At 46.1% G+C, this 72,089-nt stretch overlaps 1 protein-coding gene across 2 annotated transcripts; it reads left to right on the forward strand.

Moving 5' to 3' along the window:
• Positions 1-30,719: 30,719 nt before the first annotated feature.
• Positions 30,720-38,424, forward strand: LOC125554873 (putative zinc transporter At3g08650). 2 transcript variants are annotated; one of them, XM_048718262.1, is made up of 7 exons: positions 30,720-30,988; positions 31,209-31,777; positions 33,391-33,675; positions 35,924-36,143; positions 37,159-37,208; positions 37,298-37,395; positions 37,479-38,424. In XM_048718262.1, exons 2-7 carry the CDS (start codon positions 31,370-31,372, stop codon positions 38,290-38,292), a joined length of 1,875 nt encoding a protein of 624 aa, XP_048574219.1. In that variant the 5' UTR covers positions 30,720-30,988; positions 31,209-31,369; the 3' UTR covers positions 38,293-38,424. The 2 variants fall into 2 exon arrangements, with proteins under 2 accessions (XP_048574219.1, XP_048574225.1); XM_048718268.1 differs by lacking the exon at positions 35,924-36,143 and having other exon boundaries at positions 37,080-37,208.
• The last annotated feature ends 33,665 nt before the right edge of the window (positions 38,425-72,089 follow it).

Genomic DNA, 72,089 nt, shown 5'->3' on the forward strand with positions numbered 1-72,089 from the left:
CAAGTTCATAGGAGGCACACATTAAACATGGCACAAATGACAAATGTCCATAATCTGTTAAGAAACAGAAACTAACATTACATAGCACTCTTGCAACAGCATTTAGGGCATCAAGATGGACTCAAACAAGCATGGTGCAATGGAATGAAATAAAGAGCACATCAAGACGAACAATTCGATATATCACACGCCCAAAACGGAGCTACGGATGCAGAGATACGACATGATGAAGATGCCTAGAAAATATTGAAAACTGGGGACTTAGTGGAAAAAATCAACCTCGAGGTAAAAGTCAACGGGCACGGAAACCGTGGTTCGCCGGCACGGGACTCGCCGGAGATGGCGGGGAAAGAGGCGAGACTCGCCGGAGATGGCAGATCCGGACCGGATCTCGCCGGATCCGGCCAGATCCCGGCGCGGGGAGGCGGAAGAGGTCGCCGGCGGGCGCGGGGCGAGGCCGGGGACAACGGGGCGGCGGTTGGTGAGCTGGGCGGAGGAGTCCGGTGAACTGGGCGGCAGAGGAGACGAGCAGGGCGGCGGGGTCCGGCGGGCTGGGCGGCGGGGTCCCTCGCGGGGTGGCGGCGCCCGATCCGGGCCGCGAGGGCCTCCCGCGGGCCCTGCGGGCTTCGGCGGCGGCGGTGAAGTGGGGTGTGGCCTGGTGACATGGCGTGCAGTGATTGGATGAGGGGATGGCGGCGGACGTGTCCGGTGCCGGGCGGACGTGTGCGGCACGCGGAGGAAGGGGGAGACTAGGGTTTCGCCCGAATTTTTGGAGGAGTGCACATATTTATAGGTTGAGGGAGCTAGGAGAGTCCAAATGAGGTGCGGTTTTCGGCCACGCGATCGTGATCGAATGACCGAGAGGATGGAGGGGGTTTAGGTGGGTTTTGGGCCACTTTGGAGGGGTGTTGGGCTGCAACACACACGAGGCCTTTACGGTTCCTCGGTTAACCGTTGGAGTATCAAACGAAGTCCAAATGGCACGAAACTTGACAGGCGGTCTACCGGTAGTATACCAAGGCCGCTTGGCAAGTCTCGGTCCAATCCGGGAAAGTTTAACACCCGCTCATGAAAAGAGGTAAAAGGAGACGCCGGAGGGCATAGGAGTGCCGAAAACCAAAACAGACAACGGGGAAAAGGCTCGGATGCATGAGACGAACACATATGCAAAAGTGATGCACATGATGACATGATATGAGATGCATGACAAGGACAAAAGCAAAACAAAGACAAAACCCAACCACGAGGAATATCATAACTTAGTGCCGAAAATGGCAAGAGTTGGAATACAAATATGGCAAGTTACATACGGGGCATTACACAATTACTCAACAGTAATTCGTTCACCCACCATAAAATACTTATGCTCTTGAGAGAAACCACTAGTGAAACCTATGGCCCCTGGGTCTATCTTCATCATATTAATCTTCCAATACTTAGTTATTTCCTTTGATTTTTAATTTGCTTTTATTTTACTTTGCATCTTTATCACAAAAATACCAAAAATATTATCCTATCGTATCTATCAGATCTCACTCTCGTAAGTGATCGTGAAGGGATTGACAACCCCTTATCGCGTTGGTTGCGAGGAGTTATTTGTTTTGTGCAGGTACGAGGGACTCGCATGGAGCCTCCTACTGGATTGATACCTTGGTTCTCAAAAACTGAGGGAAATACTTATGCTACTTTGTTGCATCATCCTTTCTTCTTCAAGGAAATCCAACGCAGTGCTCAAGAGGTAGCATGCTACTACGTGTGCGTAGATTCTCCGAAACCGTTTGTGATATTGCATTATCGCACACGAGAACTGGGAGTAAACCGTTCCCAATGCAAAGTACAATCCCGGTCGTATTTTTTTAGGAAACGTGTGGGATCCCAAACGAAAAGCACACGTCACTCTTGCGGCAACTGTTGGTGATACCTAACAAATAACAAACGGTCTGTAGCACTTGTATGTGTGTGAAGGGGATCCTGAACCGTTTGTGATAGAACATTATCGCAGACGGCAATTGTTGGAAAACGTGTGCGATGGAGTCTAGCATGGTAGATGGGTTACGCAGAAAACTCGTGTGCGATAGGGCACAAATCACACACAGTTCATATGTTGGCCCGTGTGCCTTACATGTTGTTTCCCAAACGGTTCGTTATGACAAACCGTATGGTTTCATTGCGTCATTAGAAATGCTTAATCACTGATACCACACGTGCGAAAGAATTTAGTGTGTGTTGCATCGCACACGATTACATTTTGGAAGGCCTCTGGATCACTGTTCCATATCCCCGACGGTTTCTAGGTCGTGTGGGAAGGACCCCCTAACGCACACACTCACTTGGTGACGGTTCCAAAGGCCGTCGCGGAAAGGGGTAAAAACCGTTTGATTAGGACCGAGGCGCACCAGTGGTATAGTATTTTATGAGTCCACTCCACTGAAAACTTTTGTAGCGTGACATCACATCACATCCCGGTCATTATTTCGAACCGTTTTTTAGCCTCCCGCTCCATGTTTTAAGATGCGGTTTTATTGGCACGTCTTGTCGAAGCAGAGATCGTGTCCCCTTATTACGGTATTCTCATAAATATGGGAGTGGATAACCCAAATGTTCTGTTGGCATGATCCCTTGGGAATAGGCAGGCTTTAAGGCCTATGAGGAGGCGTTTGATATCCATCGCCTTTATAAAGGGGAACAGACCTGTCTTTCTCTTCCGCGCCTACCTCTTCCTCAACCTTTCAACCTCGAGTTCCAGCACCCAGGTTCAACTTAATTGCTCTGAGCCTCCCAGTCATGTCCGGACCCAGCCCTCAAGGCCAGTGGGTGGCCTCCTTTGTCACAGAGGAGGTTATCGCGAAGCTCCGGGCAGCAAGATACCTGACCGCGGAAATCCCCCATAGTATCCCTGCTAAAGGACAGGTTATTCCTACTCCCAGATCCGGCAAGAGGGTCGTATTCATCTCCCACTTCCTCCATGGGCTAGGGTTCACTCTCCATCCCTTCGTTCGCGGACTCATGTTCTATTACGGGCTAGATTTTCACGATCTAGCTCCGGACTCCTTCCTTCATATCTCGGCGTTTATTGTCATGTGCGAGGCCTTTCTCCGCATTCACCCACACTTCGTTTTATGGCTCAAGACTTTTAATGTGAAGCCGAAGGTAATCGAGGGGAAGCAAATAGAGTGTGGTGGTGCCACGATGAACAAGCTCACCAATGCTTTTTGGCCCAAAGGCTCTTTCACGGAAGCTTCCAACCTATGGCAGCGGGAGTGTTTTTACATCACTAAACCCTGTGGTACCAAGTGGGCAGCTACATCTACGTTCCGATCTGGCCCTCCATTATAGCTCTCATCATGGATTAATAAGGGGCTGGACTGGGGATCAATTGACGAAGTGCAGATGCTACAAAGCCACATCCGGAGCCTCCTCGAAAAGGACACCAGCCTCATCAATGTAATCCAGGTAATTCTAGTCCATCGAGTCTTATCGTGCCAGCGAGGGCCCCTCCGCATGTGGGAGTTCAATCCGGAAGGACCATGGAACCTTCAGTACTTCTTCGGCACGACGCACAGAGGAATGTGGAAGTTATTCTTCGGGACACAAAAGTAGTGGCCGGATACCACCAAAGACATCGGCCTCGATTGCAACCATCCGGATACCTCGGTAAGCACTCGACTCCCGAATAGCTTAGTTAAATATCCCGCAGTACTGAGAAAACCATCTTCGAACAGGGCTGGGTAAGGAAGGCGGAACGAATTAGGTGTTCGGCCCCTCTTCCTGAAGACTCAGCCGATCATGTGTTAACAAGGATGCTGACTCCGGCGCCATACCAAGTGCCGGCGAAGGAGGACGAGGAGGAGAGCAAGAAGGCCAAATGTGGCCTCCATTCTAAAGGTACACCGGACACCATGTCCGGGGAGATTGGAACTCCCTCTTCCGAAGACAAAAGAGAAGGAGAGGCTGACAACTCTTCCCCTGATGGGAGGAAAAGGACCACCTCCGAAGATTTGGAGGTAAAGGCTTCCAAGCGAGGGAAGATGTCCCTTTCATGCGGTTCGGGTTTGGAAGACAACATCGTCGCGTAGTTCCTCTGTAAGGACAAGCCCTTAGCCGAATCATAAGTGAACAAGGGTGTCATGAACATATCTCGTTCCTTTCTGCTTACAAGGATAACATTTTTTAAATACATGTTTGTAGTCCGGCACGCAATCTTCCTCAATGGTCCTCCTCCTCGAGGGATCTTCTTCCGGAGATGGTGGAAAGCGAGACGCCTCCACAGGCCTTCTCACCCAATAGGGCAGAGGACTTCGAGGTGTCGTCCCGGAGGATCTCTCCCGATTAACAAGTGGTGCCAGGGACAATGAAGACCACACTCGAAGGTGATACTTCGATAGTCCAGGGTCCGAGGTGTGCGGCCCCTTCGGGGACCAATAATAAAGGCCCCGGACTATCCGGTTTACAGCCGGAGACGACTCTAGGGTCGAGTAAACATATTCCTTCGAAGGAAGTCCGTACTCCCGCATCGGCTTCCCGGAATCGGGAGGCGCCGGATACATTGATGGACATGTTGCAACATGCGTCCATTTCAGAGCAACATCGTACCTTAATGGGTACGGTAGTTGAGAGGATTCTGTCCGCGAGAAGCGGATTGAGTGAAGCCTTCACGGGCCTGCTAAGAGGCTTCGAGGTATGCAGTGTAATATCTTCAATTGCACTTCTACGTGCCAAATGCACCTGTGTATAAGTAGTATCCCCTGAGACTCTGGTTGTCATCCAAAGGGGGGCGATCAGAGGAACAAAAAGATATGCTTAGGAAATAATGTAATTAATTGGAACATAGGCTATTGCATCTGTGGCGGCTGCCCATGCTACAGAGGTTGTAGGTCTGAAGCAGAAACTTGATGTGGCGGATGACGAGATCACGCTTATTAATAGGCGGCTCGACGAGGCACAATGTATGTTTTGGGGCAGTCATTGAAAGCACAAGTGCTCCCTAGGTGGTTTTGGTAATAAATGTCAACATATCTCCTGTTGGACTAACACTTTTACCTAGTATGTTTCGGGTAAGTTGAACAATGAAGTGGCATGGACTAGAGGATGTGGAACCCCTTCAAAATGCTAAGGACAAAGGATTGGCTCAAGCTCCAAGCTCAAGACTCTACATTTTCTATTTTAGTGATCCAAGATCACATTGAGTCTGTAGGAAAAGCCAATACTATTAAGAAGGGATGAGGTGTTGCTTAATGGCTTGCTTGCTCAAATTGCTTAGTGATATGCTCCAAAGCCCTCAACCACTTTCTCACTTCCAAATATGTCCCACACCAAATAGTCAAACTCGGCCCCACCGATTCTTTTTATCCGGAGCCACCGAGTTCAGTTGACATAGCCACTGCCAGAAATCCTAATCAGTTCGGTCTCATCGATGGGATCTCGGTCTCACCGAGATGGGCTTGCAAACTCTCTGTTACCCATTGCAATATTTTCGGTCCCACCGAGATATGCAATCGGCCCCACCGAGTTTGCTTGGCCAACTCTCTGTTTCGCTTATTACCCAAATCGGTCCCACCAAGTTTGAGTAATCGGTCAAACCGAGTTTTGGATTTACCCTAACCCTAGCACATCGGTCCCACCGAGTTGATCCAGTCGGTCCCACCAAAACTCCTAACGGTCACTAGCTTTGCTGAATTGGTCCGACCGAGTTTATCCATTCGGGCCCACCAAGATTGGCAAGTTGTGTAACGGTTAGAATTTGTGTGGAGGCTATATATACCCCTCCACCACCTCTTCATTCGTGGAGAGAGCCATCAGAACAAACCTACACTTCCAACTTTCTTTTTCTGAGAGAGGACTACCTACACATGTGTTGAGGCCAAGATATTCCATTCTTACCATATGAATCTTGATCTCTAGCCTTCCCCAAGTTGCTTTCCACTCAAATCTTCTTTCCACCAAATCCATATCCTGTGAGAGAGACTTGAGTGTTGGGGAGACTATCATTTGAAGCACAAGATCAAGGAGTTCATCATCAACACACCATTTGTTACTTCTTGGAGAGTGGTGTCTCCTAGATTGGCTAGGTGTCACTTGGGAGCCTCTGACAAGATTGTGGAGTTGAACCAAGGAGTTTGTAAGGGCAAGGAGATCGCCTACTTCGTGAAGATCTACCGCTAGTGAGGCAAGTCCTTCATGGGCGACGACCATGTTGGGATAGACAAGGTTGCTTCTTCGTGGACCCTTCGTGGGTGGAGCCCTCTATGGACTCGCGCAACCGTTACCCTTCGTGGGTTCAAGTCTCCATCAACGTGGATGTACGATAGCACCACCTGTCAGAACCACGTCTCAAAAATCTCCGTGTCTCCAAATTGCGTTTGCACACTCCAATCTCATCTCTTTACATTCTTACAAGTTGCATGCTTTACTTTCCGCTGCTCACATACTCTTTGCATGCTTGCTTGATATGTATTGTGATTGTTAAACTTGTGCCAAAACTCCACTTCAACTTAAAGAAATATAAAAAGTGCAACTTTTAGCACTTAGTGTCTAATCACCCCCCCCCCCTCTAGACACCTCTTCTCGATCCTTTCAGTCAGTATATGTATGTATAATAATATGAGCATGAAGCTGAGATATGCATAACTGCAGATGGTGCTGCCACGGTTGAGACCCTCTGGGCTGAGCTCGTCCGGGCCAAGGAGCAAGCCAGGATGAGTAATGCGGTTGCCCAGAAGGCAGCTGCTGAGTTAAAAGCCGAACAGGATGCTCGGCGCCAGTGCAAGGAGAGAATATCTACCATGGCGTGCGAGCTAAAGGATGCCACTGTCCAATGTGAATTCCTCGAAAAGGATAACAAAGTAAAAAATGGATGATCTCGACAAGGCCTTACAAAAGGCGAGAGAAGCACGGTCCGAGTCCAGAGCGGCTCGGGAGGAGATCCGGCAAGCTCGGGAGATTGCGGCCGGTAAGCCCTTCTTATTACAGACTAAATTCGGTGATCGGAAGTATGCCCCGCTTAATCAAATGTGGAGTTCTCCAGACATATTCTTGGACTTGCCAAAGAGTGTCTCCGATGCGGCGTAGTTTTACCAAGCGCAAGAAGGGCATGCACCGGAGAAGCTTTTCTGGTCGCAATTCAGCATGCCAAAGCGTCCGTTGTTGTTGAATGAATAGATGGCCCAGTGGGCCGAGCTCCACAAAATATCTGGATCTACCATGAAGGACGTCATGGTCCGCTTGTGGCCGACTGAGGCAGTTCTGAATAGTTATTTTGGTTTGGTACAGCGACTTGTTGATGCGGTGCCGCGTATCGACGTCGTTAAGCGGTCAACGTGCATTGAAGGCGCACAGATGGCCCTTGACCGCATCAAGACGTACTGGGCGAAGATGAAGGCCACCAATATTGCAGCAAATAGTCCACCCGGGGGCAAGGACTATCACACATCGGAGCATTATTTTGAGGATGTCCTTGAGGGCGCCCGTTTGATAGAGGGTCAGTGCTCGAAGGATATGATATTCGAGTGATTGTACTGAAATTGTAAAAACAATATTATGATATATTATAGGCTATGCTTTTTGCCAGAAAGTTTTGGTTCCTCCTGTGCGGCCGTTTTTTGTATAATCTGAAAGTTTACCAGTCGTCGGCTTCGGCCCCCTCGCATATAATACGGGGGTGTTTGAAAAAGCGCTTGATCACTCTTGACCCAACGTCTTGGTCCATGAAGGAGGTGTCAATGCGGCAAACTAGGTAATCGGACTATAGGGCTTTAACACTTTCACTTGGTCATAGGAGTTTGAAGGTGGGTCTACGATATAGCCCCTGGTATGTACGCGTTTATCCGAGTACGGTGCGCTACATAGGTGACCAGAAAAATGGTCCTTCGTGTAATACGGAAGGAATCGCGAAAGATTCTGATAAGTCATCGAGTGGTTAACCAGATCTCGCCGCATCATGACAGTCAGTTTTCGGCTTTCTCTACTAAGGCGCTTGACCAGATGAACCAGAAACACAATCGCAGTAGTTCTCCCTTTACTACCTTAGCCGACAGGACGGAACGTAAGGTAGCAAGCACAGGAGTCGGGCAACCCAACTATTGACCAAAGACATGATTCGGAGCTCATGCATATAAGGCCAAACTCGTGACACCGAAGTGTGCTATAAAGTTGTTCAAACTTGTCGGCAACTCATATGTTGCCATATCGAGCCCCCAGCGATTTGTGCTGAGGCACGTACGTGAAACAACCGAAGAAGCAAAATTCAGTTCTTTAGAAAAAGCAAATACTGAATATAGACTATGTTCACTGGAATCTGATTGACACGTCAACCGCAATCTTGCAGATTATAGCACCACTACCTGGGCTATTTAACATGCCAGGGGTCAAAGGCTGAGGAAAAAAGCACTTTACTGGTTTGAAATAAAGAGTGCGGTCTACAAAAAATCATTTGGACCTCCTGTCGCATGTCTGCATTGCCTTGTCTTGGTGAAAGGACTCCTTGGCAGGAGTAGCCTTTGGTTATCCCTATGAAGCCAAACTCAGAAAGAGTCGGTACGATGACCAGGCTTTAAGTTAGCTATGTAAAAGATAAAAATAGTTAGAAAAGGGGGAAAAGGCTATGGGGTGTGGACCGCATTGTAGGCCTATCCGTATTGTGTCTCCGCCGATGACTAGGGTATTTTAAGTGCATAATTATGTATGCGCGGTACAAACTTCGTGGCTATATGAGGCGAACGACGGAGGTCGAACTGCTAATCCAGCTCTGAGATTGATCGGTCCTGTTTAATAGAGACCGGCAGCTTGATGGCTAATGAGATACACGGCTTGATGAGGCCGCTTTGCACTTTGGCTGAAGTAGCCATAGTATGCTCCTCTGTATGGAGGGAGCGTTCCGTATTTCTGTTTATCGTGGTGACGCCGCATGGACCGGGCATCTTAACCTTTAGATAGACGTAGTGTGGGGCCGCATTAAAATGAGCAAAAGCGGTACGCTTGAGCAGTGTGTGGTAACTACTACGGAACGGGACAATATCGAAGGTCAAGCCTTCGCTTCGAAAGTTGTTTGGCGAGCCGAAAACGACTTCCAATGTAATTGAGCCCATGTAGTGAGCTTCTATGTCGGGTACTGCTCCCTTGAAGGTAGTTGTTGTGGGCTTGATTCTTGAGGGATCAATGCCCATTTTGCGGACAGTGTCTTGGTAGAGTAGATTAAGGCTACTACCTCCATCCATAAGAACTTTCGTGAGGTGAAACCCATCGATAATTGGGTCGAGGATCAGAGTTGCCGAACCTTCATGACGGATACTGGCTGGGTGGTCTTTGCGATCAAAACTGATCGGGCAGGCCGTCCATTGGTTAAATTTTGGGGCGACCGGCTCCATGGCGTTGGTGTCCCGTAGTGCGTGCTTGCGCTACCCTATAGGGATGTGCGTCACGTATACCATGTTTACTGTTTTTACTTTGGGGGGAAATTGCTTCTGACCTGCGGTGTTCGATTGGCAAGTCTCTCTGTCGTCGCTGTCACTGGGCGGCCCCTTCCCCTGATGTCCGGTATTAAGCTTGCCGGCTTGTTTAAAGACCCAACCGCTTCTATTGGTATGATAGGCTGGTTTATCGGGGGAGCCATGAATTTGGTAGTGCCGATCCAGTATCTTGTCTAAATTGGATGGTCCGTCTCTGTTTGCCTTGAATGGCTTTTTCCGTTGATCGGGCTTGGAGCCGCTGAATCCGGCGTTGACTGCCATGTCTTGTGTTCCTTCATTATTATTCCGACGCTTGTGTTTATTGCGTCGCGGCTTGCCGTTGCCATCTCGAACTTCAGAAGTGCCCAGATCACTAGTGTTGTTGCTTCTACGAGTGAGCCAGCTGTCTTCTCAGAGAGGTAAGGGCTGCCATGGATTTTGGTTTTTCTTGGCCGAGGTGGCGGGCGAGCCACTCGTCTCAGACACTATGTCTAAAGGCCGCTAGGGCTTCGGCGTCCGGGCAATCGACAATTTGGTTCTTTTTAATTAAGAACCTGGTCCAGAGCTTCCTGGCTGATTCCCTGGGCTGCTGGATAATGTGACTTAGGTCATCGGCATCCGGAGGCCGGACATATGTACCTTGGAATTTATCACGGAAGGCATCTTCCAAGTCTTCACAGCTGCCAATGGAGTTCTCTGGGAGGCTATTTAGCCAGTGCCGCGCTGGTCCCTTTAGTTTTAATGGGAGGTACTTGATGGCGTGAAGATCATCACTGCGGGCCATATGAATGTGGAGAATAAAGTCTTCAATCCATACCGCGGGATCTATTGTTCCATCAGATGATTTGATATTCACGGGTTTGAACCCTTCTGGGAATTCATGTTTCATTACATCATTAGTGAAGCAGAGGGGGTGTGTGGCGCCTCTATATCGGGCCAGATCGCGACGTAGTTCGGATGGAGTCCATCTGTGGTTTTCAGCCCGGACGTGATTGTGTTTGTCATGTTCGGCTTGATGGCCATTGTCGCGCGTCGGGGCACGCCCCCGCAATCTGTAGATCGATCTGGCCGGACCTGCTTTATTCTTCAGGTCCTGCCGCAGGTCATATGTGTATCCCTGAGCTGTTGTGTCTCTGCCTTTATGGTGAGGTAGGACGGGCTGGTGTTCGGCTTGAGTTGTCGCTTTGTCCCGGCCATGTGGTGGTCGATCAGCCGCATTATGCGCTGATGGTATGGGCTCCCATGCCTCATCATCTAATTGAGGTAGCAATTTGCGCTTCGGGTAACTTTTGGTTGGGCGCACGAGGTCGTATTCCTCGGCTACCAGGACATTAGTCCATCTGTCGTTGAGTAGATCTTGATCAGCTTGAAGCTGCTGCTATTTCTTTTGCAGGCTCCTTGCACTGGCTATTAGCCGTTGCTTAAAGCGCTCTTGCTCGAGAGGTTCCTCAGGCACGATAAAGTCTTCATCGCTAAGGCTCACCTCATCCTCGGAGGGTGGAAGGTAATTAGTGTCCTCTGAGTCTTCGTTTGCAGCATGTTCATCAGGGCTAACTTGCCCATCCTCCCGATCGTCTTGTTCAGAGTTTTGCTCGACTGGGTTTTCTTGGTCTTCGACATCATCCGGAGTGTTGTTGTCTCTCATGCCGGTATTGTTGTCTTTGCTACAGCGTGATTTAGAGCGGCGCCATCGGCGCTTTGGTTGTATCTAGGGAGGTTTATCCTCTACTGGATTTTTCTCATTATCACTGTCACCCTCCTTGGGTGTATCCACCATGTACATGTCATATGAAGAGGTGGCCATCCAGCATCCGGTAAATGGCGGGTTTTGGGCCTCCTCTTCTCCGGCATCGTCGTCCATACCATCGATGTCTTCCGAGTCGTACTCAAGCATGTCTGTTAAGTCCTCGAGACTGGCTATAAAGTGGGTGGTGGGTGGGACGTAAAATTCCCTGCTCTCAGCCCCTAGTCCGGGCTGGGCATAGTTCGGATGTTGCTTCACTGTAATGACAAGGGATCGCATTAAGTCCAGGGCCTCGCTTAAAGGCGAGGTTTGGCCCGAGAGAAGAGAGCATGTGGAGTGTGGCGAGAGGGAGACTCCTGGGCCGAACTCACACGATGCTGACTCCGAGGATTCGGAGCCCGTGTCTGGAGAAGGGCCTGGCTCCATGATGGCTGCCAGCGACACAACTTCCCCTGGCTCTCCCACAATGGGCTCAGTGGCCACAGATAGTCCGGCAAGCTTAGGAAGCCCGTCTTCGGACCTGGCGATACGCTCCGGATCTAAGGCCAGAGCGGGGATTGAGGGCGCGAATCCTTGGAAGATCAAGTCTCCTCGGATATCCGTGATATAATCCAAGTTTCCAAAACTAATCTGGTGACCTAGGGCGTACCTGTCAATCTGCTCACTACTAGGGAAAACCCTAGTAGTAGCGCGGGTAATTGCCTAGCAGTAGCGCGGGGGCCTGCGCTACTGCTAGGGCGCTACAGCTAACTTTTAGCAGTAGCGCGGGTGGTACCCGCGCTACTTCTACTTCTAGTAGTAGTAGCGCGGTTGCCACCCGCGCTACTACTACTTAGTTGTAGCGTGTGTCAAGGCCCCGCGCTACTACTAACTAATTGAGAATTAAAAAAATTCCATCCATGGCGGCTGCTTTTGCTGGGCATCGTCCTCTCCATCCATGGCTGCTACTGGTCCTGGAGGGGATGAAGTTGTTCGTGGTGATGGTGTTTCCCCACCCAACTTGTGCCCGCACCTCTCGTCTACTGCTGCTACAAGAGAAGAGAAAATTATTAGAAAGAGGAATAGAGAGATAGAGAGAAGTAGGAGGAGGAACTCACCGGTGGCCGCCGGAGTTGGAGCCGATGCCCGAAACCCTAGATGAAGCTCGGTGACCTGCTGCTGCTTGTCATGGGACCCTTGAACCGGCGAGGAGGTGCAAGTGGCTGCGTCCATGGCGGATCTGGCCGCCGCCATGGATGACGCTCTGCTAGTTTCCGTCTCCTTCCACCAGCGGAGAAGAAGGAGCATGGAGGGGGAGGGGAGGGGTCTGCAGTGCCGTCGAGGATGGAGGATGGAGGGGGAGGGGGAGAGGAGGCCGCCGGATTTGTGAGTGCCACCGAGGTGCGAGGCCGGCAGTGGCGGTGGGTGAGGAAGGGAATGGCGAGTGGGAGGAGAAGGGGAATCAGAAGAGTGTGGGTTTGGATTTGGGCCTCGACACGCTATGTGTACATATGTCTTGGTGGGTTGATAGTAGTAGCGCGGGTTTATACCCCTCGCTACTACTATGGCATGTCCTGGGTGGGCACGGTAGAGACCACTTAGTAGTAGCGAGGGTTATAAACCCGCGCTACTACTATCAACTTAGTAGTAGCGCGGGTTTATACCCCTCGCTACTACTATGGCATGTTCCGGGGGCGCACGACAGAGACCACTTAGTAGTAGCGAGGGTTACAAACCCGCGCTACTACTATCAACTTAGTAGTAGCGAGGGGTAAAAAACCTGCGCTACTAGTAAGTAGCAGTAGCGAGGGTTATAAACCCTCTCTACTAGTAAGTGTCAGCCTATAAGCTTTTCCCTAGTAGTGGCTCTAGATGGCCAAGCGGGTTGGCCCGTAGTGTGAAGCCGCCAAATATGAAGATCTGGTCGGGGAGAAAAACCTCCCATAGGGCAGCATCGTTGTAGATGATCGATGGAGCCATCGAACCTTCTGGTGACGACATAGTGGAACTCTCAATGAAAGCACCAATGTCAATGTCAAAACCAGTGGATCTCGGGTAGGGGGTCCCGAACTATGCGTCTAAGGTTGATGGTAACAGGAGACAGGGGACACGAAGTTTTACCCAGGTTCGGGCCCTCTTGATGGAGGTAATACCCAACGTCCTGCTTGATTGATATTGATAAGTATGAGGGTTACAAGAGTTGATCTACCACGAGATCGTAATGGCTCAAAACCCTAGAAGCTTAGCCTGTAAGATTATGATTGCCTCTACGGACTAAACCCTCCAGTTTATATAGACACGGGGGCTAGGGTTGTCCAAAGTCGATTACAGAGAAAGGAATCATCATATCTGAACGCCAGGCTTGCCAACCACGCCAAGGAGTGTCCCATCCGGACATGGGAGAGAGTCTTTTGTCTTGTATCTTCACGGCCCATCAGTCCGGCCCATGTCCAACAGGTCGGACGCCTGAGGACCCCTTAATCAAGGACTCCCTCAATGAGCCCAAGAATAAATGGGCCCTGAGAAGGCCGAAAGATAACACGGGCTGGAAATGGCCCAATGGAATAATGGGACATTAATGGGTATAAAGGGGTACACTGTTCATCGCGGGCAAGATTCACCACGGGTCGTTAATGGGCCAAGAGTTACAAATGACCTCGTATGGGCCGAAAGACATCATGGGCCATACATGGGCCGGAAGTTATAACAGGCTGGAATCATATTGGATGGCCCATATGAAGCTACTGGGCTTAATTACAATAGGCCGTAACGGGCCGTGAGTTAGCGGGCCGTAAATGGGCTATATAGGAACAGGCCGTTAACGGGCTTTCCATGGGCCGGCCCGTGACCTTTTGACCAAGTAAAATTGGCCTGCCTTTTCACCGAATGGGCCTCTGTTGGGCCGTGCCACGTATCAACGTATCATAGGCGCCTCCTGTCCAATGAATGGATGACATCTGTCCCAACGGTGAGCTAACATGTGTTTCCTCCGGCCAATGAGAATTTTACACATGGAAAATCCTCATTGGTCTGGGCTGTTAGAGGGTTATCGGATCCAAAACCGGACCCGATAGCTTAACGGTGACCCGTTACGGTGGATGCCACGTGTCAGTCACCCTTGACGAAAGCACTTCCATGACGCGCGATTTATCGTCATGGAAGTGGACACTTCCGTGATGATAATTTTGGTAATGTCATGGAACACTTCTATGATAGCACAGGTATGACTATCTTGATTCTGTCATAAATTTGTCATGGATGTACATGCATGACAGAAAACGTGACCTACTATGTCAAACACGTATCATCACGGAAGTGTATTTTTTTGTCGTGCCATAGGGTCCGCATGCTTAACGTTCGATGACGATTTGTATTATGAGTTATGTGATTTGATGACCGAAGTTTGTTCGGAGTCCCGGATGAGATCATGGACATGACGAGGAGTCTTGAAATAGTCAAGAGGTAAAGATTCATATATTGGAAGGTTATATTCGGACATCGGAATGGTTCCAAGTGATTCAGGTATTTTTTTTTCTGGAGTACCGAGGGGTTACCGGAACCCCCAGGAAAGTTAATGGGCCTTAGTGGGCTTTAGTGGAGAGAGGGAAGACGGGCCACGAGGTGGCGCGCGCCTCCCCCCTGCCCAAACCGAATTGGACAAGGGGTGGGGGCACGGCCCCCTCCTTCCTTTCCCTCTGGTGGAAGAAAGGGAAAAGGGGGGCGAATCCTACTTGGACTGGGAGTCCAAGTAGGACTCCACCCCTTTGGCGCACCCCTCCTGGCCGCCGGCCTCTTCTCTCCCTCCTTTATATACGTGGCCAGGGGGCACCCCAATAACACAACAAGTATTCTCTTAGCTGTGTGCGGTGCCCCCTCCATATTTTAACACCTCGGTCATATCATCGTAGTGCTTAGGCGAAGCCCTGCATCGGTAACTTCATCATCACCGTCTCCACGCCGTCATGATGACGGAACTCTCCCTCGTCCACAACTGGATCAAGAGTTCGAGGGACGTAATCATGCTGAACGTGTGTTGAACATGGAGGTGTCGTACATTCGGTACTTGGATCGGCTGGATCGTGAAGACATTCGACTACATCAACCACGTTACTAAACGCTTCTACTTTCGATCTATGAGGGTACGTGGACGCACTCTCCCCTCTCTTTGCTATGCATCTCCTAGTTAGATCTTGCATGATCGTAGGAAATTTTTTGAATTACTACATTCCCCAACACCGCCTGCTAACGCCTCCCATGGCCGACTGTGCTGCCGCGGGACTCACCGGACCACCCTACTCCCATTGTCGTCCAGGCCATTCCTCTTCTCACCAACACCTCCTGTTATTCTCTGGCGATGACAGCCTCACACCACAGCTGAACCAGTGAACCCTCGTACTCCCCTCCGCGTGGGCATCCATCTGCCTCGTCTTCCCTGGCTCCACGTCGTTCCCTTCCTAGGCCTCGTCGTTGTCCATCGCCTGGGTGCTGTCCGCGCGGCGTGGTCAACATGGTCAACGAACGACAGCCATCAGAAGAGGACTCTATGCAGTGAAGCTGACATATGGACCCACCAGCTACATCTTTGCATGCAAGGAAGTGTGTCCATATTACGGGCAAAAAAATGATTCTTCCCGCTGACAGCTGGGACCCACCAGCTATATCTTCGCACGCAAGGAAGTGCGTCCATATTATGGGCAAAAAAATTATTCTTCCCGCTGACAGCTGGGACCCACCAGCTATATATTCACACGCAAGGAAGTGCGTCCATATTAAGGGCAAAAAATGATTCTACACCCTAACATTTGGGACCCACCAGCTATATCTTCGCACACAAGGAAGTGTGCCCTTATCCTCCCTGACAGTTGGGACCCACCCGGTCGAAGTGTATGTAGCATTTTCTGTCTTGTTGCGAACGTGTACATACATACTGGTCGATCGGTCTCTCTGCAACAATGAACCATGGCCGAGCAAGCACCAGCATGTGTAGTAGTAGAGCCCCCGATGTAGCAATTCAGGCAATCCCTTCTAAACTGTGTACACGTACGTACAGCCAAATGCCAAAAAATATGGCCACGTACGTACATACGGGTGGGGTCTCGAATGCCTACTCACGCATACGTACGACTAGGGCTCCTGTACATGGAGAGGCAATGGACGGCAGCAACGGCGTCCTATTCATCGGGCAGCCAACCGGTTGGGTCGGAATTGAGAAACATCGTCCTGTTCATCGGGAGGCAACAGACTGGGTCAGAATGCCTCCTATTCAATGGGAGCCAACCGGCTTGGGTCTGAACAGACTGGGTCAGAACAGCCGAAACAGGGTCTGGCGTACCGCAAAACGGAGGAAACGGACTTATGTTGGAGCGCTACGGTCGAAAAGGCGGTCCTATTCATCGGGAGGGGTGTGGCGTACCGCAAAACGGAGGAAACGGACTTATGTTGGAGCGCTACGGTCGAAAAGGCGGTCCTGTTCATCGGGAGGGGTGTGGCGTACCGCAAAACGGAGGAAACGGACTTATGTTGGAGCGCTACGGTCGAAAAGGCGGTCCTGTTCATCAGGAGGGGTGTGGCGTACCGCAAAACGGAGGAAACAGACTTGTGTTGGAGCGCTACGATCAAAATGGGGGTCGTGTTCATCGAAGACGGAGGAAACATACTTGTGTTGGAGCGCTACGGTCGAAATGGGGGTCCTGTTCATCGGAGGGGTGTAGTGGCATACCGTAAAAGGGGACTCCACGGGCTACTATTCACCCACCGTCGACTTCCTTCAGCCTCCACCTACACTGTTCATCCACCGCGTCTTCCTCCTGCGTCCACCAGCTACCATTCATCCATCCCTCCACTAGCTACTGTTCATCCACCCCTCCACTGGCTCGGCTGTGGCGGCCTCCTCTCGGGATCTTGTTCATCCAGCGACAATGGCCTACTACTACTATCACGGGGTCCTGTTCATCCAACCCCCGCCGGGAACTATTCATCCAACCCCAACCACGTACGTCTCGACTCGTTCAACCACCCCCCCCCCATGTTCACTATCTAATCAAGAGGCAGTAGGTTCGATCGGCTTCAGTTAGCAGCAGTAGAGAAGGAGTCGCTCGGGTTCAGTTAAGAAGATCGATCGCTCGGGTTCAGTAACATAGCTAGTGCAATCACCCGGGTTCAGTAACGTAGCTAGTGCAATCGCTCGGGTTCAGTAAGCGAACACCTCGCTTGGGTTCAGTTAGAGCCCAACGCCTTGCACACACACGCATACGTGTACGAGAGAAACGTGTAAAACCTCAGTGCATCGTTCGGCCCCGACCACCAACCGTAATCGGGAACTTCCCAAAATTTTCCTCACCCTCGCTTCTACCACGTTTTTTTCCATCATGGACGGCCCAAAGAATGTCATGTAGGTGCGTCTCCGGCCCGCCCAAGACGAAAAACCAGTTTTCTATCATGATTTTTTTTCATAGACGTAGGAGTCCACCACATCTATGATGATACCGGGTTTTGTCATAATTATCATCATAGAAGTGTCATAAGCATGACAGAAAAAAATTAGTTCGGCCCAAAATGAAGGAAATATGCCCTAGAGGCAATAAAAGTTGTTATTTATATTTCCTTATATCATGATAAATGATTATTATTCATGCTAGAATTGTATTAACCGAAAACTTAGTACATGTGTGAATACATAGACAAAACAGAGTGTCCCTAGTATGCCTCTACTTTACTAGCTCATTAATCAAAGATGGTTATAGTTTCCTGACCATAGACATGTGTTGTCATTTGATGAACGGGGTCACATCATTAGAGAATGATGTGATGGACAAGACCCATCTGTTAGCTTAGCATAATGATCGTTAAGTTTTATTGCTATTGCTTTCTTCATGACTTATACATATTCCTCTGACTATGAGATTATGCAACTCCCGAATACCGGAGGAACACCTTGTGTGCTATCAAACATCACAACATAACTGGGTGATTATAAAGATGCTCTATAGGTGTCTCAGAAGGTGTTTGTTTGGTTGGCATAGATCAAGATTAGGATTTGTCACTCCGAGTATCGGAGAGGTATCTCTGGGCCCTCTCGGTAATGCACATCACTATAAGCCTTGCAAGCAATGTGACTAATGAGTTAGTTACGGGATGATGCATTACGCAACGAGTAAAGAGACTTGCCGGTAACGAGATTGAACTAGGTATGATGATACCGGCGATCGAATCTCGGGCAAGTAACATACCGATGACAAGGTGAATAACGTATGTTGTTATTGCGGTTTGACCGATAAAGATCTTCGTAGAATATGTAGGAACCAATATGAGCATCCAGGTTCCGCTGTTGGTTATTGATCAGAGATGTATCTCGGTCATGTCTACATAGTTCTCGAACCCGCAGGGTCCGCACGCTTAACGTTTGATGACGATTTGTATTATGAGTTATGTGTTTTGGTGACGAAGATAGGTCAGAGTCCCGGATGAGATCACGGACATGATGAGGAGTCTCGAAATGGTCGAGGGGTAAAGATCATATATTGGAAGATGGTATTCTGACACCGGAATGGTTTCGAGTGGTTGAGGTTTTCCGGAGTACCGAGGGGTTACTAGAACCCCCCGGGGGAAGTCATGGGCCTCATGGGCCACGGGAGAGAGGGGGCAGCCCACAAGGGGTGGTCGCGCCCCCCGCCCCCATGGGAGTCCGAACTGGACTAGGGGAGGGGACAACACCCCCCTTTCCCTCTCCTACTCCCTCTCCCTTTCCCCCTTTTTCCACTCTGGAAAAGGAAGAGGGAATCCTACCAGGACTAGGAGTCCTAGTAGGACTCCCCTATGGCGCGCCCCTCTAGGCCGACCGCCTCCTCCCCTCCTTTATATACAGGGGCAGGGGCACCCCAAAGCACAACAATTGTTCTCTTAGCCGTGTGCGGCGCCCCCCTCCATAGTTTACTCCTCTGGTCATAGCATCGTAGTGCTTAGGCGAAGACCTGCGGAGATCACATCACCATCACCGTCACCACGCCGTCGTGCTGATGAAACTCTCCCTTGACCCTCTGCTGGATCAAGAGTTCGAGGGACATCATCGAGCTGAACGTGTGCTGAACTCAAAGGTGTCGTATGTTCGGTACTAGATCAGTTGGATCATGAAGACGTTTGACTACATCAACCGCTTTAACCTAACGCTTCCATTTTCGATCTACGAGGGTACGTGTACACACTCTCCCCCTCTCGTTGCTATGCATCTCCTAGATAGATCTTGCGTGATCGTAGGAAATTTTTTGAAATTGCATGCTACGTTCCCCAACAGTGGCATCCGAGACAGGTCTATGCGTAGATGATATGCTCGAGTAGAACACAAAGAGTTGTGGGCAAAAATAATCATACTGCTTACCACCAATGTCTTATTTTGATTCGGCAGTATTGTTGGATGAAGCGGCCCGGACCAACCTTACATGAACACGTTCATGAGACCGGTTCCAACGACAGACATGCAACTTGTTTTGCACGAAGGTGGCTGGCGGGTGTCTGTTTCTCCAACATTAGTTGAATCAAATTTGACTATGTAAGGTCCTTGTTGAAGGTTAAAACAGCACACTTGACGAAAAATCGTTGTGGTTTTGTTGCGTAGGTAAGAACGGTTCTTGCTAGAAGCCCGTAGCAGCCACGTAAAAACTTGCAACAACAAAGTAGAAGACGTCTAACTTGTTTTTGCAGGGCTTGTTGTGATATGATATGGTCAAGACATGATGTGATATACGTTATTGTATGAGATGATCATGTTTTGTAAAAGTTATCGGCAACTGGCTGGAGCCTTATGGTTGTCGCTTTATTGTATGAAATGCAATCGCCATGTAATTGCTTTACTTTATCACTATGCGGTAGTGATAGTTGTAGAAGCAATAGTTGGCGAGATGACAACGACGCTACAATGGAGATCAAGGTGTCAAGCCAGTGACGATGGAGATCATGACGGTGCTTTGGAGATGGATATCAAAGGCACGAGATGATGATGGCCATATCATGTCACACATTTTGATTGCATGTAATGTTTATCAATTATGCATCTTATTTTGCTTAGTATGACGGTAGCATTATAAGTTGATCCCTCACTAAATTTCAAGGTATAAGTGTTCTCCCTGAGTATGCACTGTTGCGACAATTCGTCGTGCCGAGACACCACGTGATGACCGGGTGTGATAAGCTCTACATTCACATACAACGGGTGCAAGACAGTTTTGCATGTGCAGAATACTCGGGTTAAACTTGACGAGCCTAGCATATGCAGATATGGCCTCGGAACACTAAGACCGAAAGGTCGAACGTGAATCATATAGTAGATATGATCAACATAGAGATGTTCACCATTGAAAACTACTCCATCTCACGTGATGATCGGACATGGTTTACTTGATATGGATCACGTGATCATTTAGATGACTAGAGGGATGTCTATCTAAGTGGGAGTTCTTAAGTAATATGATTAATTGAACTTAAATTTATCATGGACTTAGTCCTGATAGTTTTTGCATATCTATGTTGTTGTAGATCATTAGCCCGTGCTACTGTTCCCTTGAATTTTAATGCGTTCCTAGAGAAAGCTAAGTTGAAAGATGATGGTGGTAACTACATGGACTGGGTCCATAACTTGAGGATTATCCTCATTGCTGCACAGAAGAATTACGTCCTGGAAGCACCGCTAGGTGCAAGACCCGCTGCAGGAGCAACTCCCGACGTTATGAACGTCTAGCAAACTAAAGCTGATGACTACTCGATAGTTCAGTGTGCCATGCTTTATGGCTTAGAATCGGGACTCCAAAGACGTTTTGAATGTCATGGAGCATATGAGATGTTCCAAGAGTTGAAGTTAATATTTCAAGCAAATGCCCGAGTTGAGAGATATGAAGTCTCCAATAAGTTCTATAGCTGCAAAATGGAGGAGAACAGTTCTGTCAGTGAACACATACTCAGAATATTTGGGTACCATAACCACTTGACTCAGCTGGGAGTTAATCTTCCTGATGATAGTATCATTAATAGAGTTCTTCAATCACTGCCACCAAGATATAAAGTCTTCGTGATGAACTATAACATGCAAGGGGTGGAAAAGACAATTCCCGAGCTCTTCGTGATGCTTAAGGCTGTGGAGGTAGAAATCAAGAAGGAGTATCAAGTGTTGATGGTTAACAAGACCACTAGTTTCAGGAAAAAGGGCAAAGGGAAGAAGGGGAACTTCAAGAAGAATAGCAAGCAAGTTGCTGCTCAAGGGAAGAAGCCCAAGTCTGGACCTAAGCCTGAAACTGAGTGCTTCTACTACAAAGAGACTGGTCACTAGAAGCGGAACTGCCCCAAGTATTTGGCGGATAAGAAGGATGGCAAAGTGAAAGGTATATTTGATATACATGTTATTGATGTGTACCTTACTAATGCTCGTAGTGCCGCCTGGGTATTTGATACTAGTTCTGTTGCTCATATTTGCAAATCGAAACAGGGGCTACGGATTAAACGAAGATTGGCTAAGGACGAGGTGACGATGCGCGTTGGAAATGGTTCCAAAGTAGATGTGATTGTTGTCGGCACGCTACCTCTACATCTACCTTCGGGGTTAGTTTTAGACCTGAATAATTGTTATTTGGTGCCAGCGTTGAGCATGAACATTATATCTGGATCTTGTTTGATGCGAGACGGTTATTCATTTAAATCAGAGAATAATGGTTGTTCTATTTATATGAGTAATATCTTTTATGGTCATGCACCCTTGATGAGTGGTCTATTTTTGTTGAATCTCGATCGTAGTGATACACATATTCATAATATTGAAGCCAAAAGATGAAAAGTTAATAATGATAGTGCAACTTATTTGTGGCACTACCGTTTAGGTCATATTGGTGTAAAGCGCATGAAGAAACTCCATGCTGATGGGCTTTTGGAATCACTTGATTATGAATCACTTGATACTTGCGAACCATGCCTCATGGGCAAGATGACTAAGACTCCGTTCTCCGGAACAATGGAGCGAGCCACTGACTTATTGGAAATAATACATACTGATGTATGCGGTCCAATGAGTGTTGAGGCTCATGGCAGGTATTGTTATTTTCTGACCTTCACACATGATTTGAGCAGATATGGGTATATCTACTTAATGAAACATATGTCTGAAACATTTGAAAAGTTCAAAGAATTTCATAGTGAAGTAGAAAATCATCGTAACAAGAAAATAAAGTTTATACGATCTGATCGCGGAGGCGAATATTTGAGTTATGAGTTTGGTCTTCATTTGAAACAATGTGGAATAGTTTCGCAACTCACGCCACCTGGAACACCACAGTGTAATGGTGTGTCCGAACATCGTAACCGTACTTTATTAGATATGGTGCGATCTATGATGTCTCTTACCAATTTACCACTATCGTTTTTTGGGGTTATGCTTTAGAGATGGCTGCATTCACGTTAAATAGGGCACCATCTAAATCCGTTAAGACGACACGATATGAACTGTGGTTTGGCAAGAAACCAAAGCTGTCGTTTCTTAAAGTTTGGGGCTGTGATGCTTATGTGAAAAAGCTTCAACCTGATAAGCTCGAACCCAAATCGGAGAAATGTGTCTTCATAGGATACCCAAAAGAAATTGTTGGGTACATCTTCTATCATAGATCCGAAGGCAAGATATTTGTTGCTAAAAATGGATCCTTTCTAGAGAAGGAGTTTCTCTCGAAAGAAGTGAGTGGGAGGAAAGTAGAACTTGATGAGGTAGTTGTACCTTCTCTCGAATTAGAAAATGGTTCATCACAGAAATCAGTTCCAGTGATGCCTACACCAATTAGTGACGAAGTTAATGATGATGATCATGAAACTTTAGATCAAGTTACTACCGAACCTCATAAGTCAACTAGAGTACGGTCCGCACCAGAGTGGTACGGTAGTCCTATTCTGGAAGTCATGTTACTAGACCATGATGAACCTACGAACTATGAGGAAGCAATGATGAGCCCAGATTCCGTGAAATCGCTTGAGGCCATGAAATCTGAGATGGGATCCATGTATAAGAACAAAGTATGGACTTTGGTTGACTTGCCCGATGATTGGCAAGCCATAGAGAATAAATGGATCTTCAAGAAGAAGACTGACGCTGACGGTAATGTTACTGTCTACAAAGCTCGACTTGTTACGAAAGGTTTTCGACAAGTTCAAGGAGTTGACTACGATGAGACCTTCTCACCCGTAGTGATGCTTAAGTCTGTCCGACTCATGTTAGCAATTGCCGCATTTGATGATTATGAAATTTGGCAAATGGATGTCAAAACTGCATTCCTTAATGGATATCTCAAAGAAAAGAGTTGTATATGATGCAACTAGAACGTTTTGTCGATCCTAAAGGTGCTAACAAAGTGTGCAAGCTCCAGCGATCCATTCATGGACTGGTGCAAGCCTCTCGGAGTTGGAATATACGCTTTGATAGTGTGATCAAAGCATATGGTTTTATACAGACTTTTGGAGAAGCCTGTATTTACAAGAAAGTGAGTGGGAGCTCTGTAGCATTTCTGATATTATATGTGGATGACATATTGTTGATCAGAAATGATACTGAATTTCTGAATAGCATAAAAGGATCTTGAATAAGAATTTTTCAATGAAAGACCTCAGTGAAGCTGCTTATATATTGGGCATCAAGATCTATAGAGATTGATCAAGACCCTTAATTGGACTTTCACAAAGCACATACCTTGATAAAGTTTTGATGAAGTTCAAAATGGATCAGTCAAAGAAAGGGTTCTTGCCTATGTTGAAAGGTGTGAAGTTGAGTCAGACTCAATGCCCGACCACTGCAGAAGATAGAGAGAAAATGAAAGTTATTCCCTATGCCTTAGCCATAGGTTCTATCATGTATGCAATGATGTGTACCAGACCTGATGTGTGCCTTGCTATAAGTTTAGCAGGGAGGTACCAAAGTAATCCAAGAGTGGATCACTAGACAGCGGTCAAGAACATCCTGAAATACCTGAAAAGTACTAAGGATATGTTTCTCGTTTATGGAGGTGACAAAGAGCTTGTCGTAAATGGTTACGTTGATGCTAGCTTTGACACTGATCTAGATGACTCTAAGTCGCAAACCGGATACGTATTTATATTGAATGGTGGAGCTGTCAGTTGGTGCAGTTCCAAACAGAGCGTCGTGGCGGGATCTACGTGTGAAGCAGAGTACATAACTGCTTCAGAAGCAGCAAATGAAGGAGTCTGGATGAAGGAGTTCATATCCAATCTAGGTGTAATACCTAGTGCATCGGGTCAAATGAAAATCTTTTGTGACAATACTGGAGCAATTGCCTTAGCGAAGGAATCCAGATTTCACAAGAGAACTAAACACATCAAGAGACGCTTCAACTCCATCCGTGATCAAGTCAAGGAGGGAGACATAGAGATTTTCAAAATACATACGGATCTGAATGTTGCAGACCCGTTGACTAAGCCTCTTCCACGAGCAAAACATGATCAGCACCAAGACTCCATGGGTGTTAGAATCATTACTATGTAATCTAGATTTTGACTCTAGTGCAAGTGGGAGACTGAAGGAAATATGCCCTAGAGGCAATAATAAAGTTGTTATTTATATTTCCTTATATCATGATAAATGTTTATTATTCATGCTAGAATTGTATTAACCGGAAACTTAGTACATGTGTGGATACATAGAAAAAACAGTGTCCCTAGTATGCCTCTACTTGACTAGCTCATTAATCAAAGATGGTTATAGTTTCCTGACCATAGACATGTGTTGTCATTTGATGAACGGGATCACATCATTAGAGAATGATTAGATGGACAGGACCCATCCATTAGCTTAGCATAATGATCGTTAAGTTTTATTGCTATTGCTTTCTTCATGACTTATACATATTCCTCTGACTATGAGATTATGCAACTCCCTAATACCGGAGGAACACCTAGTGTGCTATCTAATGTCACAAAGTAACTGGGTGATTATAAAGATGCTCTACAGGTGTCTCCAAAGTTTTTTGTTGGGTTGGCATAGATCAAGATTAGGATTTGTCACTCCGAGTATCGGAGAGGTATCTCTGGGCCCTCTCGGTAATGCACATCACTGTAAGCCTTACAAGCAATGTGACTAATGAGTTAGTTACTGGATGATGCGTTACGAAACGAGTAAAGAGACTTGCCGGTAACGAGATTGAACTAGGTATGATGATACCGACGATCGAATCTCAGGCAAGTAACATACCGATGACAAAGGAAATAACGTATGTTGTTATTACGGTTTGACCGATAAAGATCTTCGTAGAATATGTAGGAACCAATATGAGCATCCAGGTTCCACTTTTGGTTGTTGATCAAAGATGTGTCTCGGTCATGTCTACATAGTTCTCGAACCCGTAGGGTCCACACGCTTAACGTTCGATGACGATTTGTATTATGAGTTATGTGTTTTGGTGACCGAAGATAGTTCGGAGTCCCAGATGAGATCAAGGACATGACGAGGAGTCTCGAAATGGTCGAGAGGTAAATATTGATATATTGGAAGATGGTATTCGGACACCAGAATGGTTTCGAGTGGTTCGGGTATTTTTTCGGAGTACCGAGGGGTTACCGGAACCCCCCGGGGGAAGTCATGGGCCTCATGGGCCACGGGAGAGAGAGGGGGCAGCCCATAAGAGGTGGTCGCCCCCCCCATGGGAGTCCGAATTGGACTAGGGGAGGGGGCGGCGGCCCCCTTTCCCTCTCCTACTCCCTCCCCCTTTCCCCTTTCCCACTCTGGAAAAGGAAAAGGGAATCCTATTAGGACTAGGAGTCCTAGTAGGAGTCCCCCCATGGCGCGCCCCTCTAGGCCGGCCGCCGCCCCCCTCCTCCTTTATATACGGGGGCAGGGGGGCACCCCAAAGCAAATTGTTCTCTTAGCCGTGTGCGGTGCCCCCTCCACAGTTTACTCCTCCGGTCATAGCATCGTACTGCTTAGGCGAAGCCCTGCGCGGATCACATCATCGTCACCACGCTGTCGTGCTGACGAAACTGTCCCTCGCCCCTCTGCTGGATCAAGAGTTCGAGGGACGTCATCGAGCTGAATGTGTGCTGAACTCGAAGGTGTCGTACGTTCGATACTAGATCGGTTGGATCGTGAAGATGTTCGACTACATCAACCGCGTTAACCTAACGCTTCCGCTTTCAGTTTACGAGGGTACATGGACACACTCTCCCCCTCTCGTTGCTATGCATCTCCTACATAGATCTTGCGTGATCATAGGATTTTTTTTGAAATTGCATGCTACGTTCCCCAACACAAAATGTCACAGATATGTCTTTTTTTGTAGTGTTGACTAGTATATGGCTAGAGTCTATAAGACAATATGCTTTCTAGATCATGTGATGTAACGAAAATGATGCATTTGTGTATGATACAACATTTGTACACGCGAACCTAACAGTGTGATACCGGTTCCTTGAAACTAGCCCGGGGACAGGCTGTCACAACCCTTCCTTTGGAAATTGCGCCATTCTTCAGTCTATGTGATTCCTTCCTCGATTGTTTTTGCCACTATATGTACTAATTTTCACTTGTGGCTTTGGTCAAGTTGGGTTGCATCGCTCCTACATTTTCCCTTTATGTCACCGCTAGTTCGACTAAGGGTCGCATGGGAGCACCTTTGTGATTGTGTCACCAGGTCAACTGGGCGGGTACCTCAGGTGGGAGAAGCCAAACACTAACCGTCACAATACACGAAACCATTCGGCATGACAAGAAGGGCCTGTTCTGAAGTCCTCCCAACTCCGCCAGCTCCAAAAATTCAGCTTCTCAACCTAACTTCTCGCTCCACGCAGCAATTCACGTCTGTTCTCCACTGAAAACAACTTCTCCATCGCCAACTTGGGTTTCATGCGGCTGTTGCGCCATGTTGGGCTGGATAGAGATCGTTAAATGGGCTGCATGTGGCCCAAAATGAAAGGAGAGACGTGCTGAGCATGTTTCCACGATGAAAAACGGTAGGAGTGAGATGAAACGAAGCGTTTTCGTCACTTGGCGATGGCAACCCTTGTATTTTCAGCCAACTCCAAGCTTGTGTGGATTTCTGAAGCTGCGATTCCCCAGCTTCTTAAACTCTTTTGTATTTACACTAGGATCGACAATGGCTTCTCGAAGCTAGCTTCCTGGAGCTAAAGCGTTCAGCTCAGCTCCACACATTTAGGTTGTGAAGCGTGGAGCTAGAGGACTCCAAAACAGGCCCGAAGTATTGAGATTAGCCAACTATGTTGACTACTGGACTTGACTTTAAGCAAGCCATTATAACCTACATCGGTCTTCGGCATTCCCAATGCCACGATGACACAACTAGGCCTCCCAATCGAGTCCTTCACCAGATCGGATAATGACTGTCTATGGACCCCGAAATCTGGTCCGAGGGATGCTATTGCCCTATAGCTCTCTCTCCGCCTTGTGTTTTGACCATACGACTGGATTGCCTGGCTTTCCTGCTGGCCTACCCAAAGTGACACTAGATTGGCTAGGGGTTGTTCTCATAAGCACTCCAAGCTTGCTTTTTGGCCGAGGAGGTTGAAGTTAAAAGCCAATTAACACAATTATTTAGATTCAGATCAGAACATTATTTTAATAAAAACCAAAACAACCAAAAACCAACGAGTCCCGCAGAATCGGCCCGGAAGTTGTTATAAGTCGACACCACAGGACGACTAAATTATCCATGCTAGCATCTCGTAGGTCGACCGACGAGTCCCACAAAACCGTCCTTAAGTGTGTTAACCCCACGCCATAAGATAGCTAAACTAGCCATGCCGACCTCTCGCGGGTCAGCCGATGGGTCCCACAGACCCAACATGGAGGCTGTTAAGGCTAACAAGACGGCTAAATTATTTCCATGCCGGCATCTGAAAGGTTGATCGACGGATCCTACAAAACCGGCCTGTGGACTACTTATGCCCAAACACTGTCTCAATTGAGGTAATTCCCAAGAGGATTCGACCCTGCAACACAACATCTTCTCTGCCAAGCCGCACCTCGGTGATGACAAAAGGCACAAGTGCTTAAGTGCTATAAGGTTCTAGGTGCATAACGGATTTTGAGCCGGTACACACCTTGAGGCCTTCTTGTGCCAAAACACCGTACTCGGTTGAGCTAGTTCTCGAGGAGATGCGATCCTCATGTCGGCCATGTTGCCCAACACGAGTCTCGGGGGCTACTATATTGACGATTCAATGTAGGATATTCAAAGTGCAATATGTTTTCTGAGGAGATTTTGATCCTCAGGTTGACCCCTCGCGCTCGACCCGAGTCTCTAAGGCTACTACACACCGTGGATTTTTCCTAAAGTATGCTACCAAGCGAGAATTGGATCCTCAAGACGATTTTTGCGAATCGACTGAGTCTCGGGGGCTACTGGGATCAGCGGTTTAATTTTATCCTTCAGGTGCGTACTGGATTTTAAGCCGACACACACCTTGAGGGCTAATAGCTATATATCTCGACACAAAATAAATTGCACCAATCGAAAAAATTATGCGAAAAATCAGCTTGCAGAAACTGGCTTAGCAGGATTTTTTCCATGGAGGCCGTCCATCTTCATCGACAACTCAAGACCGAGGTGGTGCGCACCACTTTAGAAGTAGTCGGCTTGGAAGCCAGCTGCGAGTGGTTGGCTGGGGGGGGGGCTTTTTCGACGTGCAGCTCGATCATACTCCTCCAATATTTTTCAGAGACCGAGGTGGTTTTAGTAACCTCATATGCAGTCCAGCATCGTAGCTTGGGTGCAAGAATACACTGATTGGGGGAACTTCTCGTTGAACTAGTTTCAAGACCGACAATTAAAGATGAAGAGCAGTTCAAATGAGTCGAGGTCCGACCAGACTTGAATACCGGTTCAGGGGATATCGACGGTGCCCCGTCTAGGGGGCCTCTCACCATGTCGACTCCCGGCCTCATGGACGAGGTCGAGGACACCTAGGTCGGTTCCATCCGGGGCCACTTTGGGTGTCCCATGGCGATCTACAAGTAGTCCCGCTGTACAAGAAAATGACTCATCCGTGGAGGAGTCCTCTCCACCGATGTAGCCGACTAGGACTCTTGTAATTCTAGGCCTCCGGTAACTTATATAAACTCGGGTTGTGCTAGTCGATCAAATACATCTAGACAGACAACAATCACATGGTAGGGTAGATCATCTGTACTCTGTACTTCAATCCAAATAAATAAAAACAAGCATGATGTAGGATTTTCTTTCTTTGGTGAGCCCGAACCTGGGAAAAACTTTGTGTACTTGTTACCGTAATGTCCGATCGTCTAGCTCGGGTTCCTACTCTGAGATCTGTCGGATTTAGCTCCGTCAGCGGCCACCCTACCCTAGAGTTCCACGATGGCGACAGCGGAGGAAGAGAGTGGGGGTGGAGGGAGGCGGGGAACCCTATGAAAAAGTTCAACACAGGGATGAGTTGGATATATATATATAGAGAGGGAGGTGAATTACGTGTGATACGTTAAATCAGGGAGTTAAACTAGTGAGATTTGGTTTTTAGTGTGAGGGAGGCAAAACTAAAGCGTATGCATCGGACTATCGACACTCCTTTGACAGTGGAGATTTGTAAACCATGGATGAAAAAGTAAGAGAGAATTTCTTATTTAACACTGTTAAATTTTGTTTCCCTATTTGACATCGAAAAATATTTTTTTCCTTGTATAACATCAAGTCTAATTTTTATGCCCTTTATAACATTTTCGTCCATTTTAAGCCTTAAAGGTGTTAATTAACACATGAAAAGACCTTTTTACCCCTGATGTGGTATGTGATAAGAAAAATTCATAGATGCTAGTACGTGCTAATAATGTTCGGCCGGCTTGGTTTGTTGTATGCGACTAAGTATAGCGAACTAGCTGCATGTGTGCTGTCCACTTGGTTCGGTTCCTAACTGCGTGAGCCAACTTCCAAAGAAAATCAATTGAGTGCTTAAGTTAGCTCTTGCGTACGATGTAACCGCTCTCCTCTCCGTAGATACGTATACTGTACAGTAATATCTAGTCCGTGCTTATTGATACTGCCCGATGCCATGTCAGGCACACGCATTAAATAATCTCTAGCTGATTAACCAACGAAGTACACATGAGTCCGGGGTCACGAAGAAGGACGGCGGCCGCTCACACTCCCCACTGCACAAAACGCGCCCACACAGCAAGTTGGCTCACGCAGCTATGAACCGAACCAGCTGGACAGCAAACATGCAGCTAGTCCGCTAAAGTTAGCCGCATACAACAAACCAAGTCGGCCGGAGATTATTAGCACGTACTAGTATCTATGAATTTTTTTATCATATACAATATAGGGGTAAAAAGGTCTTTTCATATGTCAATTAACACCTTTAAAGCTTAAAATAGACGAGAGTGTTATAAAGGGCATAAAATTTAGACACAGTGTTATATAGGGAAGAAAATATTTTTCGGTGTCAAATAGGGAAACAAAATTTAACACCGTGTTAAATAAGGAATTCTCTTAAAAAGTAAAGGGCGCGCTGAACGACAGTACGCTACAGCTGTGGCATGAAACGTGCCGTCGCAACACATCTCAACTGCGAACGCATCGCACATCTCCCTGCGGCGACCGACCGTCACGTAGTTAGACCCGTGTGCGCCGCAAGCTGCCAGCCCTCCCTATATCCTCTCTTCCCTCTCCGCTCTCGGGTTTCTTCACCATTAGATCCCACCGATTCCACGCTCCACTGATCCTGCTGGTCCGGCGGCTCGCCGCTACCGATTGAACACCCCAATTCGGCCCCCTCCATTCGGTCGAATTGGGAGGTTCTTTGGAAGCGCATCCACCCACGAATCGAGGTAATTGACTTATGCTCCACGCCCTGGCATTGGTTTCTTGCGTAAAGCTTGGATCTTTCCTTGGATTAACTTGCTGGACCGGCTTGTTGTGGAGTGGGCGTCGTCATGGATGTGCCTGACCCGAATCTTGGCGTCCTTAGCTTGTCGCTCACGGGGGAAAGTTTTTCTTCAATCCGTGAACTGTTTGTTGTATCTAACCGTGTCAAATGTCGACTTGCAGGATTGGAGCTTTCTTGCAGTTGCATTTAGGAATCATGAATAATTTGTTGCAAGACTGAAACGGGTGTTGAGGTAACTACTGGAGGAATTTGTTATTATGGCCAATGCCCTGATTCTGTCCGGGGCTTATGAGCTTGCTGAATATCTGAAGCACAAGTAACCATGGATAGAAAAGTCGGAGTGGTTTTAGTCTGCCTGCTCTTCCTACTCATTGGGGAAGTTTCGGCGGTTGCCCAGACCGAGGTTGGTCATGTGCGTGTAACACAGGAGGCACCAGATCTGAAGCTAGAGGATGCTGGTAGACATGATGTGTCCCAAAGTGGAAGGGTGTCGGTGTATGTTGTTGCATGGTCCACGCTTGCGATGGCTGCAGCAACAGGGCTGGGAGCAGTTCCCTTCTTTTTCCTGGAGCTAGAGGCCCAATGGGCGGGCCTTTGCAATGGGTTGGCAGCTGGGGTGATGTTGGCAGCAAGTTTTGATCTTGTGCAGGAAGGGCAGATGTATGGCAGTGGGAGTTGGGTTGTTTTTGGGATTTTGAGTGGAGGGATCTTTATTTGGCTTTGCAAGAAGGTAAATCTTGCTTCATACTCTTTGTCGTTTAGCGATATCATTGATCATTTACATCGACTAATTTATTGCCAGATATAAACAGCTATTATAGTCGAAAGAACTAGTTAAGGCACCTATGATGTATGCTCTAGCTCAAGAAAAAACTTTAGTTTACTCCGAGATGGCTTTCTTCTGTCCAAGTATCTGTCAGCATGCTGATGGTTTAGCAGTATGAGCCTACTTACATAGTCTTGGATCCACAATTTTTGTAGCTGCCAGGGTTAAGTCTGAAGCGCAGGCAGTTGAAGGAAGTGCACTAGTCAAGTCAGCGGGATGTTTCAGTGAAAGAATTAAACAAAATCATTAGGTTTCATGATGAAGTGCCACGTCCAGCGGGCAGAACACATTAGTCTGCTCTGGCTGAAATTTGTTTATGTGGGCATTGTGCGAGCTGCTTAGATGCGGTTGGTATTCACAGCATTTATTCCAGTTTGGTGGACAAACCCACTTAAAGTGGTCAGCAGCATGCAGCTTCCTACGCGTGTCTCGTCTGATGTTTCTGTCGAGGGATGCTCAATGCTGGTCATTCCCAGGTTTTGGCCACACAGTTCGCGAACGGTAATACCTCCTGGCAGAGCAAACTTTTTCGGTGGTGCTCACTCGCCTCGAACGGGTGTAGAATGAGACCATATTTTCCTTGAACCAGCCGATGAACATCCGTCGGCATGACCTTGTACAGATCTGTTTCGTCAACGTTGAGCATCAGCCTCTATGCCGAGTGCATGCCCTTGATGGGCCCTGTACCGCTGGGAAGTGGTATGCTGCATACAGCTAACGTGGCAGGAAAGGAATGGCCACTGTAGCAGGAAAGGATGGACACGTATATGCAAAACCGTAAAGAGAGAGCTAGCTATATATACTCTATGTAACTACTCCCTCTGTCCCATAATATAAGAGCGTTTTTATGCTATACTAGTGTTAAAAACGTTCTTATATTATGAGACAGAGGGAGTACAAGTCTACACTCTACAACTTGGTACTGTTAGTGTGTTTTTTTGACAGAAAGTGATGGCGAATATATTTTTTCAAAGGGTTTGTTAGTGTATGTTTGGTTGTACTGCAGCTAATGTTGAGTGCTCATATGCGGGCTTACCAGCTAACGTTGTGCCTCATGTAGCTCCACCGCAACCGCAAGTGCCCACTTAACTTAGGAGTTGCCCACAAAGAGCCACTTCGTGATTATTTTGCTGGCGGGCTTGGCTTGGCGGGTCTATTGGCAGTGCTGCCATTTTCATGCCTAAGTAGGTTAATGTGAACATGGTACTCGTTATGTGTCTACAATAGTAACTACCCTCATGTAGGCTTATCTTGCTTTAAAAGAATTAGACTGCTGATAAGATTATTCTGGTTACCTGAGCTGAAACCTTAAATGTCAATGCATTGCTGATGTGCATATTGCTGTGCCAGTTCAACGTTCTGAATTGCCACTAGAATAAACTTGTTAACCGCATTTAGCATCATATCAGCTCAGGATGCTAGCTGTGTTTTCAGCATTAGCGAATATATTTTGCTCCATTCATTTTGGTTATATTTTCCTTTAGATGATACAGTATCTTTCATTTCGTTGATCACAGATTCTTGAGCAACATGGAGAAGTAAGTATGTTGGATATAAAAGGTGCAGATGCAAGTAAAGTTATTCTTGTTGTTGGAATAATGACACTCCATTCTTTTGGCGAGGGTTCTGGTGTTGGTGTTTCCTTTGTTGGGTCAAAAGGATTATCTCAAGGTCTTTTAGTTACTATAGCTATAGCAGTGCACAACATACCTGAAGGCCTGGCTGTAAGCATGGTACTATCATCTAGGGGTGTCTCCCCACAAAAAGCAATGTTATGGAGTATCATAACATCTTTACCACAGGTGCGTTTTCTTTTGCTGTCATCGAGTGGAAATATGAAAGTATTATTTGATACACGCATCATCCTCATTCAGTCATGGAACATTCATCAATTTTTAGCTATATTAATTCCTTATTTCTTAACTAGAAAAATAATACTGAATCGGATAATCGGTTTGGCTCCCAGGTCCAGATGAGTCTGGAATCTGGACCCTTCATTCTTATTGAGATTGTTAACCGTAGCTGCATTCCAGTGCATATTCGTCCTTTTTACAAAAAAATTGAACAGTGGTAGGCCTCATGTACCAGACATTAATACAGGCTGCTCCATTTCTTCTGTGTCAGTACAGACAGCAGCTTGATGCTCATTCACCGCGTAGTACTCACACCTGGACCGACGTGGTGGTTTGCCGTGAATGCCAGCAGGTTCCCTAGTAATTAAAAGACCCAACCAGCCTCCCAGCTAACACCTTCTTCCTCCCCTGAATCTGGCTATACCGAGTCCATGGTGTCTTCTTCCTTCAGCGTTCTAATCATATACACCTTGTTAGGACAAGCTGTGTGGTCTTTAGGGTGCCTCCCCACTCTGCAAGAGCAAGTTGGACTCATCAACTGACATGACACTACTGCACTTGACTTACATTATGCCACAATTGGTACCCACTTAATTTTTTGGCGCATGGTTCACAAAATCCCTGAAGTTAAAAACTGCAGTTTTGTTCTGTACTTCAGTATGTGAGAACTCATCTAAACTCAAGTGGTTTCAGATTGCGGCCTAATTTGTCTTCCCCTTGTATGGAATGGTACGTTTCAGAAATCTGTACAAATAGGTGAACAATTCATCGACTGAAGCATTTGGAACATACTTCTTTTTCCACCTGGAGGCTTGAGGGTCCATTTTCCCTGTCGTTTCTGCAGGTACCGCCGGCTCGCTGTCTCCCGTCGATGAATCATTGCCAATCTATGTTCCTCCACACCTTTCTGTATCCCGTCAAGGTCCTCAAGTTCTTCATGGTCCACCCAACCTTCACCTTCTGCAACTTCCTCGCAGATCCTGCCTGCCCACAAGGGCCAAGGCAAGTGTCGGGGAAGGTGCATGGCAACCCTGTAGGCTGTCGGCATCATCACAAACCGGAGAACCGTCCAATCTCTCTACGTCACATCGCCAAATATTGGCAGGCTGCTAACACATGATGAGTCAAAAAGATTACATCCTAAACATAATCCAGGCACCATACACATCAAGGCACATACCTGTTGGCTAGACCTAGGGGAAACTCCATGGTAGCTGCACACCCGCATCAAGCTGGCAATCATGCTCATGGGTTCAGGCGCCCATGGGTGCATCCGACCCGAATGGGTAGTGTATGGGTTGTCGACTTCACCCAGTAGTAACCCGATTAGTCGTGGGTAGGTATGTGCATAACTTCATACCTATGGGTAACCTGATTAACTATTCTTACTAATTATAAATATTTCATTTTATATAAGAAGTATTTTTAGAAAAAATATACACTGTATACTCTATAATGGGTAGTAAATCTGTACAATTATTTAAACGCAAGCCAACAATGTACATCAAGTACGATGCAAAAAAGAAGTACAGCAAGTAGGCCAAAAGTTCAAGACTAACACAACGTGTATGCATCTCTAGTCCTTTGCTCTTCTCTTCATCCACACAAATCAAGTTTCATGGGCCAAAAATTGCTCAGTCATCGGTCCATAGGAGATGTGCCAGTTGCATGGCACCAAGACCCTGGTGCATCCAATTCATGTAAAGCAAGTAACAACCTCGAGTAGCTAACGAGATAGGGATGGGCAAGCCCTGTAGGCGGTGTTGCAAGGAACAATTTTAACATACAAAAAATATCCTTATTCTATGGAATGTTGGTCAGAGATAAATGTGAAGTATGATAATTATTCTTCAATGCTCACCTGATGGTGCCCAATTGGGTCAAATTACCTGATGGGTTTGGGCATGGGTCTAAACTTAGACCCATGGGTAGGGTTGTGGGTTTGGGATGAACCCGATAGTGGGTTCGGGCATGTGTCTGGTTGAGGTCGACCTGACCAAACCCGAACCAATTGCCAGGTCACCTAGTACCAAAAAATGGCCCCAGCCCAAGGTTGAAGATGACTGGCTCTGTTTACACAGTTCTCGACCACCTTACCCTACATGATGCTTAACCATGTGTTCTTCTCTAGTTTGGCCCATGCAACCACGTTCATCAACTCTTGGGCCTTACCAAAAAATTCTGTACCACTGTCCAGGCAGGACTCATTTTCGTGCACCAGCAGTACATAAGTTGGGACGTCAAGAAAGCCGCAAGCACTGTTGCAGGCAACATTTACAACCCAGCGCTTCTGTTGGCTGGCGGGCTAGACATACCCCATCGCGATAAGCTGAATGCAATACCTCATTTTCCACTCCACCTTATCTTACATGATATTAATTTCGGCACACACCCCACACTCAAACTTGAAGGTCCAGGTACGAAGTTCATCTGTACTCCCGAGCCAAATCGCCTACCCACATTAAAAACCCTCATTTAAAATATTTTTGAGCTGGAACAAGAGAATCCATTTGTGAAATTAACTAGTATCGTTTTTCTTTGTATGTTTGTTTTTGTGTCCATGTGTGTTGCTTATTTGTTTGCTTGTGCAAAACAGTATGTTGGTTTATGTATGTGTGCTAGAAAGTGGTGAAAGACTTAAGGTCCTAACTCCTAAGTACAGTTGACATGCACCATAGCTTTGCACACTCTCATGAATCATAAAATGATTATATTTTTCCTGTGAAATTTTAAATTTTAATGACCTCAGACTCTGAATTGTTGAAATATCATAATGAATCACAGTGGTAGATTCACTGGTGAGTACTAGTACTATATTTGTATTCGCAGCAGGAGTGCTTTCTTTGTCATGTCATACTTCTTTGTAATTTACTATTTTTGTTGCCATTTTTTGTAGTCCAATAAGGCTAAGTGCTTCACATACTAGTTTGGTAACCGTCTGTGACTCAAAAAGTTTCTCCAAACTCCTCCCTAACCTAATTGACAAATCAACAATAACATTTCACATCTTGGAGAGGAGTCACATTTATAATGAACTTGTGTGGAAACGAGCTCATCAAACATCTCAAAGAAGCGCAATTAGAGAAATGGCATCACAAAGGATCTTAAATACTAAATCGTATGACAATCACTATTTATTTATTGGCATTGTACAAATAAATTCTGTACTATTTTCTTCTCTTAAAAAGGACAGCCACTGCTGTTTACACGTGCAACTTTTTCTTAGTATTACTTTGTGAATGAAATGCTCATATGCTTATCTGCAACAGCTTTCAAAGTTGATCTCCACTTTTGAGTTACATTCTTTTCTTTACACTCTGATGACCCTGTTTCATTTTCCTTGGTAAATATAGCCAATTGTTGCTGTGCCTGCATTCCTTTGTGCCGATGCATTTCAGAAGGTGCTTCCTTTCTGTACTGGTTTTGCTGCAGGGTGCATGATATGGATTGTTATTGCAGAGGTTCTTCCTGATGCTTTTAAGGTGACTACCCTTTCGTCATCAAGAAATTGTTAACTGAAGTTGTTGTTTTGCTCCGGAAGGATCTCTGAGTATTTCTGTGTTACATGCAGGAAGCGACTCCATCTCAAGTAGCCTCTGCTGGAACACTTGCTGTTGCTTTTATGGAAACATTAAGTACCGTGCTTCAGGGATTCACGGATGGCCACGGGTAAGTTGCCTCTTATATTATTTAAGGATCTTACTTGGACTAGTACAACTTTCAACTGATGCTGTTGATTTGTTCTGATCTAGCTTGGAAGATACATCAGGCTTTTTGGTATCACTTGTATTTGGTCTTGGTCCACTTTTTGGAGGAATTATACTTGTCGCGTTCTCGCTTGCCTTCAACATGCCACACCCTCTTCTTACTGGTGTAGCATCTGGCATTGCCTTCCGTCTTGCTTCATGGAGGCCATTGCAACTTGTGATGTCCTTAAAGATGGGTCTCTTCACCACCTTGTTCCTCCTGCTAGGAGGTTCCGTCTTCTACCATCTCGTGGAAGCAAGCATCCTTATGGTTGCTAAACACAAGAAATCATCCGTCAATGTCATTACATCTTCCAGCGGGCTCTCTCTTAGTGTCCTCACACAGCAATCGCTCCTTGCTTGCGGTTGCGTCTTCCTTCACGCCTACGCCGAAGGGCTTGCACTTGGTGTGGCGGCACGCAAGGCATCTGGTCTAGGCCGCTACATGGTTCTTCCAGTCTCTCTTCACGGCCTACCACGGGGTGCTGCTGTTGCTAGTTGTGTATATGGTGCCACTGATAGCTGGCGAGGAGCCTTGGCAGCTGCAGCTCTGACCGGGTTTGCGGGACCAAGCGCGGCCATTGGTGCAATCCTTGCGAAGATTGGCTATGATGGACTGGACTATTGGATGGTGATTGCATGCGGGGCTTTGATCCCGAGCTTTGGCCGTGTCTTCAGACGCTCGCTGCGGCTGGACGCGAGGAACAGCGTCTGCGGGCTCCTGATAGGTTTTGGTTTTGCTTGGGTGTGCTTGATGTCCACCAGATTCATCTGCTTGCACACCCCTTACTGCAATTCAGCTCCAGAAGCGGTCACATGATGTGTTCCTGTCAGATAGTCACATGTAACATCAATGTAACGATAATACTGAAATTATAAGAGGGATATCCTTTCCTTGTATGAACAAAGTGATGAAAGGGAAACGAACATTAGACAGTGATTTTGCCTGGAATAATCTTGCAAATTGTGCCACCACAACACAAAAGAAAAGACCGCCTGCTACTTTGGTGAATGTTCATTTAGGTGTAATATCCCTTGGCCTCAGTATGATGGCTGAGCACGAGCAGAACAGGTGAGAGCTTCGGGGAGAAGAAAGCATACGAGAGAGAGAGCTGATTCGAAAGTCCTCTTATGAACAATAGTAATAAAAAACATGTTTTTTTTTCAAACTTGTCAAATATTTTGAGTGCTTGCAAAGTTTTGTCGTTGAACATTCATGAAGTTTCATCACGGAATGACATTCAAGAAAGCTCATGAATGTCATTTTATAATAGCTTTGCAAGCAGTCAGAAACTTTTCGAGATTCATCACTGTTTAAGATCAATTTTGAAAATTGTGCGGCGCATGATGAGTGGCAGTGAGCGTATGTTCTTTCCAACGGCGATATCTTTTCAACGGCGTGTATCATTTGCTTCAATCCGACGAGCGGTTTAGAAAAAATCATGAAAATGTGCTCGCTGCCACTTGTCGTGCACTGTACAATTTTTAAAACTGCTCTTAAACTATGACAAATCTTGAAAAGTTTTTAACATGGGGAAGTTTCACCTATTTCATAGCTTTCCAACAGCGAAGGCATGTGCAGTTTTCTGTGATGAGAAGTTCACTCGTCTCAATACTGTAGTACTCTTACTTCAACAATGTCGTGCACTTGTATTGAACATGTAGTTCAAAAGTGTGTGTAAAATAACTATTATACTAATATTAGCAGAATAGGACAAATATTTCTTACCACCAGTGGTAGTTACCACCACTCGTGTTTTTTATGTTGTACTCCCTTCGTTTCAAAATAGATAACTTAATTTTGTACTAATTTTAGTATAAATTTGAGTCATCTATTTTGGCACGGAGGTAGTATATACTATCTATCAAAATTAAGAGTATGTATGTGTAATATGTAGTATATAACAACGTTTAGGTAGTATGCACCATATTTTGAACATACTCTTTTTTACGTACAAATATGTACATATTTCATAAATATAACAAAAAATATGGGCTTATACATAATTTTATTTTGTAACTTACTTTGAAATATCTTAGATGTAGTATATAAATATTTGTAAATGATAAAGTAATATATATACTACTATATTATAGTATATGAGACATGTGAGGTAATTATCATCGGGTGGCAAGTTGTATTTTCTTCAGAAAGTCTATTCATCACCCAGGGTGCAAAATAAGTTATTCCTCACCGAAGTAATCTTACAATCATTTCATAATAAATTTGCATTTGAAATACAAATAGTTACATTTATATTAATTCATTGCGTAAAATTTGACAAAAAAGGTCACAAGACCAGAAAATTGCATTCTATGTACACTTTACAATATGTTTTTACATCTATAATTTAATGTAACACAAAATATTTTTACGGTGATTATATTTTTTACGTTTTCTTTTTATGTTTGAAATAAAATAAAACTTACGGAACGCAAAATTACGGTGCATTGATGTTAAAATAGGGAGGGGGGGGGGGTGAAGAATTATTCCTCAACCAGGGTGTGTGTGTATGACAAATTTTTGCTACCACCGGTGGTAGTTACCACCACTTGAGTTTTGTATGTTATATGTAGTATCTATCAAAACGGAGTATATACGTGTAGTATGTAATATGTAAAAATGTTTAGGTAGTGTGTGTGTATATACATGTAGTATGTAGTATCTATCAAAACCGATTATATATATACTATTCATCACCTAGGGTGCAAAATAAGTTATTCTTCACCCAAGGTAATCTTACGATCACTTCATAATTCAATTACATTTGGAATTCAAATAGTTACATTCTTATTGATTCACTATGTAATTTTTTGAAGGGGGAGCACAATAATTTTAAATTTTTTACTACGCACATGCAAGATCATGGTGATGCATATCAACGAGAGGGAAGAGTATCATCTACGTACCCTCGTAGACCGTAAGCGGAAGCGTTATGACAACGCGGTTGATGTAGTCGTACGTCTTCACGATCGACTAATCTAGCACCGAAGGTACGACATCTCCACGATCTGCACACGTTCAGCTCGGTGACATCCCGCGAACTCACGATCCAGTAGAGCTTCGAGGGAGAGTTTCGTCAGCACGACGGCGTGATGACGGTGATGATGTTACTACCGGAATAGGGCTTCGCCTAAGCACCACTACGATATAACTGAGGTGGATTATGGTGGAGGGGCATCGCACATGGCTAAAAGATCAATGATCAACTTGTGTGTCTATGGGGTGCCCCTCCCCCGTATATAAAGGAGTGGAGGAGGGGGAGGGCCGGCCCTCTCTATGGCGCGTCCTAGGGGAGTCCTACTCCCTCCGGGAGTAGGATTCCCCCCTTTCAAGTAGGAGTAGGAGAGGAAGGAAGGAGGAGAGAGGGAGGACGGAAAGAGGGGCCGGCTCCCCTCCCAATTCGGATTGGGCTTGGGGCGCGCCTCCCTTTTTTCCCTTCCCTCTCCTCTATTCCACTAAGGCCCAATAAGGCCCATATACTCCCCGGGGGGTTCCGGTAACATCCCGGTACTCCAGAAAAATGCCCGAACCACTCGGAACCATTCGGATGTCCAAATATAGGCTTCCAATATATCGATCTTTACGCCTCGACCATTCCGAGACTCCTCGTCACGTCCGTGCTCAAATCCGGGACTCCAAACTACCTTCGGTACATCAAAACACATAAACTCATAATACCGATCGTCACCGAATGTTAAGCGTGCGGACCCTACGGGTTCGATAACTATGTAGACATGACCGAGACATGTCTCTGGTCAATAACCAATAGCGGAACATGGATGCTCATATTGGTTCCTACATATTCTGTCTTTATCGGTCAACCCGCATAACGGTATACGTTGTTCCCTTTGTCATCGGTATGTTACTTGCCCGAGATTCGATCGTCGGTATCTCAATACCCAGTTAAATCTCGTTACCGTCGGGTCTCTTTACTCATTCCGTAATGCTACATCCCGTAACTAACTCATTAGCTACATTGCTTGCAAGGCTTATTGTGGTGTACATTACCGAGAGGGCCCAGAGATACCTCTCCGACAATCGGAGTGACAAATCCTAATCTTGATCCATGGCAACTCAACAAACACCATCGGAGACACCTGTAGAGCACCTTTATAATCACCCAGTTACGTTGTGACGTTTGGTAGCACACAAAGTGTTCCTCCGGTATTCGGGAGTTGCATGATCTCATAGTCATAGGAACATGTATAGTTATGGACAAAGCAATAGCAACAAACTAAACGATCATCGTGCTAAGCTAACAGATGGGTCAAGTCAATCACATCATTCTCTAATGATGTGATCCCGTTAATTAAATGACAACTCATGTCTATGGTTAGGAAACATAACCATCATTGATTCAACGAGCTAGTCAAGTAGAGGCAAACTAGTGACACTCTGTTTGTCTATGTATTCACACATGTACTAAGTTTCCGGTTAATACAATTCTAGCATGAATAATAAACATTTATCATGATATAAGGAAATATAAATAAAAACTTTATTATTACCTCTAGGGAATATTTCCTTCAGTCTCCCACTTGCACTAGAGTCAATAATCTAGATTACATTGTAATGATTCTAACACCCATGGATTCTTGGTGCTGATCTTGTTTTGCTCGTGAGAGAGGCTTAGTCAACGGGTCTGCAACATTCAGATCCGTATGTATCTTGCAAATCTCTATGTCTCCCTCCTTGACTTGATCGCGGATGGAATTGAAGTGTCTCTTGATGTGCTTGGTTCTCTTGTGAAATCTGGATTCCTTTGCCAAGGCAATTGCTCCAGTATTGTCACAAAAGATTTTCATTGGACCCGATGCACTAGGTATGACACCTAGATCGGATATGAACTCCATCCAGACTCCTTCATTTGCTGCTTCCGAAGCAGCTATGTATTCCGCTTCACATGTATATCCCGCCACGACGCTCTGCTTGGAACTGCACCAACTGACAGCTCCTCCATTTAATAAAAACATGTATCCGGTCTGTGACTTAGAGTCATCCGGATCAGTGTCAAAGCTTGCATTGACGTAACCGTTTACGACGAGCTCTTTGTCACCTCCATATACGAGAAACATATCCTTAGTCCTTTTCAGGTATTTCAGGATGTTCTTGACCGCTGTCCAGTGATCCACTCCTGGATTACTTTGGTACCTCCTTGCTAAACTTATAGCAAGGCACACATCAGGTCTGGTACACAACATTGCATACATGATAGAGTCTATGGCTGAAGCATAGGGAACATCTTTCATTTTCTCTCTATCTTCTTCAGTGGTCGGGCATTGAGTCTGACTCAACTTCACACCTTGTAATGCAGGTAAGAACCCTTTCTTTGCCTGATCCATTTTGAACTTCTTCAAAACTTTATGAAGGTATGTGCTTTGTGAAAGTCCAATTAAGCGTCTTGATCTATCTCTATAGATCTTGATGCCCAATATATAAGCAGCTTCACCGAGGTCTTTCATTGAAAAATTCTTATTCAAGTGTCCTTTTATGCTATTCAGAAATTCAGTATCATTTCCGATTAACAATATGTCATCTACATATAATATCGGAAATGCTACGGAGGTCCCGCTCACTTTCTTGTAAACACAAGCTTCTCCAAAAGTCTGTATAAAACCATATGCTTTGATCACACTATCAAAGCGTATATTCCAACTCCGAGAGGCTTGCACTAGTCCATAAATGGATCGCTGGAGCTTGCACACTTTGTTAGCACCTTTTGGATCGACAAAACCTTCTGGTTGCATCATATACAACTCTTCTTTAAGATATCCATTAAGGAATGCAGTTTTGACATCCATTTGCCAAATTTCATAATCATAAAATGTGGCAATTGCTAACATGATTCGGACGGACTTAAGCATCGCTATGGGTGAGAAGGTCTCATCATAGTCAACTCCTTGAACTTGTCGAAGACCCTTCGCAACAAGTCGAGCTTTGTAGACAGTAACATTACCGTCAACGTCAGTCTTCTTCTTGAAGATCCATTTATTCTCTGTGGCCTGCCGATCATCGGGCAAGTCAACCAAAGTCCATACTTTGTTCTCATACATGGATCCCATCTCAGATTTCATGGCTTCAAGCCATTTTGCGGAATCTGGGCTCATCATCGCTTCCTCATAGTTCGTAGGTTCGTCATGGTCAAGTAACATGACTTCTAGAACAGGATCACCGTACCACTCTGGTGCGGATCTTACTCTGGTTGACCTACGAGGTTCGGTAGTAACTTGATCAGAAGTTTCATGATCATCATTATTAGCTTCCTCACTTACTGGTGTAGGAATCACTGGAACTGATTTCAGTGATGAACTACTTTCCAATAAGGGAGAAGGTACAATTACCTCGTCAAGTTCTACTTTCCTCCCACTCACTTCTTTCGAGAGAAACTCCTTCTCTAGAAAGGCTCCATTCTTAGCAACGAATATCTTGCCTTCGGATCTGTGATAGAAGGTGTACCCAACAGTCTCCTTTGGGTATCCTATGAAGACACATTTCTCCGATTTGGGTTCGAGCTTATCAGGTTAAAGCTTTTTCACATAAGCATCGCAGCCCCAAACTTTAAGAAGCGACAACTTGGGTTTCTTGCCAAACCACAGTTCATAAGTTGTCATCTCAATGGATTTAGATGGTGCCCTATTTAACGTGAATGCAGCTGTCTCTAAAGCGTAACCCCAAAACGATAGCGGTAAATCAGTGAGAGACATCATAGATCACACCATATCTAGTAAAGTACGATTACGACGTTCAGACACACCATTACGTTGTGGTGTTCCAGGTGGCGTGAGTTGCGAAACTATTCCGCATTGTTTCAAATGAAGTCCAAACTCATAACTCAAATATTTGCCTCCACGATCATATCGTAGAAACTTGATTTTCTTGTTACGATGATTTTCCACTTCACTCTGAAATTCTTTGAACTTTTGAAATGCTTCAGACTTATGTTTCATTAAGTAGATATACCCATATCTGCTCAAATCATCCGTGAAGGTGAGAAAATAACGATATCTGCCACGAGCTTCAATGTTCATTGGACCACACACATCAGTATGTATGATTTCCAATAACTCTGTTGCTCACTCCATTGTCCCGGAGAGCGGAGTTTTAGTCATCTTGCCCATGAGGCATGGTTCGCAAGTACCAAGTGATTCATAATCAAGTGATTCCAGAAGTCCATCAGAATGGAGTTTCTTCATGCGCTTTACACCAATATGACCTAAACGGCAGTACCACAAATAAGTTGCACTATCATTATCAACTCTGCATCTTTTGGCTTCAATACTATGAACATGTGTATCACTACTATCAAGATTTAGTAAAAATAGACCACTCATTAGGAGTGCATGACCATAAAAGATATTACTCATATAAATAGAACAACCATTATTCTCTGATTTAAATGAATAACCGTCTCGCATCAAACAAGATCCATATATAATGTTTATGCTCAACGCCAACACCAAATAACAATTATTTAGGTCTAATATTAATCCCGAAGGTAGATGTAGAGGTAGCATGCCGACGGCGATCACATCGACTTTGGAACCATTTCCCACGCACATCGTTACCTCGTCCTTAGCCAATCTTCACTTAATCCGTAGTCCCAGTTTCGAGTTGAAAATGTTAGCAACTGAACCAGTATCAAATACCCAGACACTACTGCGAGCATTAGTAAGGTACACATCAATAACGTGTATATCAAATATACCTTTCACTTTGCCATCCTTCTTCTTCGCCAAATACTTGGGGCAGTTCCGCTTCCAGTGACCAGTTCCTTTGCAGTAGAAACACTTAGTCTCAGGCTTAGGTCCAGACTTGAGTTTCTTCACTTGAGCAGCAACTGGCTTGCTGTTCTTCTTGAAGTTCCCCTTCTTCCCTTTACCTTTTTTTTTCTGAAACTAGTGGTCTTGTTGACCGTCAACACTTGATGCTCCTTCTTGATTTCTACCTCCGCAACCTTTAGCACTGCGAAGAGCTCGGGAATCGTCTTATCCATCCCTTGCATATTATAGTTCATCACAAAGCTCTTGTAGCTTGGTGGCAGTGATTGAAGAACTCTGTCAATGACACTATCATCAGGAAGATTAACTCCCAGTTGAGTCAAGTGGTTGTGGTACCCAGACATTCTGAGTATATGTTCACTGACAGAACTATTCTCCTCCATCTTGCAGCTGTAGAACTTATTGGAGACTTCATATCTCTCAATCCGGGCATTTGCTTGAAATATTAACTTCAACTCCTGGAACATCTCATATGCTCCATGACGTTCAAAACATCGTTGAAGTCTCGGTTCTAAGCCATAAAGCATGGCACACTGAACTATCGAGTAGTCATCAGCTTTGCTCTGTCAGGTGTTCATAACATCTGGCGTTGCTCCTGCGGCGGGTTTGCCACCTAGCGGTGCTTCTAGGACGTAATTCTTCTGTGCAGCAATGAGGATAATCCTCAAGTTATGGACCCAGTCTGTGTAATTGCTCCCATCATCTTTCAACTTTGCTTTCTCAAGGAACGCATTAAAATTTAATGGAACAAGAGCACGGGCCATCTATCTACAACAACATAGACAGGCAAAATACTATCAGGTACTAAGTTCATGATAAATTAAAGTTCAATTAATCATATTTAAGAACTCCCACTTAGATAGACATCCCTCTAATCATCTAAGTGATCACGTGATCCATATCAACTAAACCATGTCCGATCATCACGTGAGATGGAGTAGTTTTCAATGGTGAACATCACTATGTTGATCATATCTACTATATGATTCATGCTCGACCTTTCGGTCTCAGTGTTCCGAGGCCATATTTGCATATGCTAGGCTCGTCAAGTTTAGCCCGAGTATTTCTGCGTGTGCAAAAACTGGCTTGCACCCATTGTATATGAACGTAGAGCTTATCACACCCGATCATCACGTGGTGTCTCGGCACGACGAACTTTGGCAACGACGCATACTCAGGGAGAACACTTGTACCTTGAAATTTAGTGAGAGATCATCTTATAATGCTACCATCATCTTTCAACTTAGCTTTCTCTAGAAACGCATTAAAATTCAATGGAACAACAGCATGGGCCATCTATCTACAACAACATAGACATGCAAAATACTATCAGGTACTAAGTTCATGATAAATTAAAGTTCAATTAATCAAATTACTTAAGAACTCCCACTTGGATAGACATCTCTCTAATCATCTAAGTGATCACGTGATCCATATCAACTAAACCATGTCCGATCATCACATGAGATGGAGTAGTTTTCAATGGTGAACATCACTATGTTGATCATATCTACTATATGATTCACACTCGACCTTTCGGTCTCCAGTGTTTCGAGGCCATATCTGCATATGCTAGGCTCGTCAAGTTTAACCCGAGTATTCTGCATGTGCAAAACTGGCTTGCACCCGTTGTATGTGAACGTAGAGCTTATCACACCCGATCATCACGTGGTGTCCCGGCATGATGAACTGTAGCAACGGTGCATACATAGGGAGAACACTTATACCTTGAAATTTAGTGAGAGATCATCTTATAATGCTACCGCCGAACTAAGCAAAATAAGATGCATAAAGGATAAACATCACATGCAATCAATATAAGTGATATGATATGGCCATCATCATCTTCTGCCTTTGATCTCCATCTCCAAAGCACCGTCATGATCACCATCATCACCGGCTTGACACCTTTATCTCCATCGAAGCATCGTTGTCGTCTCGCCAACTATTGCCTCTACGACTATCGCTACCGCTTAGTGATAAAGTAAAGCAATTACATGGCGATTGCATTTCATACAATAAAGCGACAACCATATGGCTCCTGCCAGTTGCCGATAACGGTGTTACAAAACATGATCATCTCATACAATAAAATTTAGCATCATGTCTTGACCATATCGCATCACAACATGCCCTGCAAAAACAAGTTAGACGTCCTCTACTTTGTTGTTGCAAGTTTTACGTGGCTGCTACGGGCTGAGCAAGAACCGTTCTTACCTACGCATCAAAAACCACAACGCGGTATAGTGATTGCTTTTTGATCTTCAGAAAGAACCCTATTCATCGAATCCGATTCAACTAAAGCTGGAGAAACAGACACCCACTAGCCACGTGTGTGCGAAGCACGTCGGTAGAACCAGTCTCGCGTAAGCGTACGCGTAATGTCGTTCTAGGCCGCTTCATCCAACAATGCCGCTGAATCAAGAATCAACTAGTGACGGCAAGTAATATGTATATACCCACGCCCACAACTCCTTTGTGTTCTACTCGTGCATATAACATCTATGCATAAACCTGGCTCGGATGCCACTTTTGGGGAACGTAGTAATTTCAAAAGTTTTCCTACGCACATGCAAGATCATGGTGATGCATTGCAATGAGAGGGGAGAGTATCGTCTACGTACCCTTGTAGAACGTAAGCGGAAGCGTTATGACAACGCGGTTGATGTAGTCGTACGTCTTCACGATTGACCGATCTAGCACTGAAGGTACGACACCTCCGTGATCTGCACATGTTCAGCTCGGTGACGTCCCGCGAACTCATGATCCAGTAGAGCTTCGAGGGAGAGTTTTGTCAGCACGACGGCCTCATGATGGTGATGATGTTGCTACCGGAACAGGGCTTTGCATAAGAACCACTACCATATAACCGAGGTGGATTATGGTGGAGGGGGGCACCGCACACGGCTAAAAGATCAATGATGTGTCTATGGGGTGCCCCCCTCCCTCGTATATAAAGGAGTGGAGGAGGGGGAGGGTTGGCCCTCTCTATGGCGCGCCCTAGGGGAGTCCTACTCCCTCCGGGAGTAGGATCCCCCCTTCCAAGTAGGAGTAGGAGAGGAAGGAAGGAGGAGAGAGGGAGGAAGGAAAGGGGGGGCGGCCCCCCTCCCAATTCGGATTGGGCTTGGGGGGCATGCCTCCCTCTTTTCCCTTCCCTCTCCTCTATTCCACTAAGGCCCAATAAGGCCCATATACTCCCCGGGGGGTTCCGGTAACCTCCCGGTACTCCGGCAAAATGCCCGGACCACTCGGAACCATTCCGATGTCCAAATATAGGCTTCCAATATATCGATATTTACATCTCGACCATTCCGAGACTCCTCGTCATGTCTGTGATCAAATCCGGGACTCTAAACTACCTTTGGTACATCAAAACACATAAACTCATAATACCGATCGTCACCAAACGTTAAGCGTGCGGACCCTATGGGTTCGAGAACTATGTAGACATGACCGAGACATGTCTCCGGTCAATAACCAATAGCAGAACCTGGATGCTCATATTGGCTCCTACATATTCTATGAAGATCTTTATCGGTCAAACCGCATAACGGTATACTTTGTTCCCTTTGTCATCGGTATGTTACTTGCCCGAGATTCGATCGTCGGTATCTCAATACCCAGTTAAATCTCGTTACCGGCGGGTCTCTTTACTCATTCCGTAATGCTACATCCCGTAACTAACTCATTAGCTACATTGCTTGCAAGGCTTATGGTGGTGTACATTACCGAGAGGGCCCAGAGATACCTCTCCGACAATCGGAGTGACAAATCCTAATCTTGATCCATGGCAACTCAACAAACACCATCAGAGACACCTATAGAGCACCTTTATAATCACCCAGTTACGTTGTGACGTTTGGTAGCACACAAAGTGTTCCTCCGGTATTCGGGAGTTGCATGATCTCATAGTCATAGGAACATGAATAGTTATGGACAAAGCAATAGCAACAAACTAAACGATCATCGTGCTAAGCTAACGGATGGGTCAAGTCAATCACATCATTCTCTAATGATGTGATCCTGTTAATCAAATGACAACTCATGTCTATGGTTAGGAAACATAACCATCATTTATTCAACGAGCTAGTCAAGTAGAGGCAAACTAGTGACACTCTGTTTGTCTATGTATTCACACATGTACTAAGTTTTCGGTTAATACAATTCTAGCATGAATAATAAACATTTATCATGATATAAGGAAATATAAATAACAACTTTATTATTGATTCTAGGGCATATTTCCTTCAAATCGGGCATAATAAAATAAAAATATAGGTCATAAGACAAGAAAATTTGCAGTTTATGTATATTTTACACTATATTTTTACGTTTGTAATTTTACATAACATAAAATATTTTTACGGTGATTATATATTTTCTTACATTCTCTTTTTATGTCAAAAATAAGATAAAAACTTATGGAACATAAAATTACGGTGCATTGATGGTAAAATAGAGGGGGGTGAGGAATAGTTATTCTTCACCCCCTCTCTATTTTTACATTAATGCATCGTATTTTTATGTTTCGTAAATTTTGTCTTATTTCATACATGAAAAGAGAACGTAAGAAAATATGTACTCGTCTTAAAAAATATTTTATGTTACGTAAAATTACAAATGTAAATACATAGTGTAAAACATACATAAAATGCGATTTTTCTGGTCTTATGACCTATATTTTTATTTTTATACCAAATTTTACATATTAAATCAATATGCATGTAACTACTTATATTCTAAATGCAATTTATTTAGAAAGCGATCGCAAGATTACCTCGGGTGAAGAATAACTTATTCTACACCCTGAGTGATGAATAGTAACACAATATTCTAATCCTAGGATTAGAATAGTTATTTGGATCACAACAGCCCTATATAAGGCCCGAAGACAGGTTCCTGAACTTCCCTGAACTGCCGGCCCGACCCGACAACATCCCACCTGGACCCCGATCCCGATCGAGCCGCCCCTCCCCAACCCCCCTCCTCGTTAGTGAACTCGTCTCCCGGCTCTACCCAAACAAGACAAACAAGCAACAAGGGCACAATCAACCACGTGCAAACTCAAACAACATGATGCAAGGATGGTATGCAATGCGGGATGCAATGAGGGATGCATATGCAAGATTTGACAAGGAACGAATGAACCTGGCCTCAACTTGGAAATCCAAGCGTGCCACTGGAAAGGTGAGATGAAATCGCTTGAAAACGATATAAAGAACGCCGGAATCGGAGTTACGGTTTGGAAATGGCAAGCAATTCAAATATGACCATGTTCTGCGATTTACAACAAGTAGTCATCTAAATGCAACAAGATGAACATGCTACAGCACCCAAACATGACAACAAAATACATGGCAGGGATCCATTCATGATGCTTAACAAAAGACTAGCACTGAGCTACGGCCAATTCATCCATTAACAGGTTCAAACAAGCATGGCAAAAATGCATTTGGTAAACAGATCTCAGACTTGGTGAAATTAACACTTGTCTGGAATTTTAGATCAGATAGCACTCTTTGGAGCAAGAAAACAATATGCTACAGGACCTGAACATGGTAAAGTAAAGCATGGCATGGAGCTACTCAAAGAGCTTAACAAAAGTCCCTTAGTGACCTTGAGCCAAAAGGGATCAGAAAATACATTTGCAAGCATGTGAAGATGGAAAAAACATAATCAGTTCTCAGACTTAGTGAAAACTGGAGCATGCTGAAACAGATATCTAGTAGGCATGTTTACGAGCTCGATGCACTCACTATAGAGCATGTCATGACAAACTAAGCATAAACCCATCAAGAATACACAAAATACAAGCTATACATGGCAAGAACAATAACATGGCATGCACGGATCAACTACAACATCCTCGGTAAAATCGCTAAAAAGTAGACAATCTGCCCAGATACACGAAATAGCAAAAGTAGAGCTCGATTGACTCAAGCTAGGGTGCTCCATAATTGCAAACAAAGACATGGATGGATAGAGCACTACAAGATTAACAAAACATCCTTACTGATCGTCCTCAAAAGAGGCACGGATCACTAGGAAACAACAAGAACATATGGTCCTATGAGATAAACAGGTCAAGGACTTAGTGCAAATGCTAAGTCCCTGAAATCAGCATTAACGAATGCTCCACTTTGCATGCTTGTGCTAGTCACCACACTCATCACAAAAATACATGGGTTGCACCTCTGGATAGATGGAAAAACATGTAACAAAACACATGAAGAGCTCATGGGCATATCATGCACACAATAATCATGGCAAAAATGACAAATATCTAATTGGAGCAGCAGATCTAACAATTATCTCAAATAGCATTCTTCTAACAGCATTTCGGGCATCAAGATGAACTCAAATGAAAATGATGCATTGAGATGAAATGATGTGCTCTCTGAGACGAACATTTTGATATGCTATATGCCCAAAACGGAGCTACGGATGCAAAGTTATGATTCGATGAACATAGAAAAAAAGTTAGGGTTTCGGGGCAAAAGTCAACCCCGAGATTTCGGATCTCAGATCTGCACGCTTCCCGAGGTTCGTCCTCGAGCTCGCCGGAGATGAAGTCGGCCGCCGGAGTTCGTTGGGGAGGCGGTGTGGGGCTCGCCGGAGTTGGTGGCCGGCCGGATCTCGCCGGATCCGGGGCCGGGGCGGCGCTAGGACGAGGCGGCGGGGTCGATGGTCGCCGGCCAGGGGGCGGCAGGGCGCCGGGCGGCGATGTCGGCGCACCGGCCGGCGCGGAGGCGCGGCGAGGTGGTGGCCGGCGCGGGCGAGGAGGCGCGGGCGGCGGGGAAGTGGCCCGCGGGAGGCGGCGGCTCGGGCCGGGGGGGCTCTCCCCGGGCCCAGGCGGGCCCGCGCGGCGGTGAAGTGGGCACCGGGCGGCGGCGAGTCAGGTGGTGCCACGTGGCCGCGGACAGGCGGAGTGGACGTGTCCGGCCGGATGGAAAAATGTCCGCCGGCGCGTGGAGACGAAGGGGACTAGGGTTTCGGGGGAAGGAGAAGGAGAATTTCGGAGGGGTTCTTTATATAGGCATAGGAGGAGTTAGGAGAGTCCAAATGAGGTGCGGTTTTCGGCCACGCGATCGTGATCGAACGCTCTAGATGATGGAGAGGGTTTTGGTGGGTTTTGGGTCAAAATGGAGGGGTGTTGGGCTGCAACACACACGAGGCCTTTTCGGTCCCTTGGTTAACCGTTGGAGCATCAAACGAAGTCCAAATGGTACGAAACTCGACAGGCGGTCTACCGGTAGTAAACCAAGGCCACTTGCCAAGTCTCGGTCCAATCCGGAAAAGTTTAATCTCCACACACGAAAGAAAGTTAGAAATGACCACCGGAGGAGAACGGAGCGCCGGAATGCAAAACGGACAACGGGGAAAATGCTCGAATGCATGAGATGAACACATATGCAAATGCAATGCACATGATGACATGATATGAGATGCATGACAACGACAACAACACACGGAGACAAAAACCCGAACCCGAGAAAATAAAATAACTTAAGGCCGGAAACGGCAAGAGTTGGAGTACATATTGGGTAAATTACATCCGGGGTGTTACAACACTCCACCACTACGAAAGGATCTCGTCCCGAGATCTAGGATTGAAAGAACACCGGGTACTCAGAACGGAGGTGATCCTCGCGTTCCCAGGTAGCTTCACGGTCGGAATGGTGTGACCACTTGACTTTGTGGAATTTGATTGACTTGTTGCGAGTCTTGTGTTCAGTCTCTTCAAGAATAGCAACGGGGTGCTCACGATAAGAGAGATCTTCTTGGAGCTCAATGTCCTCGAAGTTGACGGTGCGGTCAGGAGTCTTGAAGCACTTTCGGAGCTGAGAGACATGGAACACGTCATGAACATTTGCAAAGTTTGAAGGAAGCTTGAGTTGATAGGCGAGATCACCTCTCTTGCTGACAATCTTGAAAGGTCCCATGTATCTAGGGGCAAGCTTCCCTTTGATACCAAAGCGGCGAGTACCTTTCATAGGAGAGACGCGGAGGTAAACATGGTCTCCGATCTCGAAAGCCAAATCACGGTGCTTACTATCATAGTAGCTCTTCTGGCGGGATTGGGCTGCTTTGAGGTTATCTCGAATGACTTTGCACATTTCCTCTGCCTCTGTGATTAAGTCATTACCGAGAAGCTGACGTTCATCGGTTTCAGACCAGTTGAGAGGGGTACGGCACTTCCTGCCATACAGAATTTCAAATGGGGCCTTGCCCGAACTTGCTTGAAAACTGTTGTTGTAGGAGAATTCAGAATAAGGAAGACAATCCTCCCACTTCATGCCGAAGGAGATCACACAAGTCCTGAGCATATCTTCAAGAATCTGATTGACACGCTCGACTTGACCGCTAGTTTGAGGATGGAAAGCTGTGTTGAAGTGGATGTTGGTGCCCATGGCCTTCTGAAAAGAATCCCAAAACTTGGAGGTAAAGATGCTGCCACGGTCTGAAGAGATCACTTGTGGAATACCGTGCAGAGAGACAATTCGAGAGGTATAGAGTTCCGCCAATTGAGCTGCAGTGATAGACTCTTTGATAGGCAAAAAGTGAGCCACTTTAGTGAGTTTGTCGATGACAACGAATATAGCATCATTGCCACGTTTGGACTTTGGAAACCCAGTCACGAAGTCCATCTCAATGTGGTCAAACTTCCATTCTGGAATGGCAAGAGGTTGGAGGAGACCAGCTGGCCTTTGGTGTTCTGCCTTCACTCTTCTGCAGACATCACATTCATTCACGAATTGAGCAATCTCGTGCTTCATTCGAGTCCACCAATAAGCCTGCTTGAGGTCCTGATACATCTTCGTGCTCCCAAGGTGGATGGAGAGGAGAGAATTGTGAGCCTCATTCATGATCACTTTACGAAGGTCACCTTTGGGCACAACAATACGATCCTCTAAGAAGAGAGTATCCTTGTCATCAAGGCGGTAGCACTTGTACTTGGGTTGACTCTTGGCAATCCCAATCTTCACCTTCTTCACCATAGCATCAAGAAGCTAGGCTTGGCGAATCTGGTCTTCCAAGGTAGGACAGACTTGAAGGTTGGCGAGGAAACCTTGAGGAAAAACTTGCAGATTAAGTTTGCGGAAAGCTTCACAAAGCTTGGGTTGATAAGGCTTGAGAATAAAACTGTTGCAATAAGCCTTCCAGCTCAATGCGTCAGCAATCACATTGGCATTGCCTGGAGTATACTCGATACTCGGATTATACTCTTGAATCATTTCGACGCATCGAGTTTGCCTGAGGTTGAGATTAGGCTGAGTGAAGATGTACTTGAGACTCTTGTGATCAGTGAAAATGTCCACTTTTCTTCCCAATAAGAGATGTCTCCAAGTCAAAAGAGCATGCACAACTGCCGCCAACTCAAGGTCATGAGTGGGGTAGTTCTTCTCATTGGGCTTCAACTGACGAGAGGTATAAGCCACAACTTTCTTCTCTTGCATCAACACTGCGCCAAGACCTTGGAGAGAGGCATCACAAAAAACCTCGTACGGTTTGGATTCATCAGGCGGAGTCAGAACTGGAGCGGTGACCAATTTCTCTTTCAAAGTGTTGAAAGCAATGTCACACTCCGAAGACCAAACGTACTTGACGTGCTTATGGAGAAGATTTGAGAGAGGCTTCGTGATCTTAGAAAAGTTTTCAACGAATCTTCGACAGTAGCTTGCGAGACCGAGGAAGCTACAGAGTTGCTTCACGTTCCGAGGAGGTTCCCAATTCACAATTGCAGACACCTTCTCAGGATTCACCGCAATGCCCTTGGCAGAGATGATATGACCAAGATAAAGAACCTCATCGAGCCAAAATTCGCACTTGGAGAACTTGGCGTAGAACTTGTGTTCCCTGAGCTTATCGAGTACCAAACGCAAGTGCTTGGCATGATCTTCCTTGTTCTTCGAGAAAACCAGAATGTCGTCGAGATAGACCAAAACGAAATCATTGGTGTAGGCGTTGAAGATGAAGTTCATCATGCGAGAGAACGTCGGAGGAGCATTGACGAGGCCAAAAGACATGACAGTGTATTCATATGACCCATAGCTTGTCCTGAAAGCCGTCTTGGGAGTATTTTGCTCGCGGATTCGAATCTGATGATAACCCATACAGAGATCAAGCTTGGAGAATACTTGGGCACCTTTGAGTTGTTCGAACAGCTCGTTGATGTTGGGAAGTGGGTATTTGTTCTTGATGGTCTTCTTGTTCAATGGCCGGTAATCAACACAAAGTCGGTCCGTTCCATCCTTCTTCTTCACAAAAAGAACACCACAACCCCACGGAGAAGAACTAGGCCGGATGAGACCCATTTTCTCTTGAATATCGAGTTGCTTCTTCTCTCCTTCAACTCTTCAGGTCCGAGCTTGTAAGGACGCTTGCACACTGGTTCCGTGCCAGGCTCAAGATCGATGACGAATTCAACTGGCCGGTACGGAGGCATTCCTGGAAGCTCTTCTGGAAAGATGTCTTGATATTCGCAAACGACTGGAATTTGCGAGATAGCATCTAGTTCACCCTTCTCATTGAGAGAAAACAGACAGATGGTATCATCACGAGCGTCAAAGACAATTACATCCTCAGACGAATGAGTCAATTGAATCTGCCTGGCTGCACAATCAAGATGCACCTTGTGCTTAGAAAGCCAATCCATCCCGAGAATAAGATCAATATCCGAGTTACCAAGAACCATTGGGGAAGAAAGGAACTTGTAGTCGCCCAGGGTGATAGTAACATCTGGCACCTCCAGACTTGCACTCAAACGTTTGCCAGGAGAAACGATATCCATTTGTTTACCCAAATGAGAAGAAACGAACTCATGCTTGGTAAAAAATGGCTTTGACATCAAACAATGCGATTCACCAGTGTCAAAAAGAACTCTTGCGGGAATATCGTTAACAGGAAGGTTACCCATGATGACATCTGACGAGTCCTCTGCCTAAGCTGCATTCATCAAGTTGACCTTGGCGTGCTTGGGGTTATGCTTGAACACAGCTGTACTTGCCAATCTCACAAGAGGAGGAGGGAGACGCCTCTGATTGAAGCATTTGTTGGCATAGTGACCATTCTATTGGCACTTGTTGCACGTGACCTCTGAAAGCGGACGGTGATACGGAGCACTCGATCTTGGAGCTTGAGACAAAGTCTTGTTCTGAAAGCCAGGGTTGGGTGGGTGGGAAGATCCACTGCCACCTTTGCTCTTCTGCTTACGGCTGATGGAACGGAGGAGGAGGAAGCCAATACTTCTGCTGCTTGGCCACTTGAGTAGAGGAAGAAGGAGTAGTGTCTCTGACTCGCTTCTAGGAAGCATCACACCTCAGTTGAGCAGCCTCTTGCTTCAATGCCATGTTGTAGAACTCATCGTACCTCGAGGGCTCAAAGAGAACAAGAGCTAGCTGGATTTCTTCTCTGAGCCACCCGTGAACTGGTATATCATGCTCTTCTCATCAGGGACATCCTGCTTAGCAAAGCGGGCGAGCTTCTGAAACAACTTGTTGTAGTCATAGACAGACAAAGAGCCTTGCTTCAGGTTGCGGAATTCCTCACGCTTGCTTTCAACCACGCTCTGAGGGATATGATGAGCTTTGAAGTCTTGACGGAATTCATCCCAGGTAATCACACGGCCTCCTCTGGAATCCTTGTACTGCTGGAACCATTCTGCAGCTTGATCTTTGAGTTGGAAGGAAGCGAACTTGACAAAGTCCTCAGGCCTGACGTTACTGCACTCGAAATGCTTGCACAGATCCACGAGCCAATCGTCAGCATCAGTTGCCTCAACACAATTGCTGAAAGTCTTTGGCCCGTTAGCAAGGAACTGGTTGAGTGTAGCAAAGTGATTCTGATTGTTGCCTTGGTTGCCTTGGTTCGCTTGATTGCGTTCTTGAAGAATTTGCATGATCAACTGCGTGTTTGCATTGGTTGCGGCCATCACAGCTTGCCATGCCTCCGGAGGAGGTGGAGGTGGTGGCGGATCCTGATTCTGATTCTGATTGGTGCTCTTAGCGGGAGCCATCCTGAAGAGGGTGACATCCATTAGCACATTGACAGATAAAATGAAGCTGAATCCAACGGAATGAAAATTGCAACATAAAGTCTTCACATCCGAACATAAGAACGAATGCATTCCTCTTGAAATGGTCACATATCCATAAATTGAGAAGCCACTTAGAATTTAGGTAGAGAAATAAATCAACAAGGTACGGATCAAGAACGAATACTCGGTAAGAAATCCCAATCTCAAACCAAATATCCGTGGAAGAAAGGACTAGAGCTACAAGAATTCCCACCTATGAAACTCCCGAACATTTCCGGTTATGCAATCAGGTGTTGGGGATACAGGGGAAGCATAATATCTCACCCAAATCTAGCAAATCCTACATCCAGCTGTATCCATCCTTCAACACATAACCGAGAGAAACTTCGGAAACCATCTACCTCAACCTTCGAAAAGCATCCGTTATACAAGTTATGGCGATACTCCCAAACTCCCGCCCCAGTACCGGGTGGCGTCGAGGTTATCTCACCAACGAACTGCATAAAAGAGATTTTCGATGTCGGCGTACTAAACTCAGGTATTCCGGAATTGCAACGATAAAATTGTGACGAAAACACCTCGGAGCTCAACTCCCCGGGGCACTGCCACAACCCCTAAAGACAGGAGGCACCAAGAACAATGTTCTCGTCACAAAACCATCGGAACGATTCCAAGATATCCGCGTGATCCTAAATTTTTTTTAGTGAAATTTGAGAAGAGAAGAGTCAAAACTCTACGTCAGGATGCCTTACCAGAGCGATGAGGAGACTGGGAAGTAAAAAGAATTCCTAAACTCTCCGATATATAATTCCTAAATGACTCAAAACATTTTTCTAGACTCAACAACGACTGCTAAAAACGATCAAGCAATGGGGGCTCCTAAAGTCGGGGAAGGCTCTGATTACCAACTTGTAACGCCCTCGATGCGGCTATAGCTCCCACGTGTCGAGGCACGACTTAGAGACATAACCGCATTGAAAGCAATGTCGCAAGTTAGGCAATCTTCACAACATCCCATGTAATATAAATAATAAAAGGGGAGATACATAGTTGGCTTACACTCGCCACGTCAATCAAAGTACATAAATAGCATTACAACATTCAAACACTCATGGCCCGGCTACGGCGCCAAAATAAAAGAACAACCCAACATGCGACACGGTCCCGATCACCCCAACTGGGCACCACTACTGATCATCAGGGAAAGACACGTAGTATCGTTGAGAGTCCTCGTCGAACTCCCACTTGAGCTCAAGCGCGTCATCTGGAGCGGAATCATCAGGCCCTGCATCTGGTTTGGAAGTAATCTGTGAGCCACAGGGACTCAGCAATCTCGCACCCTCGTGATCAAGACTATTTAAGCTTAAAAGGAAAGAAAAGGCAATTATGTGGAGCTGCAGCAAGCGACTAGCATATATGGTGGCTATCCTGTTCACCAAAGAGAGCGAGAATAGGAGGCAAAGCGCGAGCGAGAAACTAGAGGGCATCCTGCGGCAAGCATTACTCCAACACCGTGTTCACTTCCCGGACTCCGCCGAGAACAGACCATCACGGAAACTCACACTGTTGATTCATTTTAATTAAGTTAAGGTTCAAGTTATATACAACCGGACATTAACAAATTCCCATCTGCCCATAACCGCGGGCACGGCTTTCGAAAGTTCAAATCCCTGCAGGGGAGTCCCAACTTAGCCCATGACAAGCTCTCACGGTCAACGAAGGAATAGACCTCCTCCCGAGAAGTTCCGATCAGTCTTGGAATCTCGGTTCTTCAAGACACTTCGACAAGTTAAAACAAATCCAGCAACACCGCCTGAATGTGCCGACAAATCCCGATAGGAGCTGCACATATCTCATTCTCAGGGCACACTCAGATAGGTCAAGCTACGAGTAAAACCAACCCTCGAGTCTCCTCGAGGTGGCCCCGTAGGCTACCTGTTTCGGACCAACACTCAGAGGAGCACTGGCCCCCCCCGGGGGGGGGGGGGGTTTAAATAAAATGACCCTCAGGCTCCGGAAACCCAAGGGAAAAAGAGGCTAGGTGGCAAATGGTAAAACCAAGGTTGGGCATTGCTGGAAAAGCTTTAATCAAGGCGAACTATCAAGGGGTTCCCATTATAACCCAACCGCGTAAGGAACACAAAATCCGGGAACATAACACCGATATGACGGAAACTAGGGAGGCAAGAGTGGAACAAAACACTAGGCGAGAGGCCAAGCCTTCCACCCTTTACCAAGTATATAGATGCATTAAGATAACATGGCAATATAATGATATCCCAACAAGTAAATAATGTTCCAACAAGGAACGGTCTCCAATCTTCACCAGCAACTAACAACGCTATAAGAGGGGCTGAGCAAAGCGGTAACATAGCCAATCAATGATTTGCTAGGACGTGGTGGGTTAGAGGTTTGACATGGCAATTTGGGAGGCATGATAAGCAAGTGGTAGGCATCGTAGCATATGCATAGCAAAAGAGCGAGCATCTAGCATAGCAAAGATAGTAGTGATTTCGAGGGTATGATCATCTTGCCTGCAAAGTTGTCAGAGTTGACTGCATCCTCGAAAGCAAACTCAATGGGCTCCTCGTTAGCGAACTCGTCTCCCGGATCTACCCAAACAAGACAAACAAGCAACAAGGGCACAATCAACCACGTGCAAACTCAAACAACATGATGCAAGGACGGTATGCAATGCGGGATGCAATGAGGGATGCATATGCAAGATTTGACAAGGAATGAATGAACCTGGCCTCAACTTGGAAATCCAAGCGTGCCACTGGAAAGGTGAGATGAAATCGCTTGAAAACGATATAAAGAACGCCGGAATCGGAGTTACGGTTTGGAAATGGCAAGCAATTCAAATATGACCATGTTCTGCGATTTACAACAAGTAGTCATCTAAATGCAACAAGATGAACATGCTACAGCACCCAAACATGACAACAAAATACATGGCAGGGATCCATTCATGATGCTTAACAAAAGACTAGCACTGAGCTACGGCCAATTCATCCATTAACAGGTTCAAACAAGCATGGCAAAAATGCATTTGGTAAACAGATCTCAGACTTGGTGAAATTAACACAAGCCTGGAATTTCAGATCAGGTAGCACACGTTGGAGCATGAAAACTATATGCTACATGAACTTAACATGGCAAATCAAGGCATGGCATGGAGCTACTCAAAGAGCTTAACAAAAGTCCCTTAGTGACCTTGAGCCAAAAGGGATCAGAAAATACAATTGCAAGAATGTGAACATGGCAAAAACATAATCAGCTCTCAGACTTAGAGAAAAACTGGAGCATGCAAATATGATAACAAGTAGGCATGTTTACGAGGTCGATGCACTCACTACAGAGCAAGGCATGACAATCTAAGCATATACCCATCAAGAATACACATTATATAAGCTAGACATGGAAAGAACAACAACATATCATGCACAGATCGACAACAACATCCTCGGCAAAATCGCCAACAAGTAGACAATCTGCTTAGGTTCACGAAATAGCAAAAGTAGAGCTCGATTGACTCAAGCTAGGGTGCTCCATAAATGCAAACAAAGACATGGATGGGTAGAGCACTACAAGATTAACAAATCATCCTTACTGATCATCCTCAAAAGAGGCACGGATCACTAGGAAACAACATGAACATATGGCATATTGATAAGAACAGACCAAGGACTTGGTGAAACTCTAAGTCCCTGAAATCAGCATTAACGAATGCACCACTTTGCAAGCTTGTGCTAGTCACCACACATATACAAAAATACATGGATAGCACCTCTGTAAATATGGCAAAGCACATAAAAAAACACATGTAGAGCTCCGGAGCATATCATGCACACAACAATCATGGCAAAAATGAAAAATAGCTATTTGGTGCAGCAAATCTGACAATTAACTCAAATAGCTCTCTTCCAACAGCATTTCGGGCATCAAGATGAGCTCAAATGGAAATGATGCAATGAGATGAAATGATGCACTCTCTGAGGCGAACATTTTGATATGCTAGACGCACAAAACGGAGCTACGGATGCGGAGTTATAGCATGATGAAATATGCTAGAAAAAGTAACAGAAAAAAGACTTACAGAAAAAGGAGAGGTCAACCCTAGGGTTTTTTTGAATCCAGATCTGAGATCCAGCGCGCGGATCGAGGTTCGCCGGCCGGAGCTTCGAGGTCGCCGGAGGAAGAGTCGGCCGGAGCGGGGAGGAGGAAGGAGCTCGCCGGAGCGCCGGCGAGGGTGGGAGAGGCGGCACGCGAGCGGCGCTCGCGGTTGGGCGGCGGGGGTCGCCAGGGCCGCCGGGCGGAGCTTCAAGGTCGCCGGAGGAAGAGTCGGCCGGAGCGGGGAGGAAGGAACTCGCCGGAGCGCCGGCGAGGGAGGGAGAGGCGGCGCGCGGGCGTCGCTCGCGGTTGGGCGGCGGGGGTCGCCGGGGCCGCCGGGCGGCGAGTTCACCGGCGTGGAGGAGCTCGGTGGCGGCCGGCGGCGGCGGGCGAAGCCGGGCGGCGGGGCGCGCGGCCGGGCAAGGGAGACAGGCGGCGGCGGGCGCGCGGGCCGAGGAGGGCCCTGCGCGGGCCTGGCGGGCCGGCGGCGGAGGGGGCGGCGATGTGGGCGCGCTAGCCCATGTGGCACGCAGCGATTGGTCCGGGCGAGCAGCGGACAATGTCCAGCGGCCAGCAGATGTGTCCGGCCGCGCGGAGAGGAGAGGGACTAGGGTTTCGGGAGAGGAGAACCGAGAATTTTGAAGGGGGGGGGTGCTATTTATAGGCATAGAGGGAGCTAGGAGTGTCCAAATGAGGTGCGGTTTTCGGCCACGCGATTGTGATCGAACGCTCTATATGATGGAGAGGGTTTTGGTCGGTTTTGGGCCAAATTGGAAGGGTGTTGGGCTGCAACACACACGAGGCCTTCTCGGTCCCTCGGTTAACCGTTGGAGTATCAAACGAAGTCCAAATGGTACGAAACTTGACAGGCGGTCTACCGGTAGTAAACCAAGGCCGCTTGGCAAGTCTCGGTACAATCCGGAAATGTTTAATCCGCACGCACGAAAAGAAGGTAGAAATGGCCACCAGAGGAGATAGGAGCGCCGGAATGCAAAACGGACAACGGGGAAAAAGCTCGGATGCATGAGACGAACACGTATGCAAATGCAATGCACATGATGACATGATATGAGATGCATGACAACGACAACAACACACAGAGACAAAAACCCGAACCCGAGAAAATAAAATAACTTAACGCCGGAAACGGCAAGAGTTGGAGTACATATTAGGTAAATTACATCCGGGGTGTTACATTGATTCATCTTGAATATATGTCTTTCAAGATGCTAACGGATGTCACCCTCTTCAGGATGGCTCCTCCAACGCATCAGAATCCGGAACCTCCGCCACCACCTCCACCTCCGGAGGCATGGCAAGCTGTGATGGCCGCTACCAACGCCAACACGCAGCTGATTATGCAACTCTTGCAAGAGCGCAACCAAGGAAATCAAGGCAATGGCAACAATCAAAATCAGTTTGCTACACTCAACCAGTTCCTCACAAACCAGCCAAAGACCTTCAGTAACTGTGTCGAGGCCACAGACGCTGATGATTGGCTCGTGGATATCTGCAAACATTTCGAGTGCTGCAACGTCAGGCCTGAGGACTTTGTCAAGTTTGCTTTGTTCCAACTCAAAGACCAAGCTGCAGAGTGGTAACAGCAATACAACGATTCCAGAGGAGGCCGTGTGATTACCTAGGATGATTTCCGCCAAGACTTCAAAGCTCACCACATTCCTCAGAGTGTTGTTGAGAGTAAGCATGAGGAGTTCCGCAATCTGAAGCAAGGCAACTTGTCTGTTTACCAATACAACATCATGTTCTAGAAGCTCGCTCGCTTCGCCAAGCAAGACGTCCCTGACGAGAAGAGCATGATTTATTAGTTCAGAGGTGGCCTCAAAGAAGATCTGCAACTAGCTCTTGTGCTTTTTGAGCTGAAAAAGTACGATGAGTTCTACAATATGGCACTAAAGCAAGAGGCTGCTCAGCTCAAGTGCAATGCTTCCAAGAAGAGATTCAGGGATGAAACTTCTTCTTTTTCAACTCAAGTGGCAGCTAAGCAGCAAAAGTATTGGTTGCCTCCTCCTCCTCCGTTCCGTCAGCCTTATTAGCAGAAGACCAAATGTGGCAATGGATCTTACCACCCACCCAACCCAGGCTTTCAGAACAAGGCTTCGTCTCATGCTCCAAGGTCAAGTGCTCCGTATCATCGGCCGCTTTCAGAGGTTACGTGCAACAAGTGTCAGCAGAAGGGTCACTATGCAAACAAATGCTTCAACCAGAGGCATCTTCCTCCTCCTCCTCCTCCTCCTGTGAGATCTGTCAGCAATGCAGTGGTCAAGCATAATCCCAAGTTTGCAAAGGTCAACATGGTGAACGCAGCTCAGGCAGAGGACTCTTCAGAAGTGATCATGGTTAACTTTCCAGTTAACTCTATGCCTGCAAAAGTCCTTTTCGATACTGGTGCTGTAACGCCCTCGATGCGGCTATATCTCCCACATGTCGAAGCACGACTTAGAGGCATAACCGCATTGACAGCAATGTCGCAAGTGAGGTAATCTTCACACAACCCATGTAATACATAAGGGAAAGAAATACATAGTTGGCTTACAATCGCCACTTCACACAATTACATGAATAAAGCATTACATCAACCAGATACAATCAAGGTCCGACTACGGAACCAAAATAAAAGAAGACTACCCCAAATTCTACATAGATCCCCGACCGACCCCAACTGGGCTCCACTACTGATCAACTAGAACAAAACAACACAAAGGGCAAGATCTTCATCGAGCTCCTCCTGAGCTTGGTTGCGTCATCGGCACGGACTCATCGACACCTGCAAGCTGGTTTTGGAAGTATCTGTGAGCCACGGGGACTCAGCAATCTCGCACCCTCGCGATCAAGACTATTTAAGCTTATGGGTAAGGTAAAGGTATGAGGTGGAGCTGCAGCAAGCGACTAGCATATGTGGTGGCTAACATACGCAAATGAGAACGAGAAGAGAAGGCAAAGCACGGTCGATAAAAGTATGATCAAGAAGTGATCCTAGAACAACCTACATCAAGCATAACTCCAACACTGTGTTCACTTCCCGGACTCCGCCGAAAAGAGACCATCACGGTTACACACGCGGTTGATGCATTTTACTTAAGGTCAACTTTAGGTTTTCTACAACCGGACGTTAACAAATTCCCATCTTCCCATAACCATGGGCACGGCTTTCGGAAGTTCAAATCCATGCAGGGGAGTCCCAACTTAGCTCATGACAAGCTCTCACGGTCAACGAAGGATATACCTTCTCCCGAGACATTCCGATCAGACTCGGTATCCCGGTTCTACAAGACAACTCCGACAATGGTAAAACAAGTCCAGCAACACCACCCATTGTGCCGACAAATCCCGATAGGAGCTGCACATATCTCGTTCTCAGGGCACACCGGATAAGCTAAGCGTATGGGAGCCAATGTAACCCAAGTTGCCAAGGGACGGCCCCGCACGGTGCTCTAGGTTGGACCAACGCTCAGAGGAGCACTGGCCCAGGGGTTTAAAATAAATATGACCCTTGAGTCCGCGAAACCGAAGGGAAAAAGGCTAGGTGGCAAATGGTAAAACCAAGGTTGGGCATTCCTGGAGGAGTTTTATTCAAGGCGGACTGTCAAGGGGTTCCCATTATCACCCAACCGCGTAAGGAACGCAAAATCCAGGAACATAACACCGATATGACGGAAACTAGGGCGGCAAGAGTGGAACAAAACACTAGGCGAGAGGCCGAGCCTTCCACCCTTTACCAAGTATATAGATGCATTAAGATAACAAGATAATATAATGATATCCCAACAAGAAAATAATGTTCCAACAAGGAACGGTCTCCAAACTTCACCTGCAACTAGCAACGCTATAAGAGGGGCTGAGCAAAGCGGTAACTTAGCCAATCAAGGGTTTGCTAGGACATGGTGGGTTAGAGGTTTGACATGGAAATTTGGGAGGCATGATAAGAAAGTGGTAGGCATCGTAGCATAGGCATAGCAAAAGAGCGAGCATCTAGCAAAGCAAAGATAGAAGTGATTTCGAGGGTATGATCATCTTGCCTGCAAAGTTGTTAGAGTTGACTGGATCCTCGAAAGCAAACTCAACGGGCTCTTCGTTAGCGAACTCATCTCCCGGCTCTACCCAAACAAGACAAACAAGCAAAAAGGACACAATCAACCACGTGCAAAGCTCAAACAACATGATGCAAACGTGGGATGCTATGCGGGATGCGATATGTGATGCATATGCAAGATTTGACAAGGAATGAATGAACCTGGCCCCAACTTGGAAATACAAGTGTTCCACTGGAAAGGTGAGGTGATTTCCCTTGAAAACTATATAAAGAACGCCGGAATCGGAGACACGGTTTGAAAATGGCAAGCGATTCAAATATGACAACGTTTTGCGATATACAGCAAGTAGCCATCTAAATGCAACAAGAAAAACATGCTAAAGCACCCAAACATGGCAAAAAAATACATGGCAGGGATCCATTCATAAAGCTTAACAAAAGATGAACACTGAGCTACGGCCAATTCATCCATTAACAGGTTCAAACAAGCATGGCAAAAGTGCAATTGGTAAACAGATCTCAGACTTAGTGAAATTAACACTTGTCTGGAATTTCAGATCAGGTAGCACACATTGGAGCATGAAAAATAGATGCTACAGGAACTTAACATGGCAAAGTAAAGCATGTCATGGAGCTACTCAAAGATCTTAACAAAAGTCCCTTAGTGACCTTGAGCCAAAAGGGATCAGAAAATACAATTGCAAGCATGTGAACATGGCAAAAACATAATCAGATCACAGACTTAGTGAAAAACTGGAACATGCAAATCAGATATCAAGTAGGCATGTTTACGAGCTCGATGCACTCACTACAGAGCAGGTCATGACAATCTAAGCATGCACCCATCAAGAATACACATTATAAAAGCTAAACATGGCAAGAACAACAACATAGCATGCACGGATCAACTACAACATCCTCGGCAAAATCGCTAACAAGTAGACAATCTGCCCAGATTCACGAAATAGCAAAAGTAGAGCTCGATTGACTCAAGCTAGAGTGCTCCATAATTGCAAACAAAGACATGGATGGATAGAGCACTACAAGATTAATAAATCATCCTTACTGATGATCCTCAAAAGAGGCATGGATCACTAGGAAACAACATGAACATATGGCATATTGATAAAAACAGATCAAGGACTTAGTGGAATTGCTAAGTCCCTGAAATCAGCATTAACAAATGCACCACTTTGCAACTTGTGCTAGTCACCACACACATCACAAAAATACATGGATATCACCTCTGGAAAGATGACAAAGCATATAACAAAACACATGTAGAGGTCATGGGCATATCATGCACACAATAATCATGGCAAAAATGAAAAATAGCTATTTGGAGCAGCAGATCTGACAATTAACTCAAATAGCACTCTTCCAACAGCATTTCAGGCATCAAGATGAACTCAAATGAAAACTATGCAATGAGATGAAATGATGTACTCTCTGGGGCGAACATTTTGATATGCTACATGCCCAAAACGGAGCTACGGATGCGGAGATATAGCAGGTCAAAGTATGCAAAATAGTTAGGGTTAGGGGCGAGAAAGTCAACCGAGGAGACGTTTTCAGATCTAGATCCGGCGGTGCACGCTTTACGAGGATCGCCAGAGTCAGACTTGATGACCTCGCCGGAGTTGGAAGGGCCGGTCGGAGGAGCTGCGGGCGTGGAGGAGGAGGTGCGGCCCGGGGTGGCCGCGGGCGTCGCCGGCGCTGGCCGCGACGGCGAGGGGCGGCGTCGGCGGCGAGTTGCGGCGCGGCCGGCGGGCGGTGAGGCGGTCGCCGGAGATCTTGGCGGTGGTGCTTGCGGCGAGGCGCGGTGGCTCGGGCGGCCGGCGCCGAAGGAGGAGAGCCCGTGCCTCTTCGGGCCCGGACGGCGTCGGGATGGGGCCCGCCTTGGGCCCGGGCGGGCCGGCGGTGCTGGCACGGCGAAGTGGGGCTCGGGCCACGTGGCGGCGCGGGAGTGGACCAGGCGGGCGGCGGACGTGTCCGGCGGCCGGCGGACGTGTCCGGCCGTGCGGAGGAACTGGATCTAGGGTTTCGGGGAGAGGAAAACGAGAATTTCGGAGGGGGTGTATTTATAGGCATAGAGGGAGCTATGTGTGTCCAAATGAGGTGCGGTTTTCGGCCACGCGATCGTGATCGAACGCTCTAGATGATGGAGAGGGTTTTGGTGGGTTTTGGGCCAAATTTAAAGGGTGTTGGGCTGCAACACACACGAGGCCTTTTCGGTCCTTTGGTTAACCGTTGGAGTATCAAACGAAGTCCAAATGGTACGAAGCTTGACAGGCGGTCTACCGGTAGTAAACCAAGGACGCTTGGCAAGTCTCGGTCCAATACGGAAATGTTTAACCCCCACACACGAAAAAAAGGTAGAAATGACCACCGGAGGAGATAGGAGCGCCGCAATGCAAAATGGACAACGGGAAAAATGCTCGGATGCATGAGACGAACATGTATGCAAAAGAAATGCACATGATGACATGATATGCAATGCATGACACGCAAGCAATGACAAGGAAACAACAGCGAATAACTGGAAGACACCCGGCACATCGGTCTCGGGGCGTTACAACACTCCACCACTACGATAGGATCTCGTCCCGAGATCTAGAATGGCACCGGAGGGACAAACGGAAGAGAAAGAGAAGAGGTAAAACTAAGTTGCTCCTTTGACAAATGAGTAAGACCAAAGAAACTTGCGAGGTTGAACAGATTTGAGAAAAGAATAAAGCGAGGGTGAACCAAGTCGAAAACACTCCGGTTGAGAATTGAGGCAAAACTTGACTGGATGGGAAGAACTCGAAAAGCGGGCACGACACTCCGGTTAAAAGGATAAGGACGAAAAGAACACGATCCTGACAAAGCAAGAAGATGGGTTGGAGAGAGCAAAATCACAACGCCTCCGGAACGAAGGGAAACAAGGTCTTGAGGGAGCATGCTTACCACAAAAGCTAGAACGGAGTTGTTGGAAAACCAACAACGAAAGGAATAAGCTTGATATGGTCTTATGGAATCCATCTCAAATTATGAGGTGACAACCTGCCACTCACGGGAAAAAAATTGGATTGATAAGAACAAGGAGACGAGAAAACTATTTCACCGGGAGGATAAAAGAAGAACTTGGATCACTTATAAGCACCATAAATAGCAACAATCCTTAGGGAAAACTTTAGGTGAAAAATAACCCAAGATAGCTCCAACGAAGAGGTTGATGGATTTAAAATATCCCATTCTTAACAAGCTGTGAATCATGAAACATGAACTCAACTTATCAAGAATGACATAATACCATCTCAAGAAGATAAGAGAGAACAAAAGCACTCTAGATTGCAAGAAGAAGAAAGCTTGAGCTTCTCTGAAAAGAAACTTGATGAACACTTCGAGAAGGAATTAAATCCTTGATGAACCATCATGTAGAGCCTCCATGAAGAACTCCGGTAACAAAAGGATAACGAAAAAGAAAGAGAAGATGAAAACACAAGGTGAAACCTTGCAATGATTAGATGGACCTTCGCGACGATATATTTGAGAGGGCTTGGAACTCCGGAAAATAAAAGATGAAACAACAGAAACCGAGAATTTGATGAGCCTCCGGAATAAGGAAAGAATTGAATTTACTCGATGACAAGAATAAGAATTGCATTATGCTTATCCTTCACCAATTAAATTGATGACAAACAATGGATTTGGCACACTACTTATTCTCATGGAAAGGATGAAGATAGATATGGCGCAAACTTAAGAAAGTCTTCGACGAACCACCCGTAGAATTAGGAAACAACAAATGCATTGATATGATAAGAAAGAAGAAAATCTTGAACGAACCACCGTACGCATTGACAAAGAACGAAGTAAAGGGATAAATCACCGGAAAGGAATTAGAGAACGAATGAAAATACTAGAGGGAAGTTAGATCCACAAGAACAAACGATCATGAGCTGATTAGAGGATGTACTTGTATGATGCATCGTTATGATTGGAGAATGATAACTGGAAGCTGACATGAATAATCCAGAATTGATGGACTCCGGATAACAAACTGAGAAGAATCTTGAATTACTCCGGATGGGTGAAAAGAATTCTCACAATCACACAATTATGAGAGGATGGCCTCGAATTAGAACCACGAATCTCTGAGAGGACGGATAAGATATAGAGGTAAAACTCTTCTTCGGTCTTCAAATGTTGAGAATGACGATGAGAAACACCACCATGAATTGTTCAGGCACTCCGGAATGAAGAATGGAAAGGTTGAGCCAATGATGAAAAGAATTTGACAGATCTTGGAGAAAGGCATTTGACTGATGATAATTCATTCTTACGTCAAACTTTGAAAAGAATTTAGGATAGCTCCGGGAAAATAAGAAGAGTCAGGTAAGATCCTGGGAAAAGACCTGTGGGTTAGGGCCCACTCAAAAGAAACACCGTTGAAATGATTAAAAAAAGAGGTTGCACCGGTTGAATTAGGTGACTTGAATGAGATAACATCCTCGAAAGAGCTTGAACGAAAGCAGAATGTAAGCACGAATCTTCGGGATATCTTGAGCACTCCGGAACAGTTGAATAGCGAGAAATGACTGAATATGAGGTGCACCGGTAAGAGAAGGTATTTGAAACAAGGAAATGATATGATCAACAAGGCTTGAATTGGTTCCACCGGAGAAGAAAAAGAACGAATAATGATAACTTGAAGCTCCATTAGAATCTTCATGAGAATCACCGGGTAAGAACATGAAGGCAAAAGAATGGAGAGACTTCTCATGAATCAAAGGATGCTTGATTAAGGAATCTGAGTCCTTAAAGAAACAAGGGTGGGAGGGTGGGAAAACAAAGACAACTTGGAGCGGATGAAGCAAACACCGTTGAGAAAGCTAAGTGAGAAAGCTGAGTTTGAATCTTGCGGATGTTGAAAATGGACGGATCCGCTTGAAGAGAAGCACACCGGTTGAAAAGGTTTGACATGACAATCTCGATTATCATGAAGGATTGGTATTCACATTGGAGTATGAGAACACTGGTTCGGAAAGGTATGGAATCAACACTTGACTTTGAAGAAACTCGAATACCACAACTCAAAACAAAACAAAGGATTGGCTTGCAAAATAGTAGGAGCAAACATATGATAGAGATTTCGTCCGAAGTTTTCGTGGTGGGGCCTACACGGGCTCGATTGTACAGCACCATCATGTACAAGGCAGTGCACATGACATACGAAGCGTCCCCGAGTCGGCATAGCCAAGGACTCTTTAAGACACAACGAGACCACTGTAAAACCAACCGTGGATAGGCGGACCACTAGACGTCGAACCCCAATTTCATATCATACATCTGTCGGAAAGATATCCTAAGAGCTACTTGAATTCCCACTTATAAACTCCCGAACCTTTCCGGTTATGCAATCAGGTGTTGGGGATACAGGGGAAGCATAATATCACACCCAAATCTAGCAAATCCTACATCCAGCTATATCCATCCTTCAACACATAACCGAGAAAAACTTCGGAAATCGACTACCTCAACCTTCGAAAAGCATCTGTTATACAAGTCATGGCAATACTCCCGAACTCCCGCCCCAGTACTGGGTGGCGTCGAGGTTATCTCACCAACAACAGCATAAAAGTGATTTTCGATGTCGGCGAACTAAACTCAGGTATTCCAGAACTGCAACAATCAAATTGTGACGACAACACCTCAGAACTCAACTCCCCGGGACACTGCCACAACCTCTAAATGACAGGAGGCACCAAGAACATTGTTCTCGTCACAAATTGATCGGAACAATTCCAAGATACCCGCGTGATCCTAATTTTTTAGTGAAATTTGAGAAGAGAAGAGTCAAAACTCTACGTAAGGATGCCTCACCAGAGCGATGAAGGGACTGGGGAGTAAAAAGAATTCCTAAACTCTCCGATATATAATTCCTAAATGACTCAAAACATTTTTCTAGACTCAACAACGGCTTCTAAAAACGATCAAGCAGTGGGGGCTCCTAAGGTCGGGGAAGGCTCTGATACCAACTTGTAACGCCCTCGATGCGGCTATATCTCCCACGTGTCAAAGCATGACTTAGAGGCATAACCGCATTGAAAGCAATGTCGCAAGTGAGGTAATCTTCACACAACCCATGTAATACATAAGGGAAAGAGATACATAGTTGGCTTACAATCGCCACTTCACACAATTACATGAATAAAGCATTACATCAACCAGATACAATCAAGGTCCGACTACGGAACCAAAATAAAAGAAGACTACCCCAAATGCTACACAGATCCCCGATCGACCCCAACTGGGCTCCACTACTGATCAACTAGAATGAAACAACACAAAGGGCAAGATCTTCATCGAGCTCCTCCTGAGCTTGGTTGCGTCATCGGCACGGACTCATTGGCACCCGCAAGCTGGTTTTGGAAGTATCTGTGAGCCACGGGGACTCAGCAATCTCGCACCCTCGCGATCAAGACTATTTAAGCTTATGGGTAAGGTAAAGGTATGAGGTGGAGCTGCAGCAAGCGACTAGCATATATGGTGGCTAACATACGCAAATGAGAGCGAGAAGAGAAGGCAAAGCACGGTCGATAAAAGTATGATCAAGAAGTGATCCTAGAACAACCTACGTCAAGCATAA

Source organism: Triticum urartu, chromosome 1, assembly GCF_003073215.2.
Source record: "Triticum urartu cultivar G1812 chromosome 1, Tu2.1, whole genome shotgun sequence".
NCBI lineage: Eukaryota > Viridiplantae > Streptophyta > Magnoliopsida > Poales > Poaceae > Triticum > Triticum urartu.

Excerpts from the sequence above, each read along its gene's own strand:
- LOC125554873 (XM_048718262.1), top strand. The coding sequence starts at position 31,370 with ATGGATAGAAAAGTCGGAGTGGTTTTAGTCTGCCTGCTCTTCCTACTC. Across the intron at positions 31,778-33,390 it reads TTATTTGGCTTTGCAAGAAG|ATTCTTGAGCAACATGGAGA; the intron begins GTAAATCTTGCT and ends CGTTGATCACAG. Across the intron at positions 37,396-37,478 it reads GGATTCACGGATGGCCACGG|CTTGGAAGATACATCAGGCT; the intron begins GTAAGTTGCCTC and ends GTTCTGATCTAG.